Source organism: Sabethes cyaneus, chromosome 3 (assembly GCF_943734655.1).
Source record: "Sabethes cyaneus chromosome 3, idSabCyanKW18_F2, whole genome shotgun sequence".
Classification (NCBI taxonomy): domain Eukaryota; kingdom Metazoa; phylum Arthropoda; class Insecta; order Diptera; family Culicidae; genus Sabethes; species Sabethes cyaneus.
In genome coordinates this window covers 235,992,946-236,065,034 of record NC_071355.1, presented here as the reverse complement: position 1 = coordinate 236,065,034, position 72,089 = coordinate 235,992,946, and the positions used below count along the sequence as shown (strand labels likewise).

At 39.5% G+C, this 72,089-nt stretch overlaps 3 protein-coding genes across 4 annotated transcripts; 2 read left to right on the top strand and 1 right to left on the bottom strand.

Annotated features, from left to right (window-relative positions):
• The first annotated feature begins 13,949 nt into the window (after positions 1-13,949).
• On the top strand, positions 13,950-25,623 carry LOC128740905 (uncharacterized). The gene is made up of 4 exons (XM_053836481.1): positions 13,950-15,162; positions 15,238-15,770; positions 15,828-15,898; positions 23,817-25,623. The coding sequence occupies exons 1-4, from the start codon at positions 13,950-13,952 to the stop codon at positions 25,621-25,623; spliced, it is 3,624 nt and encodes a 1,207-aa protein (XP_053692456.1).
• An 8,400-nt stretch (positions 25,624-34,023) lies between these two features.
• Positions 34,024-50,070, bottom strand: LOC128742375 (uricase). Of its 2 annotated transcripts, none has more exons than XM_053838715.1 (4): positions 49,846-50,070; positions 35,002-35,373; positions 34,653-34,931; positions 34,024-34,591 (listed from the first exon to the last, which is right to left on the bottom strand). In XM_053838715.1, the coding sequence occupies exons 2-4, from the start codon at positions 35,195-35,197 to the stop codon at positions 34,095-34,097; spliced, it is 972 nt and encodes a 323-aa protein (XP_053694690.1). In that variant the 5' UTR covers positions 35,198-35,373; positions 49,846-50,070; the 3' UTR covers positions 34,024-34,094. The 2 variants fall into 2 exon arrangements, with proteins under 2 accessions (XP_053694690.1, XP_053694691.1); XM_053838716.1 differs by having other exon boundaries at positions 49,938-50,070.
• A 14,361-nt stretch (positions 50,071-64,431) lies between these two features.
• LOC128742340 (bromodomain-containing protein 9) lies at positions 64,432-67,416 on the top strand. Its single transcript, XM_053838673.1, is given in 6 exon segments — positions 64,432-64,557; positions 64,616-64,750; positions 64,753-65,518; positions 65,574-66,853; positions 66,922-67,026; positions 67,095-67,416. Coding segments are annotated over 6 exon segments (2,541 nt in total). The 5' UTR covers positions 64,432-64,505; the 3' UTR covers positions 67,298-67,416.
• Positions 67,417-72,089: the final 4,673 nt, after the last annotated feature.

The following is a 72,089-nucleotide window of genomic DNA, read 5'->3' as shown; positions in this document are numbered from 1 at the left end:
TTTCTATCAATAATTTTATAGCAGCATGCTTAACTGGCCCATAATACTGGTCTGACTGTACAATCCCTAACTGTCTTAAAAATGTGAGTTGAGTTGAAACTCGGTATATGGAATAGCAGATTACTGCATTTCGTAGGTGGCGGCCAGAGACAGCTAGAATAGCTAGAAGATTTGGAAGATCCTGAACTGTCATCCGGAATACGAACGTCCAGTTCGTTAGGGAAGAAATGTATAGACTGGTGAAAGGGCCTGATGGCGCTTGCCAGAAGATTGGTTCTACAAAGATGGTCCTACGATGTGTCTGATGGTGTATGAAGTGCGGTTCACCCGGAACTCGAATTAGCGCAAGGGGCTATGGTGAAAGGTCGAGTCGTAGACGACAGTAGCAGCCCCGGAGATGATTTCGGATCACGGCCGACAATGAGAAGCACTGTTGTATCACACACTTGGTTTATTTTAACTGTACTAACTTAACCATGACAAATATTTTGAGGTTTAAGTAAACTATTATTAACAGAGAGACCACTCTTTATTTGACGTGTGATCAGTATGCGATATTAAATGTGACTGACGGCTAACTACCGAGTAGACAGATCGGTCGGGTAGTTGGCTAGACGATCGAGTGAATGTGGCTGCCAGAACGGCTAGACAAAATCGCCTATAACGCGCCCGTTAGCACCAGCTGGAAAGTGAGAAGGCGAAACCCCACTCCGTATAGCCTGCACACCGAGAGAAACGATAACGGTCAACGATGTAAGTTTTACAACTTCCCGAGGTTTGGTGATCCAAAACACCTTTTTCCCGCGCAAAGGTATCCATAAAGCCGCCTGGAGATCACCTGACCAACGTACAATGAACCTAATTGACCACGTTGTCATAGATGGCCGGTCCTTCTATAACATAACGAACATACATTCCCCATGGGTTACGGTTATTGGCTGTCACCATCACCTAGCAGCAGTATATATAAGCTCAAAACTGCCCTCCGTACACTAGATACGTGAAAGCTGTTCTTCTCGGCTGAATATAAGGCAGCTAGATAACCCACAATCTGACAAGAGCTACGCGTGAATACTGAATGAGGCACTGTCTTCCTCCTATAAGTTAGGTTCTTCAGCTGAATACTACGGAGACGGTTGAGGCAGATCACGCTCGGCCATTAAAGAGGCCTTTAACGTCCGGGTGAAGCGCCCCGGAGTACAAAATGATTGGTTTAATGAAGAATTCCAACAAGCGGTGTAGAGAAAGAAAATTGCTTGGAAAAATTATCTGAGCATTGCCATTAGACAGAATAAGGAACTAGTTGACCACGATCCTGAGGAGTAAAAAGCGCCTGAAGGAGGACAGAGATCGTGAAGAATTAGAACAACTATTCCGAGCTAATGACATGTGCAGGTTTTACGAGAATGTGAACCAGTCTCGTAAGGGCTACACACCGATACCCAACATAAGCAGGGGCGTGGGAGGAAATCTGACCACAAACAAGCGCGAGCTAGTCGACAGGTGAAAGGTGAATACCACCATGGCGAAGGTGCAGAAGAAGGCGGAACGGAAGTTAACCTAAGAATGCCCATGAAAGATAGTGATGTCCTAGCATCTAATTTCGAAGAAGTCAAATGAGAAATCGGATAACTGAAGACCAACAAAATCAGCGATAAGGACTGCCTACTAGCAGAGCTTTATGAGTATGGCTAAGAAATGCTGGCAACAGCTCTACACTGGGTTATTCCCAAGATTTAGGGAATAACAGCACTAGTAAGGGGGTTCAGCGGCACATTCAAGTGAGAAATGGGGCCTACTTTGCCTCTCGCAAAACGCGACGATCAAGAGGCATACGCCAGTGTACGAAGCAGAAAATTTACAAAACCCTCGTAAGACCAGTAATTTATTACGAACTTGAAGCTGTAACGTTGCTAACGGTGCATATACGTGCTCTTGCCAAGCTCGAACGGACTGCGGACGATATTTGGCGGAGTAAAATCTGAGTGGTTACGAGATATATAGACACTTCTTAAAGAGATTCCTATCGTACATTTGGCGAAAGCCTGTAGGTTACGGTAGGCCGGGCGAAAAGGTAGGTAGGACGAAAAGGGTTCTCTTCAACAACTCCACCGGCACCAGGAACAGAGGAGCCCAACGTGCAAAATAGCTCGACTAAGTCGAGAGCGATTTGCGACTTCTGAAACGCCTAAGGAATTGATGATGAGAGGTCCAAGGTCGAGTTGAAGGAGACTACTGCTTGAAACAGCACGAGCTTCCTCGGCTCAATACTGACGACGACGATGTTCATAGCTGAGCCTCTAACTACTATGGAATCTGATAACTTAATCGCCTTGGTAAGGTGTTAGAAATACTAATTTACAATGCATATATAACGCAGTTGCGCCAGTCATATCGGAAACCCAGGTTGGTTTCCTAACGCTTCGGTCAACAAGCACTATTCTGTTTTCATACGTTTCTACTTTATTCAGATAAATAGAAACAAAATGGCTAGTGGACTTGGCGGCCATCGTCTCATTATGGTTATTACTGAGTTGAAGCATATTGGTTTGCAGAATGACTCTCTGATGGAGCGCACTGCATATTATAGTGAACTCCGCTGTCCCTCGATGTTTTCCGTCCTCCGTACCCCAAGGGAGCGTCCTTAGACTCTTGTTTTTCAACATTTTCGTATAACGCTTAAATGCACTTAAGTAGGAGTAGGATTGAGTGACGAGTAGGATCGTTTGCTAATGATTTAAAAATATTTCGAATAATACTGTCGGTTTGTTACTTGTCTGTCCAAAGCTGCTCAGCGGGCAGTGTAGAAGGATGGACAGTTATGGTGCGGATGGCAACCCCGGCTAAACTGAAACTCACCACGAACTCGCGGTACGCTGATAGGGAACAAAGGAAAGCGAATCTGCAATCGATGCAACACCTGAGAAAGAATTATAACAGCTTAAACAACTAACTCCTTCCGAGTTAAACTATACGAAATCACGAAATGGTGCAAAAGGGAACTATTTCTGTATGCTGAAGAATACAGTTTTGAATTACAATTTTTAGTTTTTCGCAGGGCATTTTCTTTAATAAAGAACCCCGCCCAACATTTGATTGTTGCAGATTTCACCTCACCAGGAACATCTACTGACTCACTGTCCCATCTACGATAACTTAAGAGCGAAACACCTAATATCCTCTTCCATCAGAGAAGTGCTTTATAACGACTTCTCCAGTGAAACACAACTCATCAAATTCTTAAAAGATGCCGAATTGTTTGATCATATCCTATATTAACACTTGTATTAATGCCTATCTTAGAAATTGAATAAACCAACTGATTAAAATCACATTAAAATTAAAATAAAAAAATTCTTAGTTTTTATTCGCTCCCATACACTTTTTAGTTTCGCCTTACTACTAAGTTTATCATAAATCTAAGCTACTTATCATGCTGATGTCACAGAGGGCTATTTTTGTACGGCCCGTTACCGTCAAGCGTTGAATTTTCAGCAAATGCCTATTTCCGATCCGTTTACCACCGCCTATGCTCGCCTGCATAGTAATGGTTTCAAGTACAATTGTATTCAGCAAATGCCGATCCCTGATCGGCCTACCACCGCCTACGTTGGCCTCTCGTAGGAATGGCATCGATGGTCTGTCGCGACAGATCGCAATGGGGGACGTATTAATTACCGGGACAAACGCTGTCCTCACAAGAGGTAATATGGTTGGCCGGAACAAAACTGTCCTCAACAGCGGTAATGGTTGACGTATTGTTCGCCGGAGCCAACGCTCTGAAATAATCTTTCGGCCCAAACATCGCCTTTGGTGGCATATATCTTGAACCAAGATAGAAAGGCCCTTCTAAGATCTTTTTATTTAACTTTTTATAACTTTTAACTATAGTTTCCGTTGTGCCGTCGCTTTCTGCTTTTCTTAATACTTACTGAACACAACTTTTCAACACGAAAGACTTTTATTCTCTATTATTGGAGAAAATAATCACTTTTCGCCACTTTTGTTTTTAATTGTACAAACTTCAATCGCGACTTACTGTCGTTCGCTATTGCAACAGAATAAATATAACCTCCGCATATGAGCTAAGCTTTTTAACCCTTGTGTGAGCGACGATTTTTCCCTACGTAAAAGGGCGACGGAGTACCCGTGTACCCAGGCTTATTATTATGCTTAAACAACTAGATAGATCCGAACGGTCGGCTGTTGAGATTTCGGCAAAATTTTGCCGAGCTCGGTGCTGTTATTTAAGTGTGTACCACAAAGATATGTTTGTTTTTCGATTGCGATCCTTGCTTTGTTTATTTTCCACCAGCAAGCTGTTGGCACCAAAAGTCACATTGTATCGAATCGATATGAACCCTCACACTAATTGCAATATCTACATATAATACCTGTCTTGTATCACGATTCTATAATTCAGCAAATAATTTTGTTCATGAAAATATATTCACTGTGTTCAGATTGGCAAGAAGAATGCAGTGAATACATTTCTATAAACAGAACCCCGCTTTTGGACCCGAAAACTGCTTCCGAAATTGGGCTTTCAGACGAAAAGTTAATGATTGCTAGTTTCCCATTAACGGCCTTTAACTTTCGACTTTTTACTATTTTCGATGTATTATTTCTTTACTCGTTTTACACACAGACAAACAACCGGAAGAATTCAGCTTAGGACAATCGGACATTGAAAACAGCATTGACAACAATCGGTTCTACGGTTCCCCAGCGCTGGAAACGGAATTCGAATCCGGTGTGGTTCCGCCGGAAAGACACAATTCCCTCGAAAGCATCGATTTGATACGGGAGCGACTGGAGCAGATCAAGCAGGAGGAGGATATCGAAATCAAATCAAACCTACTGATGAAGATGCTGGAGCAACTGCCCGAGGGACCGCTGCCTATCGTGTACATCGAGGATGCCGGCGGCTTCGGTGCCTCCTCGGCCGAGGATGACGCACCACGCACCGCCGACGACGGTGACGATACGGACAGAAGCAACGAGTCGGCGGCGGACGGCGGTGCGGATCAGCTGGCGGAACAGTTTACCGCCAACAGTAACAAGCGGTCCGGTCGGTACTATCGGCGATACCCGTGGAAAAGGCAAAACTCAAGAAGTAGGACGTAAGTATTTTGGGACGTTTTATGCAAATCCAAGAAAAATGTTGTAACTTGTCTGTTTTGCTTAAAAAAATAGTTAAAGGGATTAATATTATAAAAAAGTTATTTCTGCAAATTGGTACAAAAAATTTCAATTTCTCAGTTTTTTCAACTTCATGAAAGATTATAAAATTAGTACATTTCCGATAGGGAACAAAAATTGAATTAAGCTGATTGCCGGTGTATCCTTTGTGGTTCAATTTCTGATAACACAGCCCGTAATAATTTCATTAATACACCGCTTTCAATTCCATCCTCCATCAGGTACGATGCCGACGCTCGCTATCTGTGCGTACCCAGCCGGGACGACGTCTTCAAACTGCTGGTTGGACTGCACGAAAATCGGATCGGAAATCACCAGAAAACAATCAACTTTTGTAACCGGAAGCGACCGGCGAAGGCTATCTTTACCAACATAAGATTTTTGGGGTAAGCCGCCAGCTAGCCAGCCAGCCAGCCGACCAGCCTTTCGCCCCACTTTCGCGTCATTCCCGATGGACTTCTACGCTCTTAATAAAATCAACATCCAAAAATATCATCGCCTCATGCCGTGAAACAAGAAAAAAAAAGAAGCATTCAACAGAAACAAAACAAAACATTTCGATGGTTCCTTCTCCTGAATTGTACTGCTCGATGTTTTGGTCGATTTGAATAGTTACACTGACTATGTTGCACCCTGAAGCATAGTGTCAATAAACAGTTGGTTCTCCTTCCAAGGATAAATACATTTAAAAGGGCTCAAGTAAAAATAAAACTTACCTACCAAAATACCCTGCAAGTAAAAATGCTACATAAGTTTAGAGCATGTTAACTATAGGTAGCGTACGGATTTAACTGTATAAATATATTTGAATAAATCACAAACCAAGCAAAATAAATACACACTGCACATAAATAACTTAAATAAATAAGATATGAATAACTATATGAGCAACTGAAGCCAAGCAGTATTATTATGTATCGGTTTTAAGCATCCTAATAATCTGTTCGATTGTTCGTTTTTTTCTAGAATAAATCTTTTTGAAGGGCCAAGCATCTTCAAAATCGTAACGCAAAAGGCTGCACCCTTATTTTTCCTTCATCCCTTCCCGTTTCGGAGAAGTGCACTTAGTCTGTGTATTACCCATCTTATTTCAGTTTTAACGTTCACCTACAGTTAATTATCGAGTAGGTTGAAATCCGTGTTAACATAAAAGATTTCGCTCCGTTATGCCGGTTTTATAGCCGATTACCTGGCTGCTGCTAATTGCTAAGCTTTTAACCACCCACCTCTGGTCGCATGGTTCCTCCGGATTCCTCCGTTTCTTGATGGATGTACTTTCGATAATCATAATAATATTTTGGTATCGTCTAACCCGTCCAGAACATGCTTTAATTTACTCGTAGATTCTTCGAACAAACCAAAACAAGCTGTTGTGAAAACAAAAAACAACAGCACCTAGGTACTCTGTACAACAAGACAGATCAGAGGCTGGAAAATTCTTCTATTCTACTCGTAACGGAACACATGAGAACTCACAGCGACTTTATCGCGCCTTCGGCTGCCGGTGTCGGAGAGTGAAAATGTATTGTTTTTCGTGCATCACAAAGTTTTCCATTTTCTCGGCGCGACCGACCGACCAACGGACGGACGACGGACGGACAGACGGAGACTGCTTTCATCTGAGCTGTTTTGCATCTGTAATTAAGTTGTTGGGAAATGAATAATTTACTAGCGCACGAGAAAATCTATCCGAACAAGCAATTTAGTTCCGTAATAATAAATTGAGAGGGTATTTGAGCAGAGTATTAAATAGTTTCAAGTCGTGCCACATTGTTTGTAGTTACTAATCAGTAATAAATGTAACAACATAGACAATGAAAAAGTCTATAGAAATAAACTTTACTCGTTCGAAGGTGGAGTGATTTCAATAGTTTTCAATGGCATCAATCATGGTATACCATAATCTCGAAACCCCAAACTTAAAGGACAAACAGTAAACTTTAAAAAAACTGCAAATAGTCGAAACTTTCAATTTGATAAGCTTCAGGTAAGTCAAGGTACCTAAAGCTCATTCTAGGAACTCAACAAGTTAAGAATTTTATCAAACATTCAATTATGGATAACCCACAAATAGAGTTACCATTAAATTAGATTCCCAGATTTTGCGAAACGGCAGTCGTTCACCTATTACAGTAAGATTTGTTCCTGTAGGCATATTTTCTTCAATAGCATGTTTTTATCAAATTTCCACACTCGCTGTTGATTCGAGAATCAGCACCCATAGGTACGTCTTGATCGATATAAATAAATTCGACAACCCCAATCCAAGGAAGGAAAAAAAATCGTCCCATCATCGAATTTCGCCCACCGCGAGTAATTGTGCTTCCGTTACACATGAGCTCATTTTTTTCATTAATAATTCAAGGGAAATCTTACAGACGAAATACGTTACTTCGCAGTAGAAAATAGTGTAAAAATATGTGAGTTTTCAGTTTTCACTGTTTTCAGCCAAATCGGGAAAGCTCGATTCCGTCATTTGCCGTGTATTTACCACGCCCGCAAGTAATTTCGGGTAGTCATCTTGAAAAACTATTTTTCGATAGTAAATTTCACTGAAGCATCGACTATTGTGTGTTCTATTAACGTATGCCATGTTCTGCCAGCACTTCTGTTAAAAACTGACTGCTTTTGACTTCATGAGCTGTGCAAAGCGGACGTTTAAGTTTTCGGAAGATTCAAAAAGTGCATTTTTGTGATATAAAAAACAACATGCGTAAAATTTTACCACTTATTAATTTTAAAAATAATAACTTTTCAAATTTCACTGAAATGCGTTAAGAGTGCATGGGATCACAGCAAGCATTTCTTATTAGAAGAAAATTATTTGTGTGCGTCATGGAGCCACCGGACCAAGTTCCCAGCTAGCACCAAACCCGAGCAAGGATTCACAACAAAAGTATATCAAAATTTTGGCATATTCTGCTGTTGATATATCAACTAGAAAACATGTTTGTTGTTAGAAACTCAAAATGGCACTTATGGTGTATCAGACTTTACTATCATTTTGTTTTCATTTTTATTGAAAGAAAATGTGTTGACAGATTCTATTTATGACTAAACCTTCATAAACTTTCAATATTTAAATTAATCTATTTTCACATAAATATTTTTCTAGCTAAATGATTGGCTCAAATTGATAATGATAATGATATGATAGTAAAATGACAACTATTTCTGCTTTCCTATTAATATTGTGTAACAGCAAGATTAGTATTCCGTTTGATATTTTTGATAGCAAAAGTAGTATTCAAAAGCAAAAGTAATATTCAGTAGTATTCGTTATAAGTAATTATATACGATAGTATCCGATTAAGCCCGACCGGCTCCGTACAGCTGTAGGATTCTGTGCTGAATATCGTATGTATGTCAGCTATTACCATTACATACGACTGAAAATCAATTTGGGGGGACTTTATGAAGCTTCAGTTACAATTCCGAATTTGCTAAGAGTTAGTTACGATAATTTTCCGTTCATGATGTACGATTTGGTGCTAGCTGGGAAGCCTACGTGCTACATTCCATTATCGAAACTTGACCTTCTGTTTTTATACAACAGACTTCATGGCCAGCTGTTAGAGTGCAGGACAATTGCAGGGCCAGTTGCTACGATCCTATTGACTCTAAAAGCCTCTCCCAGCCGAGATTCGAACATACGACGAGTGGCTTATTAGGCCAGCATCATACCTCGAGGCAGGCTGGGAGGTAAAATCGGACTTGACATAGGGCACTTAAATTTGGACTAATTTGGGCTTGACAGTCATCGTCCAGTTAGTTTCGAGGTACGATGCTGGTCTAACAAGCCAGTCATCGTATGTTCAAATCTCAGCTAGGCGGTGCTGGCTAGATAGTGTTGGTAGGATCGTTGCACTAGCCCCGTAACTTTCCTGTACTCTAACAGCCGGCTGCGAAGTCTGTTGATAAAGAAGGGTAATGTCTAAAGACGGTATAAATCCAAGGTTTTGCTTTTGGGCTTGAAGTTAGTTTCGCAGCCCTTCAAGCCCAAAAGCAAAACCTTGGATTTATACCGTCTTTAGACATTACCCTTCTTTATCAACAGACTTCGCAGCCGGCTGTTAGAGTACAGGAAAGTTACGGGGCTAGTGCAACGATCCTACCAACACTATCTAGCCAGCACCGCCTAGCTGAGATTTGAACATACGATGACTGGCTTGTTAGACCAGCATCGTACCTCGAAACTAACTTAATAACTTAATATTCAATTCTAGATTTTTCTCTACTGCTCCTGTTTTTTTTTATTATTTTCAGTCCTGTTTTTCATCATGTTTTCAATTCTTTTTTTTTTTTTTTGTTATTTTCTTTCCCGTTTTTCATCATTTTACTTCGCCCTTTTCCTTATTTTTTCGTTTCCAGTTTACGTCTTTTTGATAATTTTTATTATATCCTGCATTTCGCATTTCACAGTAGAAACTGTACGGTTTTCCCATTCCTGATTCCCTATTTTTCTGTCCTTTCTGTCTCGTTTACTCTGTTTTTGGCTCCCTTTTTTCCATCCCGGTTTTCCTGTTTTAATCTCTCGTTAACGATTTTTGCTCTTTGCTTTAGTTCGTTTTTCCTGTTTTATATACCGTTTGACGGGAAGAAGATTTCCCGTTTTCCTCATTTCCTCTATCCGTTTTCTTTTTTATCTCTTGCTATTAATCTTTTCTCTTTTGGTTTCTCTTGTCTTCTGCTCTCTCTCTATATCTCTCTATCTCTATCTCTCTCTCTCTCTCTCTCTCTCTCTCTCTCTCTCGTTTTTCGCTCTTTCCATTTCCTTCCGTTTACTTTTGGGTTTTTTCTTTTTTTCGGTCCCGGTTTTCTCTTTCTGTCGCTTTTCTCTTCCGTTTTGTTTATTCTTATTATGTCGCGTTTTCCTTCCTTCGTTGTTTCGTTTATTTTTCTTTTTTTCATACCAGTTTTCATTCTCTTTCTTGCACATTATCATTTTTTCTATCCCGTGTGTCCAGTTTTTGTCACGTGTTCCTTCATGCTATTTTGATTTTGACAAATGATTTTTAAAAAAACTGATTATGATCTTCGCTGGTTGATAGCTACCTGCCATAATTTAATGAAGTTTTTCGCTACAAAGCTATAAAGCATAAGTCCCAGACGCGGATTTTACTACGTTGCGGAAATTTGACAGAAAACATGGAAAAATTGTCAAATTGCCGCAACGTAGTAACATCCGTATGTATTGTGTCTGGCCCTATACAGTTTGTCTGGTAGAAAGCAAAATAAGCCGCTAAGTTTGTTAAGTTGGAAAAACATTCGTGAGCAGAAAAGTTAAAAAGCTTACTGATTTATAGCGCGCACAATAGAATATTCCATAGAATACTTAATATATTTTCAGCAATTCAGCTGTTGGTTTGCAGCATATGCGCATTAAATTTCATCATGCCTATTAATATGATAGGTGGAATTTTCTAAAACTGGTTGCTTTAACAAAATAAATATGTTCAGTTAGTCAATCTTGATTTCTTGCAAAATCATTTTAGTTGCTTCATGTGACAAGAAAGCCGATTGATAGTAACTTTCTTTCTGCAAAACATTTTGCTTTGATGAATTTTTGTTTGCGAGTCAAAACAAAATACTAGAATATAGCAGTATGGCCTAGCATAAAAAAGTGACTTTGGTGTTGAACTCGAATTTTCATCATAATAGTAGCAATCAATCTGATTGCCCAGGGTATCAACGTTTTAATAGCTCCACAAAAGTACCGCGATCCGGGGCGAGATTGTGCCAAAAAAGCATATATTTTTGTTCTTTAGCTCAGTATACACACAATTTAGGAACTAAGTTGATTTCAAACCTGTCAATATATACTAAGTTGTTCAATTAACAACTACCCTAGAGATGGTTTAGTTACAATGAAACCTAATTTTACTGGAAGTGCATAAACTTTGGCACAATCTCACCCCTTCTAGGGGGTGACATTGTGCCAAAAACATAAAGTTAAGCAAAAAACCTAAACAGTGAACATTAGCCTGTTTATAAACAATACACATAAATATCAGTATAAAGTAGTTCACATGGGGCCGTCCATGAACTAAGTGGACTATTAGGGGCAGGGGGTCGGCCAAAAACAACGCATCATAGAAAAAGTCTGAACGAAAATAACCCGGAGAGGTCTGAAATAACTAAAAATGAGTTCATAGTCAATGCACAGCCTTTAAATAGCTAGTAGCGCTTCTAGGGTTAACAAGAGGGAGATATATGAAGGGGTGTATCCTAGGGGGGCATACCTATTTGATCATTTAACAAAAGTAACCATTACTTCATTCGAGAACCCGCGGCCGCAGTACATGTGGCCTATCCCACCCCCCTCCCCCCTACTTAAAACTGGCAGTTTTTACACGGTATAATATATTCGTCTTATATTTGAGTGTTTATTCAAAGTACCTGAAATTTCCTGAGAAAAAATAAAAATTAGTTTAAATTATTTCCCAAACCTATGATGCTGTTTGCTCCAAAATGGATGATGCAATCTAATCTGTCAAAATATTGTGCTCAATAGTAAAGAATGTGAGTGTGCTGGTGTATACTGACGTATTTTTATTGTGTATGTGAAATCCACAAATTGGATCGATTACTACCCAAGCAACAATGCGAGTTTTATTGTACCCTTATGGTGGTCTTGAAGACCAATTTTGGTCTAAAATGCCATCATAAGATTGTAATAAAACCCAAATTGTTACTTGGGTATGGCTTGGCACAATCTCACCCCCGTGAAGCTCGAAAAGTACAAAGTTTCGAAAAATATTATTTTCGTAATCAAAACTTATCCAACGTATAACAACCTTTCAATACATTGTAAATGAATAGTTTATATACCTTCAAGATAGCAAGTTGATGCGATTTCTTGTTTGGGTTGGTTTATGCGGGACATTTTTTACAAGCGTTATTTCCGCGTATTTTTGATCGCGAACTTTGAAGCCCTGTTTAGGCTAAATAGTTTGCTAATATTATCTGTGTTTCATTCTAAGTTATGAATAAATATGTTATGTTCATCATCATTTTGAATTTAAGTCACCAGTTTCTATAAATATAATAAATTTTCACAAATAAACATTTTTGGTTTTTGGCACAATCTCACCCCGGATGGCGGTAACAGATTTGTTACAATCTGCAACCATAATAAGATCAATTTTAACAATTTTAACAATTTTAACTACATCACACGAACGGTAAGTTTATAACAGACGTGCTGCAGCCAATTAGTTTTATTGTGGTCATATAAGCAACCACAATAAATTTGCTTTATTAACAGTTTTATTATAGTGTTTCAGAGGTGGCATAAACCGCAGCGCAGACCAAAAGACACACATTCTTAAACAACACAACACTCGCCATGCGGTGTGTGTTCGCCCACAAATTCCCTTCAGTGTCTCTTTTGCTAAACACGCTCTTTCGTGTTTTACGCGCACCAGGAAAAGGCAGTCGCAAACGCAGAGTGATAAATTTGCTGCGTGCTTTACCACACCAAGAGCCGCACTCTGCGCGGCTGGATTGTACACCCTGCGCTGGGTCAGTTGAAGTGTTGTGATTGAAAAAAACATTTTTTCTGTTGTGTCGCCTGATCCGTACTAACTTAGCATAGACCATATTAGTTGTTTGGTGCAGCGTGTATTTTCACTTTTAAAAGGGCAGAAAATTTGTAAATACAAAACAATTTTTTTGCGTTAATTCCGCACGGAGTGTGGCAAAGGGCAGCACCAAGTGCTGTTTGGATGGTCACTCACTGGGCGATTTTCACCGAGTGCTGTCGTTCGCTCCCACTCCGCTTTCGCTCGTACGCTGTGTGCATATTAGCTGTAGAGGTGTGTTGCCGAATCGCTCTGTGCAACAAGGCATAATATTGGAACATTGGGCGCATAGTGTGAGCGAATGACAGCCCTGAGTGTTATAGTTATAAGCGTGTTTTGACTCGTATCCTCTTGGTATTACCTAATAGCATAATAAAACCAGAGGTAACGGTTAATACCGCAATACCGCATCGTACAATTCGATATACAGAGCCAGGTAGATGACCTCTCCGAGAGCTCCTAGGCGGCAGGTCTCATAATCAGTGTAAGATGTGAATAAATAAACGTGTAAGATACACCCTGTACTACTCTCAATTCCTTATTGGCGTTTGATTGTAGTAGTAAGATCTGGTGTATAAAATTGCATTGCGAGCTTGCCGCGCTCTCTTTCCTTGTTTGATCGTCTGGTTGGAAACATCTTCATAGGTGAGTAGACAGATAGCAATTACATAAAGTGGTCCTTCGAGCCGGATGCGTCGTGCACGCAAAGGAGCAACGATAACGGTTATTGTGTGTTTGAGTCAAAGGCAATAGTAGTCCGATGAGATTTTTAGCCAAGATTTTTAGAAACCAAGTGAAAATGCGTGACATGCGGGTCATCGCTTTCTAGTTGGAACGACACGAGGGTCGTTCAGTTCATACATTTCTTCGTGAGACATAATCCAATAAGAATATAAAAACAAACTTAGATAATTCTAACACGTGGGTAAGAATTTAGGATGACACGAGGGTCGTCTATATTTCAATTGAAGCAACACGCGGGTTGCTGAATGACTACATGAGCTTGTGTTTATCATCTGAAAACAAGGCTGACGCATGGGTCAGTGCTTGTGGTGTATTTTTCTCAACTTACTAGTGCCTTTGACAAAACATTTATACCAGACTGATAACAGGAGACCAGTATTAGTAATATTTGGTTTACTTCATAGATTTAACGCAAATAACATGGAGGAGATTAATACGCTAGATAACCATCCGGTTATTGTAGTTCAGTCGGAACAGGACAGATACGCGATGCAAAGAGATCATGCAGTTGATCGAATCAATGCAATAATCGGGAATATTGAGTCCTATAAGAACGATGTTTTCTCACTGGAAACTAGAAGAGAAATGTTAAAAGAGTGCTACAAAAATTTTGATTTAGCACAGAGTTATTTAGAGCAATGGATTCCCGACGAAACAATCAAGCGAGATCCGATTGAGATGCAATACGTGAGCGGACTGGCACTGTTTGAAAAAGCAATTGCCAATAAGAAAACTACGTCAGAATCAACAGGTAGAGACAATGTACGCCTTCCGTCGGTCGATTTGCCAGTTTTCAACGGTGACAGTGAAAATTGGCTCGAATGGTACGACAAGTTTAACGCAATGATCCACAATCGCTCATCATTGGCTGTCATTCAGAAATTTGAATATTTAAAATTATCTCTTAGAGGAACAGCCCTAGCAATAATCGACTCGCTGCCAACCACCGAATCGAATTATGCTATTGCATACGAGCTTCTTACTAAACGCTATAATAACCCCAAGTTACTAGTACAAAAACACACAAAGGAACTTTTTGAGTTAAAAGGTGTGGAGGAGGAATCTGCATCTGCTTTACGCTATTTGTTTGATTCAGCTAGAAAACATCTGAGATGCTTGCAAATACTATATCAACCAGTCGAATCGTGGAATGCTGTTCTTATTCATCTCATGTCGAATAAACTAGACGTAGCAACTCGGCGAGAATGGGAATCCTCCATATCAGGAACCTCGCCTCCCGTATATGATCAACTGGAACTATTTGTGTTGGACAGATGTCAAATGTTAGATGCAATGCCAAAAAAGCGTAAAACATCGGATCAGTTTCATCAACAGAAAAAGTATCGCCCAGAAGTAAGAACCATGACCGTTAGGACTGATAACGCGCTAGGATGTATTGCCTGTGGAGCAGAACACTACGTGGGAAAGTGTCACCGATTCGAGCAAAAGTCATTGGAGGACAAGGTGAAGTTGATTAAACGATTCGCATTATGTTTTAACTGCCTGAAGTCAAACCACACGGCAGACAAGTGTCGCAACCGAGGCTGCTTCAAGTGTGGTGGTAAACATCATACAACCATACATCGAGAAAAACCACAGAGAACAAATGGTCGAGATACCCGGCACGAGAGTCGTGAGTAAACTGGAATCCTTTGTCATGAATATGTACTAACTAAATATTGCGTTAATTTTTAATAAATGCTTACAGAATATCAAAAAAAGTCTGATCACTTCTGGCCAAACAAATCACTTCTCCCAACAGCTTTAGTGGAAGTAAAATCTAATGGAAACCCGCCTGTGCCATGTCGGGTCCTATTGGACTCTGGTTCGCAATCCAACATTGCAAGTGCCGAGTTAATTGAACATAGCGGGGCTCAAATAATTAATGCTACGACCAAGATAATAGGGCTTGGAAATAGTATGCACAAAATAGAAAAACAGGCGTGCATAACTATTAAAGCAAAAATCTCGGAATATCAGAAAACCATCCAAGTGTTGATTACAGATTATGTCACTGGGCCGTTGCCACAGGAGGATATAGATATCAGTGAATGGGATCTCTCTGATATAAATTTGGCAGATCCAGAGTTTCATTTGAGCAGACCGGTGCAGTTGCTGTTAGGTGCAGAAGTGATGTTTGACATTCTGCGTACAGGAAATAAAAAACTGGCCCAACATTTACCAGCTATACAGAACAGTGCATTAGGGTGGCTGGTAGGAGGAGATGTCACACGAATGAGAGTAAGTGGAGAGGTTAATCAATTTATGAATGGAAGAATTACTAATTTGTACATGCAGAAATGGTCGGAAGAAGAAATACTCTGCGAACAATTGTTTGTCGAAACCACCGAACGAGATGCAAATGGCCGGTTTGTTGTAAGGCTGCCTTTAAAACAAAATGCCAATGAGCTAGGTGAATCCAGGCATACAGCTCTGAAAAGACTTTTCCAACTGGAAAGAAGATTCCAACGAAACCCGATTCTTCAAAATGAATACATATCATTCATGAAGAATTATTTAGACTTAGGTCACATGGAAATGATCAGCGATGACAAAATACAATCTGATACAGTCAGGTATTATTTTCCGCATCATCCAGTAATAAAACCCGAAAGTAGCACCACAAAACTCAGAACCGTTTTCAATGGCTCAGCGGAAACTTCCAGTGGTGTCGCATTAAATGACCTATTAATGACGGGACCTTCAATTCAACAAGATATTTTTGATATTCTAATAAGATTCCGTTGGCCTCGGTATGTGTTCACAGCAGATATAAAAAAAATGTTCAGACAAATTATCGTCAACGAAAAAGACCGTCTACTACAATTGATACTTTGGCGATTTTCAACCAATGATGTTGTTAGCACATTTCGCTTAAACACAGTAACATACGGAACATGTTCAGCTCCGTTTCTTGCGGCACGGTGTTTGAAGGAGCTTGCAACCTTATTTAAGAAACAGTACCCAGAAACCTGTGAAGTTCTTGAGAATGATTTTTATATGGATGACGTTCTAACTGGACATGACGATGTAGAAAAACTTATTTTAATTAAAACACAACTCGATACCATACTGAACAGTGCAGGATTCGAACTACATAAGTGGGAATCAAACTTTATTTGTGAAGAAACTGAAAATCCCCAGGAAAGATTTGTTAAAATTTTGGGACTGAGATGGAACCCAAAAGCAGACTTAATTGGTTTTTCAAGTGAAGTAAACGATTACGAACATATCACAAAGAGAAATGTTTTGTCAGAAGTGCAACGAATTTTTGATCCTTTGGGCATGCTATCACCTATTGTTGTAAACGGAAAGCTGCTAATGCAAGATATCTGGCTTGAAAAGGTCAATTGGGATGAAAAATTACCGGATTCAATTATGAAACAATGGCGTTGGTTTTATAAACAGCTGTCAGAACTTAGCGGAATCACGCTACCACGTAGAGTTGTTGATGGAAACCATCGTGTAGAGCTACATGGATTCGCTGATGCTGCTAAACGAGCTTATGGAGCAGTTGTGTACGTGAGGACTATTAGTGAAAAGGAAATCCACACAGAATTGCTGTGCTCAAAGTCTAGAGTAGCCCCTTCCAATAAGAAGAACAAGAACGAGCTCAATACAGCGCCTAAGCTGGAATTACGGGGAGCTACACTGCTGGTAGAGCTGATGGAAAAGGTAAGAGGCGTTATTAATATTCCAATCAACGCAATTTATTATTGGACAGACTCCCAAGTGATTTTGGAATGGATTAACAAATCAGTTCATCGATTGCCGAAATTTGTTGCTAACAGGGTTGAAACTATTCAACAAAAGTCACCATCAAGCGAATGGCATTATGTCCGCTCAAAAGATAATCCAGCGGATTTAATCTCACGGGGAACATCAACCCGAAAGCTCATCCAGAGTCGGCTTTGGTGGAATGGACCGCAATTTCTATCAGAAAGAGATTGGAATGACCACTCACAGAGAATGGTACTCACTAGTAAAACTGAACCGCCTCAACCAGAGGAACCACATTTCAAAGAAGACATTGATGATTCATTGATGAATCGCTTTTCCAGTTTCGGTAAACTGCAGCGGGTTACAGCATATTGTTTGCGATTTGCATACAATTGTAGACGACCGACAGAGGAAAGATCGTTCAAAGCACTAAATTTATCCGAACTAAAACGAGCCGAAATTCAAATAATCAAAATGGCACAAAGAAAACACTTCCTGCCGGAATTAAAGAATTTACAAGGCGAAAAGCCCGTTGCAAGGCAAAGCACACTGCTTACCCTCAGTCCTTTCTTAGACAAAAGTGGAATTATTCGAGTAGGGGGAAGGCTCCAGGCAGCTGGATTAAGTTACGATCAGCAACATCCAATCGTACTTCCTTCCAAATGCAACCTGACTATTCTACTAGCCAGAGACTATCATCTCAAATATTTGCACGTTGGTATGCAGACTTTGCTATATATGATGAGAATGCGATTTTGGCCGCTTCATGGTAAAAGTCTGGTACGAAAAGTTGTACACCAATGTATGACATGTTTTAAAAATGATCCCAGGACCCTTCGACAAATAATGGGACAATTGCCAAAGGAACGTATGAATCCCTCAAAGCCATTCCAGTGCTGTGGAGTGGATTTCGGAGGACCCTTCACTATAAAGGAAAACCTAGTACGAACTAATAAATGCTTAAAGGTATATGTGGCACTGTTCATTTGTTTGGCGACTCGAGCAGTTCATATAGAACTAGTTAGTGGGCTGTCAAGCGCGTGTTTCATTGCGGCTCTTCGAAGATTTTGCAGTCAGCGGGGTGTTAGCCACACTATCTTTTGTGACAACGCAACCAACTTCGTAGGATCAAAGAACGAATTAAAAGAGACCGTAGAACGTTTTAATTCTCAAGTGGAACCTGAACTTAAGCAATTTTGCACAAATGAAGGAATTGATTGGCAGTTTATCCCCCCCCCCCCCCGTTCGCCCAACTTTGGTGGGATATGGGAAGCGGGTATAAAAAGCGTTAAACACCACATGAAAAGAGTTCTCGGATCAATGGTACCCACTTATGAAGAGATGCTTACTCTTCTGAAGCAAATCGAAGGATGTTTAAATTCAAGACCAATTTCTCCAATGTCAGATGATCCTGGAGATTTGGATCCTTTGACTCCTGGACATTTTTTGACTGGGGGGCCGATCACTGCACTTCCGGACGAAAATGTAACTCAAACAGCAAGCAACCGACTTTCTCGTTTTCAAGAAGTTCAGAAGAATACGCAATTGTTTTGGAATAGATGGAAAATGGAATATTTGAACAACCTTCAGCAACGAGCAAAGAGACTTTCAGTCAAGCAGCCCAACCTTGAAATTGGACAGCTCTGTTTAGTGAAGGATGAGAACCTACCGCCATTTTCTTGGATATCTGGCCGTGTGGTTAAGATTTACCCAGGTCCTGATGGAAATACACGGGTGGCTACTCTATTAACCTCTAAAGGCGAAATCAAACGATCAATTGGAAAATTGTGTCTGCTACCTTTGGAAGATTATATTGGTGGGGGAATATGTAAGATGTGAATAAATAAACGTGTAAGATACACCCTGTACTACTCTCAATTCCTTATTGGCGTTTGATTGTAGTAGTAAGATCTGGTGTATAAAATTGCATTGCGAGCTTGCCGCGCTCTCTTTCCTTGTTTGATCGTCTGGTTGGAAACATCTTCATAGGTGAGTAGACAGATAGCAATTACAATCAGTGTAGCGAAAACTTAGAACTTAGTCTATGACAGTGAACACTGACAAACCCACCAACTTCACAGTAGCGAAACAACAGGTTCCTTTATCTATTTGGCAGCTATATCCTAGACGCCAGGATTCACAGCTCCCATTAAAGATGCATGGTGAGGCTGCGTCTTCCTTCTAGTTTCAAACGCTTGAACCTCAGGCTTCATTGGCAACTTCTTCGAGGTAGGTATACGGATTAGTTGTTTCGTCGTCCACTTCTTCCTCACTTGTGCTTCCGTATTGGTTTAAATAGTTTAAAGCCATTTTGAAGACTGACCAATACGAGATAATTGACAACTTATGACCACTAGCTAAATTTTTCCCAGGATTGTCAACTCTCCTTATGCTTATAAATGAAAAAATGGCTGCTGCGTTAAAAATGCTCGCCGGAGGGAATTTGGCCACAAATATCGCTGTGTCAATTCAACGACATGGCTTCGGCATACATGAGGAGTAATATGCACATTAAACAGGTTGCTATTACCGTGTAAAAACTCTTTTACAGACAAAAGTAATACAATTGCATTTTTTTTCAATTTAACGTCCGTGGCATGTTAGCCCATTCTTCATTTATGGGCAGTATAGCAACAAAGTTAAATCGATCTACTTTTTCATTTGACATTTGCCTCGTTTGAATCCGCACAAACAGATAAAGAATATATGAAGTAGGTTAAAATGCAGAAAACAAAACGGGTAAGAGTTTATTCTTCTCGCAAAATACTACACAAAATTTTTTTTCACTATTTGTTCAAGTTTATTGTTTATTACTCTTTTGATTACAGCACCTCAGTGAATTCGGAAAAATGGTGTTTTTATTTACAATGTTATTGAAAATATTGTAATTTTATTCTTTGTATTCATGCGCTATGGGACTGCTACCCCATTGGCAGCAAAAAGAGCACTCTTTTTTCTATCAACGACAATGTAGCTCTATAACGCCACAAATACAAAGGATAAAACTTTACTTACCTCAACAATACTGTAGATAATAAATAACTCTATAATTTCCGTATATACATAACTTTTTCGAATTCTGTTTTGTTGAGGCGCTGTAGTCAAAAGAGCAAATACTGAGCAAAAAACAGTGAATGGAGCCTAATTTCAATCGGAACGCAAGGTGAGCTTTTGCATGCATAATTGACGCTACAATAGTGAACGTATACGCATAAAAATAATGAACCACTAATTATGGACGGCCTGAAAAAGCAAATGCAGCGCCATTCAATGCCCTGGTAGCAGTTGCGGGAAACATGCCTTGAATTGCCATTATGATAGGCGGTAGGACCTAACAAATAATTCTTTTCAGTGGCTTCTGTTTTCTTCTCTACTAGTTACACAATTGTGTCTATACAAAGTAGACCTCGGCTATATCCGATCAGCCATTCACCTGGAGCTATCGACTTTCCGTATTGTGCAACTTTTACAATAAGCACTGCTGTCTACACAAAACAGAACCCAATCACTATCTCTCGTGGTTATCGATCTTCTCTTTGGTTCCCTCCACTTGTAGCAATCACGCTTGCCTACATTGATTCTGGCAATTGAAACTTAAAATCGCGATTACTTTTCTTCCAGAAACTTTATTCCGCATGGCTACCAAACATAGATCAGACTCTAAACAGATTGCAAAATGTGGGAAATTAGCCAGACGGCTTGGCTTTCGGATTGCGTAAGGAAGATCGCGCGATTGATCCGACACTCTTTTTTACGGTAAACAAAACGATAATCAACATTGACCTCATCAAGAGAAATCGTAAAGCGATTATTAAATCCAGTAGCGAAACAGCCGTTAGCTGTTATCTACATCGGTTCCCTGTGAAAGGGTCTTGCTCGGCGATAACAATTTTTGAACCAAATTCCCGCCAAATTCTACAAAGTCTCTGATCGCGGCAAGGTGCCCGGCAAATTTTTGATTTGGCAAGGGATTTGTTCTTTAATGAAGTTTGAATGAACATTTTGTTCTGTCACCTGGAATTTTCTTGAACTAGTTCATTCTTGTTGAAATTTCCATCATACAATTTTTTGTTGTTCCGAAGTTATAGTTGAAAAACTCGGGTTTCCTAATACAAGAATACGTAGGGTGGAATATTTGGCAACCTTATCTCATGAACCAAACTTTAACTTTTCCTTTGACGTCATTTTGATCAAATAAGTAGTTTCCAAGATATGATTTTTTGAAAAAAAAGTAATCCCATTTCTAAATACGCCCTTTTGAAAAGTTATTCTTGGCGAAAAAATCAAGTTTAGTGGAAAATGAATTCTTGCGTGGTATCCACCACATCCGGAAAATTTCATTCCAATCAAAAATAGTCGAGCCAAAACGGCCTTTTTTAGTGTTTTGAACTGGAACTACTCAGAGGGAAAAATACGGAAGATGAAAAATGGAGAAACGAGTACAGAAAAAGAGGAAAACAAAAGGAGCAAGAAAGGTACAGAAATAAAATTAGAGAGAACAAATGTAAACAGTAAACAAAAAGAATTATCAAGCGGGTTTCATGGGGGCTCGCGCAACTACGGACCAAATTTTTACTATGCGGCAGATCTTGCAGAAATGTCGGGAGTACAACGTGCCCAGGCATCACATCTTTATTGATTTCAAAGCAGCATACGATACAGTCGATCGAGACAAGCTATGCAGATAATGCACGAACACGGTTTTCCGGACAAACTGACCCGACTGATCAGAGCTACATTGGATCGAATGATGTGTTTCGAACGCATCTCGGGACACTCTCGAGTCCTTTCGCGAGACGCGGCGAGGGTTAAGACAAGGTGACGATTTATCCTGCATGCTGTTCAACATCGGAATACAAAAAAAAAACAAAAACGATTGAGAGGTATAGAGAAAAAGAGAACTAAAAATAAGAAAAACTGGAACACTGGACTGGAACTGGAACTGGAACGTAGAAAAACAGAAACAGTAATTAAACAGGAAACACAAAACACGAAAAGAAGCAAAAAGTGAGAAAAAGAGGAAAAATGGATGGTAAGTAGAGCGGAAACCAAGAAACCGGTGCAGAAAAAAAAGAAAAACAGAGCAAAAAGGGGAAAAATAGGAAGGGGATGAGAAAAGGCAGAATAGAAAAGAGGTAAAACGTGTAAGAGAATAAGACGAAAAATTAATATAATTCAATTTGCGTGCTTATGTTAATACTGTTTGTTACACAAAAAGTGGTCCTTATGACTCGCAGCGAATCGGGAGTGCGCTGGCCTAAATACAAAACATAGCAATACTTAATTTAGCAATTATTTAATTAATGATACACTTCTTGAGTTGAAATTAAAAAAAAGTTTAGTAGATGAAAAATTCTTATCTAAAGTAACCGGGTTCGGTACAAATAATCGATTATTTCACTTGCCATTTCAAGAAAGAAAAAAAAAACGAAAAGACAATGCTACATGTTGACAAAATGTTCGTAGGTATTTAACATGATGACAATACGCGTGAGTAAATTTGGCTGCAATAAATGGTGTGAAAAATTTTAATGATTGATGTTCAAATATACTTCCAAAAGAAATCTCATCCAATAACACTTAAACACGTTAAATCAATTAATATTTGAAAGAGTATATTACAGTACGTCTACTTGAAGATAACGAATGTAATGAGAACTCTGTGTTAAAATAACGAGAAACTTGAACTGTAGAAATCAAAGGGCTGTTTTCCCTGAATAAATTAAATTTTGAAAAATTTAAAGATAACTAACGCGGTAAAATATTACGTTGCACAAAGTGTGTTCCTTCAATCGAAAATATGTTTAATCTGCAGTTTACAGAAATATTTCCTATAATCAGACCCGCTTCTAGTGCGATTCTTGCCTCCCACAACTGTTTCAAGGCCATGCATGACGTAAAAACATTTCCACGACTTCACATGCAAATTGCTCAAGTCGAATCGAAAATTCCCCAAGCTAAAATCTGCAGCAGTCAACAAGACACACGAATTTCGACAACTTCAAGTCGCTGCGGAAGTGTCATAACCATAAAGTTTGCAACGGCTTTTTTTTATCATGCACATCATAGATCAAACAAAGGTTTAACTTATGTCGGTCCACAAATGTTTCCTTCCACGGAGCGAGCGTACCAGCGTCGTGTACCTAGCTTGTACCGTAGATACTTTCGTCATCATTTTCTTGACAGTTTTGTTTGGTTTTCCAACCGAAGCCCAAGTTGCCGTTCGTCGCTGCGCTGGGATAAACAACCGAGTGAGCAAGCAGTTTTAAATATTGATGAGTGACTAAAAGTTTGTCATTCATCTTCGGCCGTCGTTTAGTCCGGTTTAGGTCGTGCTCGCAGTCATCTGTCTTGTCCCACTGCCACCCAGCGCGGTCATATTAGGGCGAAAATGAAAAAAGTTTGATCCGCTCAACCTACGAGTGTTGCAGTCTTGCAGTTAAAACCAGCTATGTTTTACGGTCGTTTAAACGGGAAACTCAGTGTTAAAATGCTAATCGGAAACTCAATCAGAAGATGTTTATTACTAAGTTTACTAGAATTGATTGTGTTTGGTTCTTTGTTCAGTGCAGCACAGGATGAAAACTTTCAGATGATAAACTTATTCGAAGAACTGGAGAAAAACGAAAATTATTCCCGCGTTAGTTGGTATGTTGCCAGAGAGCGCAGTTCTGTTGAGTGTGGTGGAGTCTTCAAAAGGCTGCAAAGTGAAATATTATCCCCGGAATATCCAGAAAATTATGGCGATGAGCTGCATTGTGAATACACGTTTAAGTCTCCATTCGTGTGCAGTAACCAGTATCATTTTCAGTTCTTGGATTTTGGATTAGAACCGTCGAGGAATTGTTACAAAGATCGGTTCGTCATCGGAGATGATGAAGTGTTGTGTGGTTCAGTGATCGGTTCGAAAAAGTACAATTCAACGAACGGAATTTTGAAAGTGAAGTTTGTAACCGATGGATGGGGGGCTGACAGAGGATTTCGAATTGTCGTAACCAGACTACCATGTGATGATGATACTGAAGGTGTTGACTCGTCTACGGCTTTCACGGTTTATACTACTATTCAGGTGGCAGAAGAAACTACAGTACCAAATGTCAGCTTAGACGAAGAACTTTTGCCGCCGAAAACAAGCTTTGCTGTCAGTAATCGACAGGACATTCCTCCGGAATTTAATCCGGGCAACAATGGGTACCTCCCTCCAGCAACAACAATACCTCCATCCTACCCCGTGAATCAATGTCTTCCGCCATGTTTCTATATTCCAAACTGTTATCCAAATTATCCTGGTAGTAATGGTGGAGGCCCACAACCAGCCAACCCTGCATATCCAAGCTACCCAGCTTATCCGAATTACCCATCAACTCCAAGCTACCCGATTTATCCAAATTATCCTTCGTTTCCCGGAACGATAACGCCTACCAACCCTAACTATCCATATCCGGCCACTCCATATTATCCAAATCCAATCACGCCAACCATTCCAAACTACCCGAATTACCCGAACTACCCAAACTATCCTACCAACAACGACGAAGGAACCAACTCGATCGGAGGAACTCACCCGGGTTATCCACCTCCCATTAAAGACACCGAGCACGAGCTGGCCGAGAACGGTACCAGTTCCGATCAGCCACAGCGTCAGGATATACCACCACCGCCCTTTTTGCCGCCACAACCAGTCGCACCGCAACGCTGCTGTCGTAACGTTTTCAACCACAAGCGGTTCTACCTGGTCAGTCCGAACTTTCCGTCCTATTTTACCGCCAATCGGGACTGCTTCTACCAAATCTATCGTTACTCGCCGAACACATGCCGATTGATAATCTCGTTCAAATTCTTCCTGCTGGGAGACGAACGGTCCGGCTGCAGTGACGCTTTTCTGGAAATCGATGGTCGTCGGATCTGTGGCTGTCGAACCGGTATGGTTTACACCAGTCAGTGGGACAATTTTCCGAAATCGATTCGTGTTTTTAGTAGAGCCAACCGGTTCACTAACGTGCAAGGATACGTGTTGGACATCTACCAGGAGGCATGTCCCTATCGGTACGTTCGCAGTCAACCGCCGCCGGCAGCTCAGGACCGGATTGGCTACATCGGTACAGTTCAGCGGCTGACTCCGGTTAAAGTTTCCACGGTTGCGACAAACGCCAGTTCACTGTACACTTACTATTATTACAACGCGGATCACCAGCCCCAGCCGGAAGCGAAGCGAGCGGCTACCGTGGCTGTCCAGCGGTACCCGGAGGGACCGAATTCTAGATTTTACTATCCAAATAATTTTAACTCGTACGGATCCTGTTCCTTTAGTGCCCTCGATTGGTTGCGACTGAAAGTGGAATCGCTATGGATTGCAAAACCGGGGTGTTATTGAATAAAGTTAAAACCGAAATGTGTGACAAAATTGTTTTGTTCAACCAGCCATAAAAAATAAAAAAATTTTGGGAGTGACGAAATGTCTGGTGCGAAGAATAATAAACTGGATGAACTAAATAGAAAATTTCGAAATTTAGGCCAAAAATATGTTAGGTCTTTTAATGGCAGATGGGGCTCGCACCCACGTTCTTTCGGTTGGTACCCGAATGTTTTACTAGCTAAATTACTGCCCCGCCTTTTTATTATAATTTTTTATTCGATTGCTCTTCGACTGCTTCTACCGCTGAGAAGATAGAAAATGTTACCTATTCGATCAGTGCGATAGAAACGGGCAGTCTGTTTTCGGATGTCGATTCCACATTCATAAAACAAATATTTGGGTACCAAAAAAAAAGAACGCGGATGCGAGCCCCACCTGCCAGTTCTTCCAGTTTATGATTTTTCACACCAAACAGTTCCTCATTCCCAAAAAAGAATTTACGTCATGTCGCGCATGACTCTATGCGCAAGTAAAAATTAAGTAAATGCAAGTAAAAATTAAAAAAATTAAAAATAAAAGGACTTTGCGTATTACACTCATTAGGAAAATCACTATTCCATGTTATAATAGTATTATAACAAGTTGCATAGAAAATCAGGAGCACGGCACGTGTTGGTAATGCCAATGCACAGTGGTCCAGGAACGAAAGTTAAGTGGAAACTTACTTTTGCGGCTAAGCGTTTTATAATAGCTCGCTACAATGTTCAGCAAAGTTGTTCAACTCTAAAAGACAATTAATGCGAAATCAACGACTAAGCTCCAGTTTGGCTTGTAAACACATAATCCATAATAACTTTTTATAAATCTTTTGACAAAAAACTCCAGGACTCTAATAGGATTTGCTTGAAAATGTTCCTCCTTTTTTACTACGATCATAGTCATGTTCCTGTTCCTGAATACGTATAAGACATCAATTTTCAAGACTTCTCAGCTTTCTGACACTAAAGTAATTTGAAAGATTACTTTAGACTAGAATCAGAAATATCAATATAAAATTTAATTGCATGTGCATATATCCAAGTGAAGATTTCCATGACTATTTGTAAATTAATGAAAATTGTAAGATAGATATTTATCAAAAACAGCTGGTGCTGAGCTCCATTTGCAGAGAGGACGATACGACAGTGATTATTTGAAATCCAGGATAACTGCTAACCAGAGTACAGTAGTTCTATGGAGACCACGGCCCTTCACTCTAAATCACAGTCGAACTAACTACGCGCGCAATGAACCAGCCTGCCGCTGTATGCAGCTAATGAACAATTTTAGAAACATACTAAACTTAAACATGTCGACTGATACTATTAAGAAAAAACTTTCTGACTATTTCTGAGAGGTCAATTACATGTACACTAATACCACTGCATTTTATATTATTTTGTATTTGGTATTATAATTTATATTTATATGTATGGATTGGAGGACGGGCGAAGTCCATATATCTTGACAATAAACAATTGTAAAAACTTCCGTTATAAAAACTTATTTGATGAATATTTCAGCAGTGGTTCGAAAACTAGCACAAGGTCAAAAAACTAGATCTCTTAACTTATCCGGAGTTCGAAGACTATTTTACGTGGCAATTAGAAGAAATTGTGTCATGGTACGACAAATTTCTTTTTTACTATTTACATGTTGACTTTAATCGTCTTCAAGAAGATATTAGAAAATACTGCATAGTAGAAAATGGTCAAACATGAAATAATTAAACTGAAATTACTCGAGTTAGAGAAAAAACCAGTTTTTTATTTTCACATATGTTTGAGATAAAACTCCAAGCTTTCAGAAACGGCCAAGTTTGATTTTTTTCGTTTGCCCCTTTTTGAGATATTCTATTCTAAAAAAGACTAAAAAAACACAGGAAAAACGTTAGAACTCGTTATACGTATGAGTTTTCAACATACAATGTTCTACAAAAATATGTCTTTTGATAAGATAACCAACTTTGTAAGACATTATGATGCAATAAAACCATTGAATTTGAAGAAATCAGCGAAAAAGTGATTTTTGAGAGGTCTTTTTATAAAACACTATGTAAGTTAGAAACGCCTAGAAATACGCCTACTATGTCTTTAGCAAAGTTACTTATATAATCTTTAGCTACAACTTTGTCAAAGAAGTTATTCTTCTATCTCTTTCTTATAAAAAGTTATTATGGATTATGTGTTTACAAGCCAAACTGAAACTTAGTCGTTGATTTCGCATTAATTGTCTATTAGAGTTGTACAACTTTGCTGAACATTGTAGGGAGCTATTTTGAACCACAAAAAACTTTCCACTCAATTTTCGCTGCTGGACCACTGTGCAATGGTTTCTAAAGCAATAAAAGTTAATATAGGAACTTATTCTCATCAACAGGACCTCTCTAATTTCTACGTGGCGTTCATTTATATTCCTTTATATTTGCCGAGGTCATGAAAACGAACTAGCTGTAATGATTTTAGATAGGGTTTGTTTTACTCATTCTTACGCAGTGTACCATTTAGGAAAATTTGAATAATTAAGCGATGCCATAAAACTGTTGTTGAATAAATAAAGCTTATACGATGACAATCTTATACAAATAAGTTCAATTGTCTGATTCTTACAAGTATAATGGCATTTCGATTTTGGCAAAAATATGCTTAAACATCGATTAGTTTACACATACATGTTCTAAATGATGTAAAAATAATGAAATCAGTATGTGGCAGCAGAGCTGATAGTTCATTTACAAAAATGAGAAAAGATCAGTGGTCCCAGGTTGCTCCCCTGTGGTATGCCAGAGATCTTGCCGAACTAGTTGGAAAATTCGAACCCAATCATCACACTCAGCTTACGGTGTGTTAAGTACAAGTGTAACCACTTGTAGAACGGTGAGAAAACTCTCAGTGTCTCAAGTCTTGCAAGGAAGATACCGTGATCCTCTCGATCATGCAGGCAAAACGAGACGAAATCAGCAAGATTCGCAGAGACTGAACCTTTTTGGGGAAAACCCAAGCTGGTCTGAAAAAATGTAGAGTTGACAGCTAGCGAAGAAAGCCTCGCACACGATTACTTCGAGCACTTTAGAGTTGGAGCACAAGGATGTAATCCCTCGATAGTTTTTACGCGGCTCTTATCACCCTTCTTGTTTACAGGGAACATCTCTTCAAGTAACGCTTGTACGTCGTGATGCATTTACGTTCGCCACTCTTCGCTTTCAGTTTGTACTCCGCCAAATATCGTTCCCAGCACTTTCTGCTCGTACACAGCAAGGGCGCGTATGACCTCCGTAACAGCTTCGAGTACATAAAGTACTAGGGCCTATTCCCGTCCGATCCAACACAAATTATTAAAAATATCAGCATTTTTATGACACACAATGCAAAACTAGTTATTCCCTAATATTTCAGTTTGTTGTCTATCACATGCGATCAATCAAAGTGAGCTGAAATCTATTTAAATGCTTTTTATCATTAAAGAAGTCCTACCAGCCAAATTTCCTACGTTTTTTCGTGCGACAAAGAAGACAAAGTCGACTAATCGTTTTAATTTCCGTCATTCATAAATGAAAATAACTCACGCAACTCACGCATTCATAAATGAAAATGACTCTCGTTTTGTAGAATAACATTTGTCATGCCGTTCTACATAAATATATGCGCGTTAGCTTCGTAAACATTGTTGTGATTTTTAGTTCGGACGATGAAAAATTTTTATGGACGGATTTTAAAACGGTACGATGAATTTTAGAAATAAAGTCAGTTGTGTAATTTCAATAATATGCTTTAATGGTCGCTTTTCAGTGATTTCAAAGTTCACGGATCGGAAGGTAAGTGTGTTTTAGTCAAATCAGCACAAGAACTTTTGAAGTATTTATTAAATCCATCCAACAAATGCTGAAAATTAGAATGGCTTTACTTATTACGACGGGAATTAGAAAAAAAACCCTAGGTCGGGGCAAAATGCGCCACTGCGACGTATGTATATCAGTAAAAATCCTAATATTTTTCTAGTTGGTGTACGGGAAAAAGACGTAGTATTTTCGTTTGTATTTTTTCGCACATTTTAACATTTCCTAATATGATTTGCACTAAGGAATAGTGCAAAAGAACTTCAAAACCTCTTTTTTTTTCTTTTTTCTAACGACGAATAGCAGTCGGCTTTATAAATGCTTAATGCGAGAAATGTAGATTCAGGCAAACTGAAAATTCTTGATAATAGGCCAAAAATATAGACTTAGCGAAGTTGAGAGTCGAACTCACAGCTCCCAATCTCTAGTTGAGCGTGTTGTTTAACCAATTACACCACTAAGCCGTCTCTTATTATTGTCAAGCGCATAAGAATGTCATTTACAAACAAGGAACTGAAATCCTTGTTCTATTTGCCTTAGTATTTTTACGCGATAATTAAAGACTGTTAAACATTTAATACTTTAGAAAACATAACAAAAAGTCGTCGAAGAGATGACTAAAATACGCAAAGATAACTAAGATACATCGAAAAACTGGTTTAAAGATGACAATAATGCAATCAAAAAATGACGATTAACTGATGGTGAAAATATGATGAAAAGTTGAGAAAAAACAACTAAAATATAACGCAAATAACTCAAAAACATAAAAAGACGATAAAAGATATTAAAAACGCTACAAAACATGCAAACAGACGATGAAAAGATAACGAATGTACGATAGAATGACGAAGAAAATACGACGAAAAGGCAATGAATCGATAACCCGTTTTATTGCGGCGAAAAAATTTATACAAGTGTGACAAAAAGACAACAACAAAAACGTCGGAACGACGTCAAAAGCCGACTAAAAGATGAAAAAATCGAAGAAAAGACAAGAAAATGTTGACGAAAAATCACCAAAACAGCAATACAAAAATCGACAAACGGCAAAAAGCCGCCGAAGAAAAGTCACCGAATTCTTAAAATAGAGGTCTAAAAAATACGAATGAAAAAATGCAAATGAAAAAATGACAAAAGAACCATGAAAAGACGACAACAATACGATAGAGAGATGTCAAAATGATGACGAAAAGACGTCGAAAAGACAGCAATAAAGTAAGAAAAGTTGACAAAAGAACAACTAAAAGACAGCAAATAGGCAACAAAATGAAGACGGAGAGGCGGTGAAACGACAGCGAAAAGACAACGGAATGATGACGAATAGATGATGACAAGTAGACAAAAAAACAATGAAAATTAGACAAAAGACGATAAAAATACAAAACTTGCCAAAAAGGACTACAAATGACGCCAAAAAACACCATCACGAGCAAATCTAAAACGCCACAAAAATTAACAACAAATGTAAAGATGCCGAAAATCCAGATGTTAAAAATGAAATACGACTAACGGTCGTTGAAACAAAAATATCCCCGAGATGCGCACGAAACACGTCACTCGATCCAGTGTAGCTCTGATCAGTCGCGTCAGTTTGTCTGGAAAATTGTTTTCATGCCGTTATCTACCGTAGCTGGTTTTGATCGACCGTATCGTATGCTGCTTTGAAGTCAATGAAGATGTGATGCGTGGGCAAGTTGTATTCCCCACATTTCTACATATACATAAAAATTTGTAGTGGATTTGCTAATATGAAGTCCACCCACGCACTATGGGCCAGATATTAAAATTTCGGGACAAAAATATTTGCGGTTAAACAGCATGTCTCAGCTCAATGTGGTCTTCGACAACTTTTTGAATGAAAATTTGATGCATATTTTGAAGGGGTCGTCCAATATTTAAGCGTTACTTAAACAACAATTTAAGTAATAACTTTTTGAGTAAACTTTTTTTTACCTTTTTGGTTTCAAAATATTAAAGATAAACCAATTTCAAGTAATTTTTGTGAAGATATGAAACTTCTACCTTTTACCCATTTTCAGCAATAGACCTTTGTTTATAAACGACCCCTCAAAACACATTTCTTCTTGTAACATGTTTATTTCAACAGACAGCTCAATGTGACGTTCTAGAAAATATTTTGCACATAAAAGAGGAATATTTTTGCTGAAGACTGATTTGCTTTATATGCATCAATTAATAAGATATAACTGATTTTAGGACAAAAACCGCCTGATGAAAATTTCGAATATCTTAGCCATCTGCAAGTATCTGCAATTAGTTTGCATACTAAGTTGTAGGGAATTATTAAAGCTATCTGCCTAAATGTGTATTTCAGCGAATACCTGGGAATACCATGGCTGGGAATACCTGGGAATAGCGCGGATTTTTTTTCATACATTTTATAACTTAATAAATATGCGCCCTAGCGTCAAACAGCCTTCACAGAAAATATGTATTTCAACATACTAAATAACTTTGTAGAACATTTGAAAGCAATAAAATAATCGTGTACAAAGTTATTAAGTGTAATTGATTTTTAAATGCTCTTTTTAACACATCATTATATTTCGTAACCGCTAAGAGATAGATGGTTACTTTATTCAGCAAAGTTTCTTATTTTAGTATTTTCTGCAACTTTTGGAAAAAAAACTTTTTTTTTAAATTATTTAAGAAAACAAAAGTTTTTATCACCCTAATAGGTGAATTCATTGTCACCCTAACAGTGCAGGAAGATGCGCTATATTTTATTATTTTACTTCTCCGTAGACAACACCCTTGAAAAAATACACATTTTTCATCAAACGGTTTTTAGCCTAAAAACAATTATATCTTATTAATTAATGCAGAAAAAGCCAAACAGTCTCCAGCAAAAATATTCCTCTTTTATGTGCAAAATGTTGTATAGAACATCACATTGAGCTGTCTGTTGAAATAAACATGTTACAAGAACAAAGGTCTATTGCTGAAAATGGGTAAAAGGTAGATGTTTGATATCTTCAGAAAAAATACTTGAAATTGGTTTATCTTGAATATTCTGAAACCAAAAAGGTGAAAAAAATTTACTCAAAAAGTTATTACTTAAATTGTTGTTAAAGTAACACGTAAATATTGGACGACCCCTTCAAAAGATGCATCATTTTTTCATTCACAAAGTTGCCGAAGACTACATTGAGCTGAGACACGCCGTTTAACCGCAAATATATTTGTCTCGAAATTTCAATTTATGGCCCATAGTGCCACGGTCACCATTATGCCAGATAAATCTAGATTTTGCCAGATTTTTTATTGCGTGTCAGACAAACCCATCTGATAATTCCCTACGACACCATGTGCTATTGATGCCAGCCGACAAAACAAGATATTTGAGAGTACCTTGAGACGGTGTCTACCAACGTTATACCGTGATAGTAGCAGCAAGCGAATCGATCACGCGTTTTGTAGCGTATTTGGACAAACAATTCTTTCCATCCATTTCTCCAGTAGCTTCTCTTCGTCCCAAATCTTGAAAATAGCCCAGTGTGGAGTCATTGCCAACGTTTCTTGGCCATGTTTATTAAGCTCTGGTAGGCGGTCCTAACCGGTGGCTTTGTTGGTCTTCAGCAACCCAATTTTTCCCTAAAAGTTGGTTAAAAGCTGTTCAAGCAGCACCCGATGGTCACCTACGAAATCCAGCGAACTGCAGTTCCAAGTACCGAGGTAGGTTCCATTCGTCGTTCTTGTTTCGTTGCCTAGGTCGATACCGAATATTCCGATTCGTTATTTGCTTGAATGTTTGTAGTAATGTTTTTTCGGATGGTGATAAAAAAAACTGAGACAGCCAATTGAGTTTGATAAATTTCCCATGGAAGGTAATTATATTAGCTTACTTGCAAAATAATTCTACGCCCTTGCGAGCGGCCTTCCGGTAGTTAATCGGAACATTCGCCATGGCGGTCACAAACATGCGTGTATGCATGTTCAGACTTTCCAGACATTTTTATTCTCGTTTTCCAGATTTTTGTAAAACCGGTTGGCAACACTGCCTGCCAGAGGTACGTGATGATGCTGCCATCTTAGCGTTAGTGCCGAGACACCAGATGCTGTCGTGAGCCGCTCCTAATCTGGGGTACAACCGCTCACTTGGTTGAGGAATCGTCAAGCCATCAAGAACCAACCCTGATATAGGAACAAACGCTCAAGGCGGATAAGGCTATTTCTCGTTACTACTCAGCGTTCGCACGAGTGCTTCCTTCCCTGTCGATATACGATTTCAATTTCCACCGAGATTGGTTATCCGATATCCGCTAGAGCTGCTCATATTCCAGCTGGTACCACGAGGAGGTAGGAATAGGAGGTGTAGGATAAGAAGCTGTGGACCACTGTTGGATCTATTTTACTCTATCATCTATCATACTTACTGCCGTTACTTCATTTTTGCGACGTACGACGTGCGACATTATACGTGAGACAACATTATTCAAAGTTAGGGATAATGTGTTGATCAACCGGAACTGCTGTTTTCTGAGTTAATCTCATTATTTAAACCTGGAAAATATATTCTTTCGAAATACTCAATATATTTTATATGCTATGCTTAACCTTAATCTAAAGCAATAAAATCAAAACAACAAATTCAAAGTTTGCTCTTCATCGGCGATTTGCGATCAAGCTGGGCGTAAATTATCCCGGCAGGTTTGTCCACCGGTAGAAACACGGTTTCCTCCTTCAGTTCGTCACTGTTGATCAGTTTGGGAAACTTGCTAAAATCAAAGTTGAAATAGTGCTTGTTCGGCATCGTCATATCGATCGACGAAATTTCCGGAATGCTTTCGAGCACTAGCTTCTCCGCCAGGTAGAGCGTATTTTGGACACTCGGCGAAAAGATGCCCTTCTCGGCATCGCCGGCGAACGTGTTTAGAATGCTTTGTTTAACCTTATTCCAACAGAAGTCGAAATCTACGTTCTGCACGGTCGAGTACTGCCAGGACGATCGTACGATGGTGCTGAAAATTCGATCGTGCTGATCCGGCAGCGAACGGTACTCGTCGTTGACGAAGTTAACGAAAGCCGACTGGGTTGTCTTGAGCACGCGCAGATCCGTAAGGCCGCTGATGACGGTTGGATTGGAATCTGAAAAACAAAACAACAATGTTCCTTCATTCAATAGTTAGACAGTGAAGAAATGACCTACCGCCTCGTTTCTGAGTAACGTCACAATAGCGAATGGCAGTTGGAGTGAATACGAATGCATGGTTGTGCAGATCCTGATAGGGTCCCTTTCCGAAGCCCATTCGGGACCACGGGTACTCGTCGATGTGAATGGAGACCTCGTTTACGTGCGAGTATTTAGTGAGAAAATGGTTGCACAAAAGGATTCCAAACTCTTCCGGTGATTTCAAACCATGCTTGCGTGCCAGCAGATAAACCGTATTCTTCTGCGAATCGGTTGCCACAATGTCCGAGTTGTCACCTGTTGGTAGATTAAACGTTTAAGTTTAAATGAATTGATGTTAACGATTGAGATTGTGATGGTGAATTACCTTGTAGGTAGTCCTTTTGACTGGCCAACTTTAGTTTCGTTCCCACCTCGAACTCCTTAATACTGTGCACCAGCCCATTTCGTACTACATGCAACACTTTGACGCTATCCTTGCCATAGCCGTAGTTGCTAATTTGAAAGTGTTCGGAGGTTCCCCGCTCTTCGGAAGCTTCATTCAGCAGCTTTCTGGACATCATTTTATGGCAGTTCGCTTAACAACAGAGATCGACGACGTTGCACAAAAATAATATTGTTATGACGCTAATTCTAAGTCGCTAGATTGTTGTTCGTTGTTTGTGGCTCGATCGAGAGACGTCAGTAATTTCCCCTTGGCGGGCTGATATTGTCTTCTTCCTGAACGAAGTTAGCTTTCCTACGAATTGAATAAAAAAAATGAAGATAATGACTCGGATTAGTTCGAGGAAAATTGGAAAATATTTTGTTTTCTACTTGTTTCGAATTATCTCAATCGAAAGTGATTCACATAGAAAATGAAATTATTTACTTATTCGTTGTTATGTTCCTCAAACCATGATGCACGCTGAGTCGTTTCACAATAACGGCTTTGTAAAGGCTAACTGTGCAGTGAATTATAGGTACGAGTGATAAGAATATTACCACTCTGTCTGTGGCATGAATTAGATCAAGAAAAAACTAAGGCAGTGGTGTAAATTTGGAAAGCAATCATAAGACGAAATGTCAGCGCTTATCTGTTCAAGGCCAAGCGAAATTTATGAGTTACGTATTCTGTTAAAAAAAAACGGCTGGAATAGTAGAATTATGTAAATTGCTATTTTAGCTTATCTCCGTACCAGGAAATTGCTTCTTCTCAGCAACGCAGATTTTGTCTTAGATTTCCAACCGGAAAGTGTTAATGTTCGCTCAGACTCTCGGAACAGCGGTGCCTTGTTCGAGCGATTGTACTTCAATCAGGTTATCAAATGTTTTGACTCCTCGCACTTCATTGTAGAACTTGCTCCAATTCAGTGAATGTCCATTATTTACGTGATTTACATAACAGTGCGCGTAACCATCTGGCTTAGTGGCTTAGTGTCATCTCATGATCGATGCGACTGCTAGCACGTAGCTGGCGTAGAATGAATCGATCGATAACCTTATCAGTCACATTAATGGTTGCTGCCATTGCACTGTCACAGATTTCCTCTGTTGTTTTAAGGTACACCAAGGTACGTGCCTTCAGGTCAAAGAGTCATACAATTGCGAAACCGGTTTGAGGATATGGCTGGTTTGAACCAGTTTCCCCGGCTAGCCAATGCATTAAAGTGAGTTTTTCTTGTGTCTCCGGAGATTGTCTATGTTCGAGTCACTCGCGCAGTCAATGAGCAACATGCACTATTACGCAAGTTAATCATGAAAAAATAATCTGATCAGTTAGCATGATTCTCAACCAATTCTTATTATACTGCCTCAGGTTCATACGAAGATTAGAGTGAAAAAATTGTAAGTGAAAAAAATTAACTAAAAGCGGGATGGGAGCGGAAATCATTCATAAATCGAGAGTCTTTCAACACAATTTGTCGAACATTGTTCGATACAAATCTTTACAAATGGCAAAAAAAATTTTTCAACTAAATAAAACATGCATAAACAAAATTTTTGTAGTACTTATTTTTTGCTTGTGAGGCAATCACAATTTAATCACAAACAGTCAAGCTTCATCTCAATACAGGCCGGACTCGATTATCCGAGGATTCGATTAACCGGGGATTCGATTATCCGGGGATTCCATTATCCGGGTTTTTAGACTCGATTATCCGGGTGAAAAAAAAATTATTTTTTTTCGATGATTTATTTTAAACCTTAATGTTATTGTTTTCATGCTACATGATGATTCTTACTTAACAAGTATTGATTCACCTCCCTAAAGCTACAAAATTCCTTTCTTATCTCCCTTTTATCGGCGAACAAAACAAAAATAAATTCTGCGATAAGGAAATCAATTTTTTTACTTAAAAATCATCATCATCATCATCATCATGATCATCATCATCGTAATCATTAATAAAAAAATTGCAAAAAAGGTATCTTATGACTTTAGGGGAGATTGATCAATGATAAAAGAAATCATTTATAATACCTAAATATTGAAAATCATAACACACAAAAAATAATTTTGTACCAAAAATTAAAAAATTAGTGGAATAAATCGTAAGAAAGGATTTTTCTGACTTTTGGGAAGATAGATCAATAATAAATAATACATTTATGATACCTAAAAGTCAAAAAACTTGACATACCAAAAAAATTTTGTTCCAAAAATAATGATTCGATTATCCCGGTGATTCGTTTATCCGGGCTGAAAATAAAAATGATCACCCGGATAATCGAGTCCGGGCTGTACCTTCAAATGCCACTGGTATGGATTCAATGTTTTGATGGTACTTTACCCCGATTTTCTCATTATAAAAAGTTGAAAAAGTTGATATCTTTGGTTCCGCTAGAATAAAATTTATCTTATTTCTACAAAAGAGGAATGTGGATTCCGGCAACGTGAATATCAGTTTACACTTATTTTTTCGACACGGATTTAGGCGAAAGCATGACGCGGACCAAATCAGATTTTCCTATAGATGCCGAGCATCACAATGACTTCTGTCCATTACTTCTTACAACAAATTGTGCAACATACTAAAAAAAATGCACCACAGCTATTGTTCGCCCGCTGGCAATATTGCTCGAAACTTCTCTCCGGTAGAATGTACATCATGGAAAAGCTTTATCACGTTTAACGTTCAGAAAACAGGCGATAAAAGAAACATGGAAAATTATCGTCGTATCACGTCACTTTGTTACTTTGCTACGAATAGTCCACAACGCACTTTTTATGTGTAGTCTAGGGCTGTCGGTATTGGGCGCTTTTGGTGAAAACCGGTATTTCGGTATTGGCGTAGAAAATACCGGTAATACCGGTAAAATACCGGTATTAGCAGATTATTCGAATTCAATAGAAATGTCGATGTTTTTCAATAAATCTTTTTATTTTGAAACTTTAGCTTCAGTATTGTTGCTTAGCAAATTAGAATTTAAGCAGATACTATACTCTTAACGATTTAATTCCCTAAGGCTGTGAACCATTTCGCGAAATTATTAACTTTTTGGTTAAAATTTGACAGTTCGATGGTTGTTCGAAAATAACCCTGCTCGGGAGCATGGTTAGTTTTGACCAAGGTTTTGACAGTTCGATGGTTCGCTTCAGAGCCAATGAGATATGCACAGGTGAAGAAGAGAGCTTCGACGTGTTTCACTGATTTTTCGTTGTAATTTTTTACATTGGTATGGATGCTTATCGCATAATAAATTTGTTCTAACAACCCGGGTTGAAATGAGATGATTTTTATCTATCAAATAAAAGCAAATGAACATCAAAAATTCATCCTATTTTAACTCGGACAGAATAAACAATATTTTCATCCTCACCTTATAGGCTCTCATTGAGCAAAAAAACTATCAATCCGTCAAATATGAAATGGTTCGCATTCTGAACTAATTTTAACCACTCGAGGAGAAATAACCATCGAACTGTCAAATTCTAACTAAAAAGTTAAAAATTTCGCGAAATGGTTCACAGCCTAACTAGACCGAATTTTATTGCCAACACTTCCAACAATGGAAAAAACTTTCGGTATCATCGTTGTCTGGCGAATGACTCTAAGCACATCAGGAAGTTTCCTTTCATTTCTTCAAATTTATAGTAAGGAAACCCGCCTTTAATTATTTACAAAATATCTTATACAATTGTAGCTTCCACCATAATGAATGCCCCGGTCTCCTACAGCCTCTCAACAATTTTTTCTCCATCCCCAATCCGGAACTCCTGCATAACGTCATCCTTTTCATCATCGTTCACAAATATTTTCTCTTCTCTGTTATCAATCCCACTATTCGAAAATAGTGGGATGAAGATTTCATCTCCTTTTTTAATCAATGTATCACTCGAAAGACTTGAAAAATATTCCAAATTCTTTCCTGGCAGATCCTTTGATGGCAAGAATGCTCAAAACTGATCAAAACTCGGTATCGTCGAAACAAATAAGTGAAGCTAACTTTCCCTTACCATCGCTTCACGACGATTGACAGTCAGGCACGATTTGTCGATGTTAAGTAGATTAATCATAACATGCGTTAAATTGTAGGAAATGTTACTCAAAATCAATTCAATTGCATTAAAAGTCTAGACTGACTTTTTTCTGAGTATTTGATAGAGAAATACAAATGAAACTTTAAAACCGGTTGTCATGATGAAGTTAAAATCGTTTCATTGACGCTGATTGAAGCCAGTTTTGAAACGAAGCGGCGTTGCTTCTGTTGAAACTGAAGCTTCAAGACTTCATTGTTGAATAACAATTTACCATTGTAAGTGACGTTTCTGGGCCCTGATCTTGATTCCTAAATTCGTCATTTGAGATCGTCGAATAATTTGGTGGCTTTTGAATATCAAGTTGTTCAAAAATAAATTAAAACGCGACGTCTGGCTCATACAATGAAATATTTTTACAGCAAAGTTACTCTACTGTGCCTTAAACGAGTCCAAGAGCTGTTATTATTTGACCCACAATTTCACGCTCTTCATTGTTAGTAGTCGAAGAATCTCGTCGGCATTAACACCAAGTTGTTTTTCTAAGAGTTTTATAATCGTTTATCAAATTTAGTTCTTATTCGAATAAGGAGTTGGAAAAAACAAGCAAATTGGAAAATACCGGAAATACCGGTTTTTTGCCTTTTCAAAACCGGTATTACGGTATCCAAAAATTGGCCGGTATTACCGGTTTCGGTACTACCGGTACTACCGGTTAGACAGCCCTAGTGTAGTCGGAACTATTTTGCAATGTATCAGGGGTTCCTCAAAGATGCCTCGTGGGCCCATTGCTTTTCACACTACTCATTAAAGAGCATACTTGTATCTCAACGTAAATCTTTTTTTTTATTAAAAGTGGAGGAGCGTTTGGTGAGGAAGAATATTAGACTGGATGATACCCGTCGGCGGCTGGAGCGTATGGTGTGTGCGTACGAATGGTTAGACTGGAATGATCGAAAACTAGATGGGAGATTATCTAATATAGGGTGTCGTGTACTTTAATTCAATATAGTGTTTAATTGTCAAAACATTTGGGCGCAACCCGACAAAGTGTGAGTTAGAGTCCCACTCAGTAATTGAGCTACGCAATATATTTTTGGCCCCACATCAAAGTTTCGGAATATCATCCAGTCTACCATTCTTCATCACCAAACGCTCCTCCACCTTTAATAAAAAAGTGATTTACGTTGGACCGCGAGTCAAAGACAAGCAAAACAAAAAAAAAATCAATTACTCTACCCAAAGGTCATGCACCGTAACAAGTGAATCTGAATATAAAGTGAATATTCCTGACTTAAGAATGACTGTGCGATCACCTTTCGTTTGTACTTTGAAGAGATCATCTCGAGGGCTAATAGGCAGCTTGGATCAATCTTCAAAATTTATTATGAATTGCGGGATCTGATTTTTCTCCGTTTGCCATACTACGCTTATTATTTGAGTACTACTCAATAGTCTGATGGTAGCTGTTTATTATATATTACGAGGATCGATGCGGTTCAAAACAAAGTTCGTACGTTATACCAAAAACAAACAGACTTAATACTCAATGTCTCATTCTTCGCACGGTGTAACAGTCATTTCAAAATTATTATTGGTTGGGAATGTGTCCGTTTTCGTTAAAGCGGCGTTTTTTAACGAAAGACGGGGAATGTTCCGTAAAAAATACTTGCTAGTTCTAGGGATAGTCCTGTTGCAATTTTATATTTGGGAATGTCGAACATAGATGATGCTAGTGTTCAGGCAAAATTTGAGGGACGATAATTTTTGTTGATTTTTCTTCCAAGAGTTATGTCTGTTTGTCTGTGGTTATACCACAGAGCACACATGTGGTTGGATCAATCCATTGGACTTGCCTTCATAAGATACACGATGCAAATTACTGTTATACCCAGCGTTGTACCTTATACGTGTATAGCGTTATACATGTACAATAGAAGGGTGACAACCATAAATTTAATGCGCATGTGCTGCTTCAACTCTGAAAACTGCTGGAAATGTTTTAGTTATCCTTTCGCATATTTTATCATAGTCACTATAAGCTGCGCCATAGCGTTCGGTCGTTTGGCCAGGCTGGTCCCTGCCAAGGGTGCCGAAAAAAAGGCATAAGGTTCAGTATGCTCTGGCAATAATTATAATCATTTCTGAACCATTTTTTCAATCGAAACACTTTCTAAAGATCAAGTAAAGATAAAAGGGGTCGATCCCGGTGTAGTGGTTAACATTCACGCCGAGGACCCGGGTTACCCGGGGTACAAATCCCAACCCCGCAGAAGTTACGAATGACTCAAGCTGTTAAAGTGACTATGATAAAACAAAAAAATAACATTATATTTGATGTAAAATATTCAACAAAAAAAATTACTCATCGAGACTGCCTCATTTATTTATTTATTTGTTTATTTTATTGTGAAATTCAACTGACACAGTTGTCTTATTGAATAATATAGTCATAGTCATGCTTATAAAAAACTACTATTACATATTTTCTGTGCAAATTTATGTGAAGGTTCGCCGAACTCAAAGAGGGTTTCAACTGCAGAGAAAGTTCGAATGCAGGCAGTTATTGGTTCGTTGCATCCAAAAGTTGTTCGATGAAAACTCGGCTGCAGTAGTCCGGTTGATCGGAGGGAGCGTTGCGACGCACGGAAGCTCAAAGCAGATAGAATTGTCGGTGAATCGATCTCGCCATTTAGGATCTTTGCTACACATACAGCTTGCTGAACCTTCCTACGCCGCTCGAGTGTTTGAAGACCCAGAAGACGACAACGTTCGGGATATGGTGGTAGATTTGCTGGATCACGCCAAGGTAAGTCTCGTAGCGCAAGCCGGACAAAACGTTTTTGCACCCGTTCCATACGCAGATTCCACGCCAGTTGATAAGGACACCAAACTATGCACGCATTTTCGATCAGTGGACGTACCAGGGAACAGTATAGCGCCTTCAGACAGTGAGGATCACTGAAATCACGGGCAATCTTTGCGATGAAGCCAAGCTGTCGGGAAGCCTTCGATATTGCAGTGGTGCGATGTAAATTGAACGTCAGCTTGGCATCAAGCAGTACTCCGAGGTCATTGACTTGGTCGACTCTCGAAATTAGCTGTTCGTTTATTTGGTAGTTGAAGGAGATTGGACTAGCAATGCGATGGAAAGTCATTACTTGGCACTTCGGGATGCTGATGACCAGCCAGTTTTTCCTGCACCAGTCAGCGAACATATCCAAAAGCCCCTGAAGCCGCATACAATCATCTATAGAACGAACTGGTGAGTACAATTTCAAATCATCAGCGTACATTAGCTTGCATCCAACTCCAAGCAGCGGGGCGATGTCGTTGATAAACAGTACAAACAGTAGAGGTCCCAAGTTGCTGCCTTGGGGCACACCCGACAAATTAGTAAACCGGGAAGAGAAACAGGAGTTAAGCTGAACACGTAGAACTCTGCCGCATAAATAGGAACTGAGCCATTCGGTGAAATTCCGAGATGCGCCAAGCCGCGAGATTTTCTGCAGTAGTATTTTATGATCAATACGATCGAACGCTGCTTTTAGATCAGTATAGATCACATCGATTTGCGCTTTTTGTTCCATGTGGGAAATACAGGTAGACGTAAAATCCATAAGGTTCGTGCTTACGGAACGACCAGGCGTAAATCCATGTTGGTCGCTGGAAATATAACATTTTGTTCTAGCAACGATAAAACTACTTACTACAATTTCAAATAATTTCGATGCAGCAGAAAGATTCGTAATGCCCCGATAATTGCGAACATTCCGGCGATCGCCATTTTTAAAAACAGGAAACATGAGTGACTGCTTCCAGATCGTCGGAAAAATTCCATCCTCGAACGATTTATTGAATATGAGACACAAAGGCTCGACTAATGCCATAGTACAACGGGCAAAGACTACCGCTGGGATGCCGTCAGGTCCAGGTAAACACGAACGCTTCAGTTTTTTTGCAGCTGACAGTATCATATCGGGAGTTATTTCAAACGTACTTATATCCACTAAGTCAACAGGAACATCAGCAGCAGCGATAGTTGCCTCAGAATCAGAAGCCGATTGTTCAGCGAAAACGGAAACGAAAAATTTCGCGAACAACTTATTTTAAGCATTCGCTCTATTATCACCCAATACTTCTCGATTAAACGGAACTGGGGAAGATTCGGTGGACTTAATTCTTTTGAGATGAACTGGACTCTATTGTCGTTGTATCATGGTAACACGTCCTTGTTGGAATAGTGGCTAGATCTGACCAAAAGGTAACTGTACCATCACGGGACTTACTAAAGAGTAAAATTTCATTTCCGGGATTGAATTTAAACTACGCGTTTTGGCGGACTCTGGCCACCGTTTATTTATTGAGGCTCCGAGTTAACCGTAGTTGATGGATGATCAAGGGTTTTACACCGATGAGATGCTTGGTTAGCACTTTGCGAGCAGTCGTAAGAGTTTCCTTGTACTTTTCAACAACTCGCGTCACAGAATTTGTAGGATAATTCAACTGTTTTGCCAGCTTCCAAGTTGACGCTGATATATTATGGAGGAGACTGTGTGCAATTATTTTTCTTTTGCTCTCCTGCATGATGAATATCTAGGATGAGTTTTAAACTTTGAATAAAAAGTCTGAGTGGAACTGCTTTCAAACAACAAAACGGCAAAAGATTGCACATCTGGCCACTGGACGTTATCGTTACTGAATAAGGAGCGCCATACGAATGCATGCATGATTGTAGGTGTAACTCGAAAAAAAATAACAAAGTTGGAGAGAACACTGAACTAGGAAACAAGGGGGCACCAAATTGGGTCTTCGCCAAGGGCGCCAAAATGTCACGCTACGGCTCGGACTATAAGTAAACCAAATCTATCAGGATGATTTGATAGTAAAATTTTAACTTTTCATCTCACGGCTATATATTTTCAGGTTAACAAAACCACTAGAAGGACTTTAATTGTTACTTAGATGGAGACTTTTCTGAAAAAAGATCGTTCGTCTCAAAACTATCAAAAGCCATTGGGTTAGATTTTAAAGTCTAAAGAAAGATATTTTGATAAGGATTCCAATGGTATGGTTGTTGTTTAATACACGAATTTTCGCAGTGTGTCCCTGGAATCCACTCCAATCATGGTCCATTTCTCCTAGTTAACCCTTCCATTCAACAGCATCTGAAAGAGCTCCTTTCATTGGACTGTTACCTCCATTTAGTCAGTAAGTAGATTGCTAGCACCTCACAAGCATGCAAAATTCCTGCTCTTTGTCGTCACAGCGCCAAGTGCTTTCCAATTATTTTGGATACTTTTCCAGTCTTTTTCAAAAGTTGCAATGGAATCCCCAGCCCTTACGTGTTTCTGCACGTATTCCCTCATCAGAGTTTAAAAAGCTTCGATCGGTCTAGCCTTTGTTAAGTCAGATTGAAGGATTTTTCTCATTGGTATGAATTCGACTCCATTGGCTATGTACCAAGCTAGCGAGTAGATTAGAATCTCGTCTAGGTGGTGCTGCTAGATTGAGTTAGTAGGACTGTTGTACTAACCCCGTAACTCTGTCCTGTACTCTAATAGCCAGCTGTGATGTCTGTATATATAAAGAAGGGTCAAGTCTTAGAAAGACGTGCCCAAGGCTTTGCTGTGCTAGCGAATTCTTCCCGTAATGAACTAATGCTAAATCTGACCAAAACCTTTTTGTCGAATTTTTCCGTGAAAATGGATTTATCGGCATTATCAATACTTTGGCTTACTCGGCAAAGAAACGCTGAGGTCAAATTTTACATTAATTTCATCATCCATAATTACGCTGATCGAACTTCCACACCGCAGTTTACTATTTAACTTCAGGTATCAGCATCTTTGGCTCGAGCAGCACGTTCCTCACAATCATGTGGAAGATTTGTGCCTTGCCCATCTTGCCCGTGTCATCATTTACCTGATGAGGACGGGAAGGAAAACAGGAGGAATAGTAAGGGGTGGATGAGGAATTTGGACCCCTGGGGGGTATACTCATGATAAATAAGAGCCTATAGCTCAATACCGCTTTCCTATGAATTCCTATCAATATAAGATCCTATGACGCAATTGTGCCACTGCAGGACAGTTGCAAATTACGTGATATGGTGTACCGTAGTCGGATTCACATAAATTACAATGAAACGATTCAGCTCGCTGAATCGTAGCCATGTGATAATTTAGTCTGCAGTGACCAGTCAGTGATCTGACAAGAATACTGCAATTTACCTTTGAATGTTGCAAAAGAAATTTCGCAACCTTTTCACAAGGCTTAACAATGAAACTTTTCGTTTGACGACAAGTTTCAAGATTTTCTCAATAATGTTCATGTTCAGATGAAAACCAAGATCGAATCTTTTGTTTTATCCAACATGCCGCAATTGGTAAAGCAGGTTCCGATCCGAAAACTGACTTTTCTGCTCCAGATCTTGCTAGTTCATCAGCCCATTCCTTTCCGGTTATACCAGAACCCAAACCAGATGAACGGTATTTAGAATGCTTAGTTCTTCTAATTGGGTGTGGCAGGAGATGATTGTTCTACATTTAGAATTAGCCGCACAAAGGGCTTTTATAGCGGCTTGACTATCAGAACAGAAGTAGATAATCTTGCCTATCAGTTCTTTCTGAAGTGCAAACTGAGCTCCGTACATAATTGCAAAGATTTCAACTTGAAAAACGGTGCAGTAACTACCCAACGAATAGGATTCCTCCAAATCCAGCTCATGGCAGTAAACACCAGTACCCGCACGACCTTCGTACAAGGAACCATAGGTATAACAGACGACATAGTCGAAAATTTTCCTTTACATGTAGCCTGACATCCACTCCTCTCTAGGAGGAAAGTCACTTGAGAAAGTCCTATATGGAAAAGTACGCATGAGCGTTACATCGCTTACCATTTAACTGACGGGTCCTTGAATTGAGAGAAGAAGTTGCTTTTTTTTCTGCTCTTTATAGGTTTACTAGCTGACCCGACAAACTTCGTATTGCCACAAATTAACCTGTGTTGTACATAAATCATGAATCTCGGATGATCTTTGTCACAATCTCGAGTTTTGCAAGCCCCCCCAGTGGAAGGCGCTTCCGACGGCGGGTCACCGGCAACACTCGCGACCGTCTCGTCCTGAATGATCTAGTGTTACTATAGATAGTTTTTGTGGTCTTGTATTGACTAATGTTTTATGGAAGAGTCTCGAATTTCTCGAGTTCGATTAGTTTTTGAGTTTCGCAAAAATTTCTGTTTTATTTGTATGAGAGTCCTTATCCCCCTACCACAGGGGTGAGAGGTCTCTAACTATCATAAAATAAATTCAAGACTCAAAAATCTTCTACATGCTAAATTTGGTTCCATTTGCTTGATTAGTACTCAAATTATAATGAAATTTGTATTTCATTTGTATGGGAGCCCACCCTCTTAAAAGGAAAAGGGGTCGTAATACACCACAGAAAAAAAATTCTGCCATCTAAAACTCTCACATGCCAAATTTGGTTCCATTTGCTTGATTAGTTCTAGAGTTATGAGGAAATTTGAATTTCGTTTGTATGAGAGCCCCCCCCCCTCTTAAAGTGGGGAGGGGTCCTTACTCACCATAGAAAATATTCTTGCCCTCAAAAACTTTCACATGCCAAATTTTGTTCCATTTGCTTGATTAGTTCTTCAGTTATGAGGAAATTTGTATTTCATTTGTATAGGATCCCCCCCTCCTAAAACGGGGAGGGGTCCCAATTCAACATAGAAAAAATTTTTGCCTCCAGTAACCTCCACATGCCAAATTTGGTTCTATTTGCTTGATTAGTTCTCGAGTTATGAGGAAATTTGAATTTCATTTGTATAGGAGCCCCCCCTCCTAAAGTGGGTAGGGGTTCTAATTCACCATAGAAAATATTCATGCCCTAGAAAACTTTCACATGCCAAATTTGGTTCCATTTGCTTGATTAGTTCTCGAGTTATGAGGAAATTTGTATTTCGTTTGTATAGGAGCCCCCCCTCTTAAAGTGGGGAGGGGTCCTTATTCACCATAGAAAATATTCTTGCCCTCAAAAACTTTCACATGCCAAATTTTGTTCCATTTGCTTGATTAGTTCTTCAGTTATGAGGAAATTTGTATTTCATTTGTATAGGATCCCCCCCTCCTAAAGCGGAGAGGGGTCCCAATTCATCATAGAAAAAAATTTTGTCTCCAAAAACACCCACATGCCAAATTTGGTTCCATTTGCTTAATTACTTCTCGAGTTATGAGGAAAATTGTGTTTCTTTGGTACAGGAGCCCCCCCTCTTAAAGTGAGGAGGGGTCCTAATGTACTATAGAAAATATTCTTGCCCTAGAAAACTTTCACCTGCCAAATTTGGTTTCATTTGCTTGATTAGTTCTCGAGTTATGAGGAAATTTGTATGGAAGCCCCCCCTTTTAAAGAGGAGAGGAATTATAATTCCCCTTATAAAGAGGGGAGGGGTCTCAATTTACCATAGAATAAATTCTTGTCACCGAAAACACCCACATGCCAAATTTTGTTCTATTTGCTTGATTAGTTGTCGAGTTATACAGAAATTTGTGTTTCATTTGTATGGGAGCCCCCCCTCTTAGTGGGGGCAGGGGTTTCTAACCATCACTAAAACCTTTCCTGGCATACTTTCATGCCGATGGGTTCAGTAGTTTTCGATTCTATAAGGAACATACAGACAGACAGTCAGAAATCCTTCTTTATAGGTATAGATAGTCCATTTTTTGCCTTCGTTCGATCAACAGTACTCTTCGATGTTCTCTTTTGTTGGACCACATGTAGAACGTAAGCACACTTCTTATAGGTGAAATCTTGTACGCCTTTTTGGTCCAGATTTTTTCTCGTCCTGCAAGTTATCCTCCTCACCATACTAACGAATCGCGTTATGAACTACTCCGATGTTCACATCTTCCATTTTTGCCAACTGTCTCAAATTTATGTTAAGACTAGTGCACCATTTGTGCATGATTTGTTTGCGCTTTTCTTAGGATATGCTTCGCATATTAACTAAAATATCGTGAACCAGTACTTAAGGTAAACAGACACTCTGTATTTGGTCGGTGTTAAGTCAGACCGGACCAAGTGGCAAATGTCTACCTAATTTCGAGAAAAACGAAGTCAAAGTATGCTGCTCTGTGTTGTTTAAAGGTATCAACGGTTCGAAATTATTTTTTTAAATTTTGCGACTAGGTCCAGTCTGATTTGACACCGACCATTTAGCAAATTGGGCATCTTTTGACGATGGTGACGCTCCCAGTTATCGGATATAAAACGGTTTACTGCGTTTAATGATTTATAAACAGTTCTGCTCGGTCCATTTGTTTCCCGCAATTTATAACTAAACTGGTTCTGAGATGTTCATCATGTAGGAAGAGGAAAAAAACTACCGAGCGCAGTCACCTACAAAATCCAACAGCATCGACTCAGAAGCTACAAAAGCTGCTGAATTATCCTAATTATGTGATTAAAAAGAACTAACAAATTTTCACGACTACCCGCAAAGCGCAAATCTAGCATCGGAGTGGAATTCTGATCATGAACTGCGGTTGAAGGCCATTACTATGCAAGTAGACAACCCTTTGGAAAACTTAAACAACAAACAGTAACCGAAATTCAAGGCTCCTGCTCACGGGAAAGTTTCTAGCAGATTCGAGTGACATATGATTTGACAAAGAATTCTTGTGGCAAGAAAACCAGCGTTTTGTGACGCGTAAAACCATAAATTCGGAAGCAGGTATACAATAGGGTCTCAAGAAATGGAACCCTTTATTAACTCTCATAATTGTTCAGTTACTGGTTAGATCTATAGCGTTAGATGTTCTGAAACGATCTGGAGAACGCCTAATCAGAAGTGCCAGAATACTCATACGAAAGAGGCGATCGATTTTAAACGGAATCCGCAGTTGTCATTAGTGATACCACAGCAACGGGAAAAACTCCGTGTATCTTCGAATTGGTCCTTCACAAAATTTGGATCCTGAAACAAAATCTACAAAATTCCGTATAATCTCTACGCTGGTCTTCATACTCAAATGTTTAAGAAATGCAGCGCAATATCTGTAGAATTTTTCAGATCCATCTTTAATTCACTATCTAAAAATTCAATATTTTGCTACCGGTGCTGTTAACAAAAAATTAGTTTGTGAAGTTTCAAGGCACAAATTGTATCGGAACGTAATGTGCTAAATACGAAGACAAAGAAATACTAAAGGGAGCTCTATAAAAATTCTCATGTGAAGAACGATTTTGTCGTTTCGGACAAACATTTTATACCTCGATTGGTGCAGAGTACCCCGACAGAGTTGTTTGTTGGTTAGAGATTCTGCACCGATGCGGTACAAAACAATTTAGAAGTATAAACTTGCTTTATGCAATTTTGTTTATGTTAATTGAGTCATCAAATTTTTGCAATAGTTCGTCATCAACACTCATTTGAGATATTTTTTTAATCTATAACTAGCTAATTAGGTTACGTGTATTATTGGATATCCATTTGTACAGTAAACCTCTCTCTTGGCCTAGAGGTACGGCACTAGTCTAACAAGCATGTCGCGTATATTCGAATCTAGACTGGGAGTGGGTGTTAGAGTTTTTAGGATCGTAACACTAGCTCCGAAATTGTTCTGTACCAAATCTAACGGTCATTAAATGACAATAACCGGCAGATCAATTTAATTTACTGGCCCAAAATCGAATGCGCAATTAGGCATCGCGCCGCGATTAGTCAAAATCATCCACGAACCTGTATCACAAGCTTCCAAACTATAGCATACGATCCCTCTCACTGTGATCCGTCCTAGGAGATTTTGGAATCATTAATTTCTTGACCTTCACCTTTCAATCTTATTCTCTTTCGTAACACCAGAAAGTGATCAATCTTTAAACCTCTTCTGCACGGCTTTCCTCTTTTCTATATGTTCACAACACACTTCTCCTAACTTCCTAACTTTTACTCGTGCTCTGCTCGCATCAAAGGCTGGAACTGAACTGCAGCATCTTGCCGGTCATTTTAAATTCTTAATGCAACATGTTTTGGTTTGGTGTGGACCAACCATCACCATTCACCACCGTATGTATACGTTATCTCCTGCCTGTGTCGCACATCATACCGCTTACTCTCAAGTCTCAATGACCGCGCTGCGGTGTGACTGCGTCTACAGGCAGCATTCATCAGTAAAGTCTGATCACTACAACCACAGCATCAAGTGCGAGTGAACTTCTTTAGTTTTGCTTACCTACACGGTCGTAGCTTAGCTGAAAGCTTCGTTCATTCTACCGGCTTAAATCGAGCAAAGCAGAAAAAAAACTCGTTTCCAAAAATTCCACTCCATTATCATCACTATCACATGGCGAATCCGACATAGTTGGAAGCGGAATTTCAAACGTAGCTACGTGCATCATTCTTAGCATCATTTACTAAATACATGCAAATTCAGTGAACTTGTTTTGTTATCATATAGGGATGCAGACACTTAGTAACGGATATTATCGTTCTGGGGCAATACCGTCATGCTGTTATTGTCGCGGGCTGCCTTCTCAGAAAGGCTGAACTTAGAAGCAAAGGTTCCAAAACAAATAGACACGCCAGGTGAAAAATATTTCCTAGAAATTAGTCACGTCTAAGGATCGAGCTGCCGATATCTTTTGTTACAAAGTAACGGTGATGTTGTCCCCATATAGTTGTCTGGTTAGTGTTGTCGATCGACTAATTTTGCAAGCTGTGCGGTCGTGCAGTGGGTGCTGGGCGCTGGCATTCTAATTCTATCCCCGATCAGGTCGAGGTCCTTTCCAGATAGGAAATTTTCTCGGTAAACTCGTATCTGCTTTTGTTTATGCTTAATCTGCTTTTGTTTATGTAAATGCTTTTGTTTTATGTACCAGCAAACGATAACTAATTATTTGAAAAAGATCTTTAGGACTGCTTTAGGTCTGAATCTAATTTAAGGCTTCACTTGAGAAGTTTACAATCCGGCAATAACCCAATGCAATTACACTTATCTTGATAGTAAACAAATTAGGAATTATCTATAGAACCTGCATTTTTGTCACTTATGTAACACGCTGCAAAATGCGGCGTAGCTATTGATAAAATTAAAATCAGCAATTATTATCGATGGTACTCTACCGTCTGGGTTTAAATTGGCAGGTATCTGTGAAAACAATGATTTTTCTTATCACGACAGCAGCGTTTTTTGTTTCTATATTAATGTTGGCGTCAACCGTCAACAATGTTTTATTTAGTGTAAGAAAGTTTAAAGTTGCGAAATCAGCTATCGAAAGAACGTCCAGATAAAATTCCTTAGTGAATGCTATCTCACACTTCAGTTTAATTCGTTGGAAGTCCTTCAGCTTGCCACTTTCTCTCTATTTCTTTATAGTTCAAAACTATTAAGAGAAAGTCAACTACCAATTTCTAGCAAATGATAGTTCGAACCAAGTTTTAAACTCAAAAACCAACAATAATTAAACGATTCCTGCAAATTTGATTGTTAATTTTTTTTAAATTGGTGATCTCACAAAAAAATTAAAATTATTGCATTATTGTTTGACGAGATTTCCCACTAGAAAAGTTTGAGTCAATAACTTTTGCGCAATAGGTATATTTGTTTGTTCAAATTTGTTTAAAAATTAGGTAATTAAGCTGTAACTAAACATATCGCATTGTTTGGCCACCATTATTGTTACGGATTTATTTAACCTACAGATAATTGGGTACTTCACGATCTCTTCGGAATTCTTTGTACATAAATAATTTTAACACCTTATGGAGTAATTCGAATGTCCGTAATTATAAACTAGATCATCAGGTTTTTTGCGATAAGTTGCATTTATGGCATCGAAATAGATGCGTTATCATACGAGTGTCGATATGCATATGAATTGAAAATAGGTACAGCACAGCAGTATTCAGCAAGTAATTGGACGTTACCTAACGTAGAAATCCCCAAGCTCAAATTGGCGGACAGACGCCGCCAAGATACGAACAAAAAAGCAGCAAAAGTCAGCAGTTGCAATAAAGTCGCTTTTTATTCGTTTTGGTTTTGCGATTATTCAATAAACGGTGTAACTTATCGACTTAATTCCAATCGCATTTTCCGTTTTAGACCATAAGTAATAAAGAAAGAAAGAAAGAAGAAACTTTCTTTTGAACAAATTCTATTGATTTAACACTGATGAAGGCTACGAAACACCGATAAAGCTTGTAAAAAAACGAGTTTTCAGCATAACGCATTCATTAAAAATGTGTACTAATTTTGGATGCCGAAGAAGAAAAAAAGCTGCAAAACATAATTAAGTGGAACAAATTTACCTCAAATCCTACATTTATTAAGCATTCTACAAAAATGCTTCGACGCTCTATCGGGTGGCTTGATGGCAATTAGCGGAAGATCCCCTAGGTCTAGAAGATCGCGTGATACTTCTAGATGAAGCGAGATCTTCTGGCAGGCACTTTGGGCCGCATAGCTTCCTGTTAACAGCAAGCCCCGAGGGAGGGTACAGCATTCCCTTCTCGCTGATCGTCAGCCACAGAAAGAACTTCTTCGGGAATTTTGTGTGGGAGATATAGTGGACGTTATCGGGCACCTCCTTGGTGGGAGAGGTAAAGTACATGGTCCCTTGCCAGTCGTTGCCATCCTGCGTCAAGCGGGTAGGAAGCAATTTCAACCACGTGTCACGTATCGCCAAAACCAATGAATCTCTCCTTTGACCACGAGTGCCATAAATAGAGCGATGGTCTGGATCTAGAAAAGCTCGTTTCACACCGTTCCAGCTAAGGTACGTCACGATCTCTCCCTCTCTATGTCTGCATGTTCCTGTCAACAGGGCCCTAACAGTTCCAGTTGGTCACAAAGTTTTACCAGTGCGTGATGCAACTTAAATATAAATATTAAAATGATTTAAAGGGGTATCATCATGATCACGTCCACGTTTAAAAGTGTTTCGTTTTTGAGCCACCCATGCCGGAGTTGAAGGAAGTGTAACGGCAGACTTTTCGCAAAAGCTTTCAATTGCCTTGCTCTTTTGACGTAGGACTACGTCTTACGGCAAGGTTTGGCTGGGTAGGGTGTCATTCCAAAAAATTACTAACTACACGAACTCATACATCACGCATAGCATACTAGATCAACGCGTGCGACGGACGCGGTTTGACGCATATGGAAAACAGTTTCGAAACTGACTTCTCGGGTCTCTCTGGGATGTTTCTGAAAACGGTTGCAGTATTAAAATGTATTCTCCGGTAGCACTGACGGACATCCACCTTTTGTTATGGCTTTGCTAATTATGCAGCAACGGCAGCCCAGCAGGAGTATGGTTGTAGATTTTCTAAATGACGGCTGCCTAATGCAAATAAGTGAATACAAATCCAGAAGTATTCGTCGTTATTGCACAATGATTTTCATTCGCCTATGACAACGCATGGTCGCTTCCGAGAAGGAACGTTCTTTTCAACGAGGCTTCAAGGGAAGCCTCAGTCTCATCAGCAAGTGGCGTTAGCGGTTGACCGAAAAATTTTGCGAATCGTGGGAAATGATTTTAAGAAAAGCACAAGGCAAATTCCAGAATCGTCCCCTGTCACCATGGAGGTGTGGAACGTGCTGAACCGGGTGAAAATGCATTCTTTCCACACTACAGGCTCAAGAGCTGCTGCCAGCGAATAAACCTAAGCGGCATGACTTTTGCAAAATTATGCACTTGAGGCGAACCCTCAATTTATGAAAAATATTGTTGTTGTTTTTCGTACGTGTCAGACTGTGTTCATCGCACGCGGCAATCTACTGTTTTACCTGACTCACTGTGAATATGCGTATTATTGAAATAAAACGTAACCATACGCATATGCAGTTAATATCGATAACAAACGATTTTTTATAAGTTGTGCTTTTGTTATTGCATTTAATTTGTAAAAAGTTGCATAAATAACAATTCAGTGTCACAATTCAATTATTGCGTACTACTGGCACATGAAATATAACGTTTAAGGGGAAACCGAAAGTGGCTCAAAGATGGCTGGGTAAATGGTTACCATTCGAAGCATGTATTGTTTTGCGCCTTAAAAATGCATCTGTATTAGCAGAGCACGCTTTGGCCACGTAATCAGTGCTTCCAGCGCTGTTATAATTTCCTAAAACTTGTAATTCAATTTATCGATCTGCTATGTATCAATAAAACATAATTGCTAATGGAAAATAAATTAAACTGATCATCTCGATCATTACGTGTTCATAAAAGCGACCAATGTATAATTTAGAATTAGTTCATAGATATTTGGTTGCGCACATATTTCGTTGAACTAGCGATTTCCGAAAAAGCAGCAACACAGTATCAAACTTTCGTCACATCAATGAGCTTTTAAAGAGCTTTCAACTTTCGCCGCATCAATGAGCTTAGAGTGAAGTAAACAAACAAAACGCAAACGCAGGAATCAAAAACGCAATCCGATGCAAGCGGATTAATTAAACATCCTAGTGATCCTACGCATTATTCAGTTGCTGCTGTTAATTTTGATTGAATCGGAATGCCTTGATAAAGAAAACAAACCATATTTCGAGATGTTCGTAGTCGTTGCGGTTGGCTGCGGATCAGCTGTTTATGTTTGCAAGCTCCGCTATTTGACATATATTACCAATACTAATGCAATATTCAAATAAACGTTTAGGTTTTTAACGAACACATGAGATGTACAGTACAGTGTTTGTCGCACTAACACAATAACGTTAGCCACTTTCGGTTCCGCCTTAAGTACGTTATTTTTAGCGATCAAAATTAACGATATTTTCGATACAAGGGCAATATTTTTCGAAACCTTTCGAACCAGCACGATCCCGCGAATACAACGCATATTCGCAGTGAGTCAGGTAACACAGTAGTATGCTATGCGAAATGTTCGAAATCTTGCAGTTTTCAGATACTAATTCAATACCTAATACGATAGCTTTAAAATAAAATTGCCACGAAACTAAAATAGATAGGCGTTTTACGTCAAGGAACAAATTGGGGAGCGGAGCCAGAGCTTCAAATTGATGAATAGCAGCAATCAGATTTATCACACATTTTTCGGAGAAATTCGATTAAAACGCCTTGGAAAACACTTATTTCATAGATCAATTTTAAGAAATTTTCTCAGCCTTCGAATGAAAGTAACCGAATTGAGCTAGCTAGCATAGTTTTTGTACCAGAGCCAGGGTTGGTGATCCGCGAGAAAACTGCGAGTGGCATTCAACTTTTTCTCGGTATATGAAACGACATCGTCTATCAGTGTATTGCTATATTCATCGTACGATGCTGCTCCGTGTGAGAGCACAATCGGCAATCCTGTGAGTTAGTTCTCTCTGTATTGCATCCTGAACGTATACGCGCCATGGGGAATGCGATTCACTCTCTCGTGATTCGCTCTGTGTGTAAATATCACGGAAAAGGATCGCCAGGCGATAATTTTCGCAGATGAGAAAGGATTGCGATCATTGGATGATTATCGTTCTTTTTTCGATTGGTAAAAAATGTAAGATTTTTCGGTTATGGATATTTTTGTTGCGATTGTGTTGGCGAATGGAGGATATGGTGATGTCTGATATTGTTTTAATATAAATACAAGGCAGCAACTTGCTGTTTAGTAAAATGTTTGCAAAAAATATTATGGCTGAATTAAAGAAATGTTCAGCAAGTTTTGCAATTTAAGAACGAGGTAGCGCGTGGAAAGCAAAGATTTGAATGGCACTGCACGTTTATAAAACCGTTTTGCGTACTCAGTTGTGTTGATACACTGTTATTCTGGTTATCCATATCATATCCTCTGTGAATTTAGGGCCATTATACAGTGGGATTTCATTTGGCATTTTAGTAACAAAATAATCCGTTTTTGGCAACATAAAATATTTCATTACAAAAATATGCTTAAATAACAGTCAGTTTCCGCATACAAGCCTTAAATGACGAAACAATGAATGTTACGAACAGTATTATTTTAATTGCCGTACGACTACGTCTTACCGCAGGTTGCCAAAAACTTACTTGCACCGGACGGATAACTCTTGGCGGACTTGCAATCGTTGATTAATAATATTTAGTCAATTTCTAACGCATCTACAGTCAATATTTTCATATCCAAAAAGGGTCTCGATTTGGCACGGTTTCGATTTTGGCAACATAGGGGACCTGCATTTGTTGCCAAATTCGATTAGAAAAACGCGTGAATTCGCGTAAAAACCACGTAAACCTTGTAATTTTCAAACCTAGGTACGTATAAAAAGACGTTTTGAGCACATCCACGTAAATTCCGAAAATCACGTAAACCGCGTAAATTCCGAAATTCGTTTAAAAAACCGGATTTAATCCACCTGCTGGTGAAAGGATCCTTTGCTATACCATCTTACATGTTATTTGATACAGAACTCGAAACATCTTGGGAACATAATTCAACTGTTAGTTGACGCTTTACAATTTATTCCATATAACTTGGACTGACATTTAAATATAAAGAATGACAAAACCATTTATTTGGTAGTAAAATCATTAAAATCGATTTGGTTGTCCAAAAGTTATTTGAAAATAAGTTTGGCAAAACAATGATTTTTGGGAGAGGGCCTAAGAAAAAGCCAACCTAAACGCCAAACGAAAAAAATACAAATCTAAAATTGTTTTAAAAACGAAAAAGTTTACTAAATTTGAACATAATCAAAGCACTTTTGAACTTTGATAGATCCTTTTTACAATAAATTGCTGAGTAAGTAAGTTGTATTTAGTTACGTCCTTTTAAAGTTTTAAAGGGCAGATTGCTCATATAAAGTAAATAAAAATCATCAATTACACTTCCGCAATGAACATAAATCGCAGCCTGTATTGTATGTAATTGTTTTGCAAAATACAGTTGGATTTCGAATTTGGCAACAAATGCGTGTCGCCTATGTTGCCAAAATCGAAACCGTGCCAAAATCGAGACCCTTTTTTAAGATGAAAAAATTTAATGGAAGTGCGTTAGAAATTGACTAAAGGTTATTAATCAACGATTGCAACCTTTTTATGTTTATAAAATCCGCCAAGAGCTATCCGTGTGGTGCATGTCAGTTTTTGGCGACCTGCGGTTAAACGTAGTCCTACGGCAATAAAAATATTATTGTTCGAAATCGCAAACTTTTTGCCATAGACACACTTAGGGCAATAATTTTTCGTCATTTAAAGTTTGTATGCGGAAATTGATTGATATTTAAGCATATTTTTGGAAGTAAAATATTTTATGCTGCCAAAAATGGATACTTTTGTTGCCAAAATCGAGGCATGCCAAAATCGAACCATGCCAAATTCGAAATCCCACTGTATGCCCATTGGCAAGAAATTTTGAGCCGGGTTAAGTTGCCGTCGAGGGAATGACTACTTTACGACCTGAACCGAATCACATGATCCGTGATCTCAAATCACACTAGAAATATTCAAAATTCAATTATCATCTCTTCTTCTTTTGCATCCGCCAACGCGGTTCGATACAAATCCACGTGCAAAGGCAAATCACACGTTAAGATAGCAATTTCAAACCTAGTAAAATATTTTAAAATGAAGTCTATTATGTTAAAGACGTAGTCCTACGTCAAAATTATCATGCTCATTTTTATGTAATAACGGTCATCTTAGTGTTTACACAGCTGTGCTAGTGGTATACGGCTTCTATTTGCCAATTTCATTTCAAAATTATGCGTAGGTACCCGCCGCTCGTGGATTGTTTCCTGTGTTTGCTGCTTGCGATAAAATTTTCTTCCGATCGCTGTACTGCATTATCGCCAAGTGATTCGATCGGAAGTTCAAGACTCATCACTCACTCGTATCGGGAAACGATAATTATCGCCGATCAGTTCACTCGGAGAGAATCAAATATGACACACGCAAGCAGCGATACACACACAAAGCTTTATCGGCGATAGAGGTTCACGTGTTGCTTTTTCGCCTCATTCTTTTGCGTCTTTGGTTCTCTTTTCGCAAGAAGATACAAGCGTGCCGTGATCTGCATGTATTGAATCGGCAAATGAATGGGGAGTGAGTGAGTTTTGATCCGATTCGAACCAACCTTGACCAGAGCTAATTTAAGGCAAATGGAGCCGAAAACTAAAAATGTTCAATTTTTCAATTACTCTGTAACAATTGAGATTTGACCATATGTGTAGAAGGATTTATTTCGTCAAATATGCTTCTCTATTGCCCCTGAGATATCTGCACTAAGCTACCTAACACCCTGTATATGGCTAACTAGTGTTTGATGTTGAAGTAAGATATGAGGCGCTATTAACATTCATTCGAAAATAATTGAATATTCTCAACCTGCAGTCTCAACAAACCCTATATATGCTGTTGACCAAAGTCGTGTTTTAGTCTTTTGACCTTGAAATGCGGTCAGGCATATATTAATATATTTTGGACAAAAGGTAGGAGTCACAAAGACAACTTGTTAAGCGTAGCTACCTATCCCCCCCCTTCCTTTCCACTCTTTCCCTCTCAATTCCCAAAAAATCCTTCTTCATTACTCCCTTCCGTCCCTTCATCGATTGTAGAACCATCGTTTCAAACAAATATTCCTATATATGCTGCATGCAGCATGTATACATGAAGAATCGTATTAACGGGTGGCAACTAAAATTTTGGAATTTTTTTCTCAAGCAGTCAAAAAAAGACAAAGATACATGAAGAAGATGTGATTTATCGAAATTAAAGATACATTATGCATTGTTGAAAAAAAAAATTAGTGTACATTTGAAAACGGTCCGTAATCGGCTGTTCGGCGAAGCTTTCGTTTGATGTCGAAACAGGAGCGTTGTACTGCCGTCATGTCAACTTTGGGAATGCATCCGTTGATTCTACCATTCAACTGTTTGCAATTCGTGGCTTTCCAGTTATTTTTGTACACCGAGAAACTCAAAATCCCGAAGAAATCTTCGATTGGGCGCACTGTGACAGATTTTTCGGGTCGTAGTTTTTGGGTAAAAATGGGATCGAATGGGTATTCGGGAACGATTGTGTTTTTTGGCGTAATTAGGGTTGCCAAGTTGCCGGTTTTTGGCCGGCTCGACCGGTTTTTCACCTGCAAAGCAGGTGGCCGGTCAATCCTGCAAAAAGGCCGGTTTTCCGACATAGGAAGCCGATTTGATACTTTTTTCTTGATTTTGATACTTTTGATTTGTTAAATTTTCTGATAAATTTATTAGCAATCCTGAGCAGTGGATCATTGAAGATAGCCAGTTTTGCAGTGAGAATACTTTGCTTCTTGCGGTAATATACATTAAATTGTCCACCAGCACCAGAAGCAACTGGTTGTCTTCTAGTATCTTCAATAATCCATGCAATGTTCATTGTGGTTTCGATTCCGACGGCTACCTAAATAATAATTAACGCACATTACACATTCCAGGCAAATCCTCTAGTAATATACTGCCACAACCCCCAGTTTTTGAAGGCAGGCTAGGCGTAATGCGATGATGCTCTATTTGTCCAAAACACGTATTGTCCATCTGCATGATGTTTTTGTAAAAATGGGATCAAAATTTGCTTCAAACATTTGTCTGGTGCATCTTAATTGATAGCCAAACCAGTGGTGACATTGCGATTCTCGTTTCGAGTGATTTTGGTTCGTTTCGACCACGTTAACAAATGAGCGAAACGAATCAAAATCACTCGAAACGAGAATCGCAATGTCACCCCAGAGGGCTTGTTTTTGAAGAAACGAGAAAGAGAACGATGTCCTTCTGCGTCCATAATTTTTGTTGGTCTTCCACTACCTTGCATGCGAATAGTTGTTGGGCATCTTAAGATATGGTAAACAGTCGAAGTCGCAACACATTTGCTTTTTAAATGTTGTACCGTATACTTTTTGCCGATATTTCTGTTGCAGTTCGTAGAAGTGTACAACGCGCTCCCGAAATGCTTCTTGTTTCGACGCCATTTTTAACAAAACTGGGCAAGCATAAACAAAACAAAAAATGCTAACAAACAGAGGAAAGAGAGAGCTAACACATACATAGTCTCATTTCTCTCTGATCTCGTTTGTTGTTGAGCATATGGGCCGCGCAAAAATTCCAAAATTTTAGTTGCCACTTGTTATAACATGCATGGATATGACACATTCCAGCGTTACAGGACACTAAGTAGCCCTATTATGCAGATCGGTTCTTGTCTCATCACATACCTGGAATTCTAGTTGAAAATGTAGTACTCTTTAAACAACTATTTTACAAGGTATTTGCCAAAAAATTGGTGAAACAGGAGGCCTTTCACGGAGTAACAAAGGGTGCTAATTGTGTCCCGTGACGCTGGAATGTGGCATATCCAGCTTTTTACGAGCCATAATGGCGGACTTGTTCGTAATATTTGAACAGCATTTTTGACAGTTCTCTAATACATCGCACGTTTTCTTTCCGCGCGTTCACGGTAAAACTAGAAGAATGTACGGAAAGAAAACGTGCGATGTATTAGAGAACTGTCAAAAATGCTGTTCAAATATTACGAACAAGTCCGCCATTATGGCTCGTAAAAAGCTGGATACGCTACTATCGCCACAAAGGGACTTACGTAGTTCTGCTTCTCCTATATACGGTCGTGTCTTGTACACACCTCTCTGATTTTGCTCTGAATCGAGCAAAAAAAATTGATTACAAGCATTTTTATTTAAAGTATAAACGTGAAAACCAAATCTATTCTTGCTTTTAAGATATACCTACGTTATTATTTTCCATGCAAAAATCTACGAAAAAAGACAAAAACGAAAGAAAAATGTTTCGGCCGATTTTCGTCAATTTCGTTGTTCGAATTTCTATTTCTGTTTCGTGCTAGAAACATTAACTCAACTCGTATACTTATTTGTCGAGTTTTTCAGGCTGTAGAACCCACAGACAATTGATTTTATCAAAAAAAATTAATTGATATCCTTCAAATTTCAAGCCAATTTCCAAGGGGGGGGGGGGAGGGGTTGGTTAACTTTTAAAGTTATTTGCAATGGCCTAATTAAACAAAGACATAATTTTTTCGCCAAGAATAACTTTTTAAAAGAACGTATTTAGAATGTAGTTTACTTTTTAAATTATATGTTAAAGCTACTCAAAATGGCGTCAAAGGAAAAGCTGTTATTTCAAAAATGTGGTAAAAAGCTATTTATGAAACCGAATAGAGTATGAAAAAACACGCACACACACACACACACACACACACACACACACACACACACACACACACACACACACACACACACACACACACACACACACACACACACACACACACACACACACACACACACACACACACACACACACACACACACACACACACACACACACACACACACACACACACACACACACACACACACACACACACACACACACACACACACACACACACACACACACACACACACACACACACACACACACACACACACACACACACACACACACACACACACACACACACACACACACACACACACACACACACACACACACACACACACACACACACACACACACACACACACACACACACACACACACACACACACACACACACACACACACACACACACACACACACACACACACACACACACACACACACACACACACACACACACACACACACACACACACACACACACACACACACACACACACACACACACACACACACACACACCACAAACATTGCGCAATTCGTCGAGCTCTATCGATTGGTATGTACCACATGCAGCCAGTCCGATCTGTCAAATGCAGCCAGTCGTTATCTTGTAAAAAATGGAAAAGTATTGGTAATTCGTATAAGTTTTCTGCTGGTGTTTATTTGAAAAACACACATTTGGAATTGAATGAGTCTTGTTTTTCTGAATTGTACATTAATTTTTTTGTAAAAACCGAAATACCCGTGGGCCAATTAGTACCAAAATATGTCATTACAAAACCCCCACTTTACACGTCTAATGAGGAGTTCATGCACAAGTTTGATTTATTTGCCCGAAAATGACAGCAAAGGTAATAGCACAGAGAACAGACATTCATCTTGGTCTCAGGACGTGTGTAAAAGCTCTGCCGCCATTTTGTAAGTAAGTGGTAATGCTCCCGCTACGTGGCGCTCGCATCACTGACATAATGGGCTTTGATTGTTCATGACTGTCAACGCATATCAAAGCTTTCGTCAAATTTTCACTAAAGCATTTCGCAGTTGCTACAGCAACTAACGTATTGTTTACCCAATATATCAAACTTAAAATGAAGTAAACATTTATAAAAAATAATAATGATTAAATGATTCCGAGAATCTGTGTTTCTGTTTCAGAAACGAACGTACCAGATAGAGGAAGCGGAATTCCAGTTTCCGGTGATTCTGATTCACGTACCATTGGCATTCAGACCGAGAATAAGCCATGATTTAGCGGCCGAAACCTCCGAGATCATTGAAACAATGCCAAACACTGCACCATCGGTGGACGTCGATGAAGTGGTAGGTTTTCCGATGCTCAAAAATGAAAGGTTACTACTAGTCCCGCCGTTGTGGAGTCTTGGTGCGTAAAACGACGGAATGGCACGATCCAATGTGGAAAAACTTTAAATCTAACACAAATTTGATATACTTATGAAAATAAAAGAAAAAATTGCAATGCTATTCAATTTTTCCATTTTCAGCCACGTTCAACAAATAACATAAACAAAATCGAGCAACAACCGTTGCTACAGTTACTGCTGTTAGAGTAGCCAGTATTTCGAATATATAGATAATGACAAGAATGTATAATAAATATGGCAACAAGGATATTGAACAACTGGTGCACCGTAAGAGAGATGTCGCTAGTGTCTTGTTCAAAAGTTTACACACCATTTGCATGATATTTTATATGAGCATAAATGTCTGTTCTCTGTGGTAATAGTAAGAAAAAGAACAACCAAAGCATGAGAAGAAGAAGACCGTCTCTGCGACTCTCTCTCTCTCTCTCTCTCTCTCTCTCTCTCTCTCTCTCTCTCTCTCTCAGGTATGTACATGTGATTCAGTGTCAGTCCTCCGGGCTTAAGATCAACTTGGTGTTTTTCGACCAATTTCTAAACCTTTGTTATATAGTAATATAGTGCAACAAAGGTAAAATGTAGTTCTACGTTAAAGCAACAAATTTTTACATAAAATTCTGCTATTTTGTAACTTCATCACGAACGAAGGAAAAAAAGAAAAAGAAATTTATGCATTAAATAAATGTGACGAGCTACGGAACATGTATTTTCCAGAACAATTTTTCTTCAAGAGGTTCTAAAAATACTAAAAATGACGGCTCGGTTACCTTTTCTGACAATAAATATTTATTTTATATCCTACTGTTACAATAATTCTTATCTTTATGAATACACTCAACCCCCGCTAATATGAAAAACAGCTCGTTCAGATTGGGCGAGTTCATTTTTAATCTGAATATTTGGTAACTCTATTCATTTTCACACACGCGCAAGACGCGCACCCTATGAACTTGTTGTTTTGATTTGACGAAAACAAACGTTTTGAAAACATCTCAAACATGCGCGAATTCTAAAGGTTCGGTTTGTATAATACGAATTTGGCTCGGCAGTTTAGACTAAAATGGTCTATTTTGAGTGCTGGAGACAGATAAGTTGCATATGAGCTATATTGCCAAAGTTTCTGAGCAAGAAGAAACGCATTAAGATTTTTTGCCTTTTTTTAATTTACCGGTCCACTTTAACGTCAATTGTGTGTGACGCTTGATCGGTTTTTAATGTGAACGCATTCATACCACCGGGGTACAGATTAAAAATGTTCAGATTAAAGAAGGTCATACCAACGGGGGTACACGGTAATGGTTATCGGGAGAATTTTGTAAATTTTCTTAATCGCCGGCCCTCGAGTATGTACAATACCTTTGATAAATGTTCGTTGATTGCTTGCTGTTTTCGAGGTTCATTTCCAATGCATCACGATAGAACATAACGAGGGGTGCAACAATTTAATTGATTAAATTTAGCAGCTTACATCGCTCAGTCAAAGTGATGTTGAAAGCTACTGAAATCAAAATTATTGTTTAAAATACTAGTTTTACTTGATATGAATAAATTGTTTGTGCACACGATGCACACAAACCACCAAAACAGTCACACACTAGCAACCCTCGTGATATTTTGTTTAGGCCCTTGACGTATTTCGTGTAATTTTAGGACGATTACACAAAGCATATTCTTTGTGCGCTCCCCTCGGCGAAAACCGATAGCCAGGATAGACGTTTGTCTGTTCTCGCTTCTCGCTTTCGCTTCATAAACTGTCATGTTTATTGACGATAGCGTTCTTTTATTTTATTGTGTTTTGTAGAAAATTATTTCTTGAGCTGTTTTCTTATATTAAAGTGGTGATAAAGTGATTCAAAACTTACTCTGCTATCAAATGGGTTCCAAAAAACATAAAAAGCACAAATCTGAACGCAGGGAGCGTGAAGGTAAGCCATTATTGATTCCTAAGTGTGCCGTGTTTTTCCATACTCGATTCGTTTCCAGAGAAAGCAAATTTGCTTCTGGATCGTCCGCCAAGCTTGAAGCTGATTCTGAAAGTCGGTGGAAACAGTTCCACTCCGGAGCATGGAAACGACTCGCCAGCGTACGGAATTCAGCAGGATCTAGCTGCTGGTACTTCCTTCTCGGCGGGGAACGCCACAAAAAGAGCAAGAAGAAGAAAAAGAAGAAAGACCGGGAGAAGAAGCACAAACATCACAAAGAGAAACGCCGTCATCGGGATGATTCCAGCCAGGAAGACTTCAACAGTGTTGGAGACGAAAGTTCACAGGCGGCACCGGAACCGAATGCGTTTTTCAATACTGCCGCTTCCATTTCTGGCAGCACCGGTAGTTTATCATCGCTACCGGTAACGAAACCGATGATTCCAATTAAGAGTCCCGAGCCGGAACCGATCAGCTTAAATTTACAACCAGCGACACCGGCAACGCCTGCCACTCCGGCAACTCCGGCCACACTGCTGAGGGAGGAAATCAACGCTCCCAGTTCGGTGACTACCGAGGAACCGATGCGAAGCCCCAGCTCGGTACACTCAACATCTCGACCGGGTAGTAAGATGGACTTTTTGGATACCGGTTCAAACCAGGCACCTAAAACACCGGGTTCCGACTGCAGTGGCCGGGAACAGCGTACGTGCGTACTAAAACTGAAGCAAAGTCGCTCGCCCCTGGCCCGGTTATTGGACCATTTGATAAAGGCACTGGAAAAACGAGATCCGCATCAGTTCTTTGCGTGGCCGGTTACCGATGACATTGCTCCGGGTTATTCGACGATTATAACAAAACCGATGGATTTCAGTACCATTCGGCAGAAAATTGACGATAATGAGTATGTTTCACTGTCGGAGTTTAGTGAAGATTTTAAGTTGATGTGTGAGAATGCTATTAGGTGGGTGTTTTTCTAGATAATTTTTTCGCATCAGTTTTAATGTGATTCATTCTAGATACAATCATTCGGAAACAGTTTACCACAAAGCGGCAAAAAAGCTATTGCATGTTGGCGCACGCTTACTCCAGCCGGAGAATCTGATGAGATCGCTGCGACCGTTGATGACTTACATGCGTGATTTGACACCGAAAGAGCTTGGTTTTGAACTACCGGCTGCCTCGGAAGGTCAAGAAAATGACCATCACACGCTAGACTCGGCTGATGAGGCCATGGCAGCGGCCGTCGACGAAGGTATCAACGCTCAGATTAACGCTCAAATCGAAGAGGATGAAAAACGGAAACAAATTCGATTGGAAAATAACCCGACGTCGAAATTCGAGCCGTTTGTGGATGATTTAACAGCCGAGGAGGTTCTGCAACAAGTTCAGAAAGCAACTTTGAGTGCGAGAACTAAACTAATGAAAAGAAAGTCTGCCAACAAAATTGGTTTCCTGCGGCAGTTGAAAGACGGAACAACAACGATGAACATTCTGGTTGATAATGAAAATAATACACCGGAGAAGGTTGTCTCGTTGGAAGCCTTCACTGGGAAGCTGCAGTACGGAACCGCTCTGCTGCAGGGATTCCGCGAAGACCGTAGAAATTTCGCAAAAACTGTTAAACCATTGAGCTACGGATCATTTAGCTCTTTTGCACCGGTCTTCGACTCGCGTTTTTCCAACCTTTCGAAAGAAGAATCAGATATGGTGCTCAACACCTACGGTGATAGTACCGGAGCCGATTATGCTGAAAGCATCATGAAGTACACAAAGGATAGTCCATATGCGGGAGGAATTGCGCACAGTTTGTTGGATATTCTAACGAACGGAGACCATCGAAAGGCATTTGCAACGCTGTACGAATCCGACATGCAACGACAGGAAAAGGAAGCGGTGAAACATACCTTCCCCGAACCGGCAGAGCGCGAAGAAAAACGTCAAAAACTGTCCGATGTTCACGTGGATTTCAACCAGCTCCGGACGCTGTCCAGTTTGGGCGTGGACGTACAATTTCTCGACGAGTTGGAACAGCAGATTAGCTGCACAAGTATGACCAACACCTTGCAGCAGGCACTCAGTGAAAATTCCGAGCTGATTGAAAAGTTACATCAAATTCAAACCAGTCGTCTCTCTGCCCCGTTACCGGGACATCTTTCCTTCGTGCAGCGTGCTGGCGAAAGCGAGGTTAATTTGGCGGTGCAAATCACGAACAATTTGACGCAGATTGCGAAGCAATTACCTCCGCTGGCGCTGGCTTCCCCGCACGGACTGCGCAAAGCAATGGGGTTGAGTAATGGTAACTAAACTGTCGTCGTGATATTTCTTTCTCGTTGCATATTCTAACAGAAACCTGTGTATTTTCAGTTGGGTTGGAAATGTTTAACAACCCACCGGTTGGAGTTATCAACCCACAACCAAATGCAGGTTCCGCACAGCAGCAGTCCCTCAACAGCAGCGGAGCTTCTGGTGGTAATTCGAATTGACATTTAAAACAGTCTTATCAGATAAAACATTCTAAAATGAATTGTTATTTTCAGCCGACATCATTGATACCACTCCGATGGATATGGATCTGGAACCGGAACCGGTGGCAGCGCATCACCATCACGTCCACTCGAACTCGAATCCTTCGCAAGTGGATATCGACAGTGAACTAAGAGATCTGCTGAATAACAACTCGAACGGGGACACGGGTGAATCGGATGCCGCCCCTAGTATCGAGCAGATGCTAATGGAATGAGTACATTTTTTTCAATTTTTTTCCATTCAATTGTGTTAATATGCCAGGACTAAAGTTCCGTTTTCTAGCATTTCGCCAACCAAATTAATTGGTTGGCCGACAATTAAGCTGAATAAATCGATGGGTATTTTAATGTATTTGAGCTTGAACAGTATTTGTGAAACTCACCAGCCAGGATGCTAGATTTAAGTAGCAGTGTATTAGGATGGTTCATTATATTCTATGGATTGTTTAAAGTTTTTAGTATGCCTTCGAACACTGCTGCGAATTACGCGCGCGTGCTGGATGAAGCTCTGCACAGAGCACGAAATGATTGGTTTGACGGGAAATGCCAACAAGCTATAGAGAGAAAAACAAGAGCTTGGAAAAATTATCTAAGCATATTCACGAGAAAAAATTTGGCCAAGTATCGACGAGCGCGGAATGGAAGTTAACCTCGGAGTGTGTCTACAAACGACAACAGCGTGCCAACTCCCGATCTCGAAGTGATTCGGCGAGAAATTCGTCAGCTGAAGAATATTAGAATCGCCGGAAAGGACCGACTCTCGGCAAAGCTCGACAAAAATGGCCAAGAACCGCTAGCAACGGCACTTCATTGGATAATTTCTAGGATTTGGAAGGAGGAGAAACTACCGGAGGAGTGGATGGAAGGTGTAGTCTGTCCCATCTACAAAAAGGGCTACCGGCTTGATTGCTGTAATTACCGCGGCATCACGTTGGACAACGCCGCCTACAAGGTGCTCTCCCAGATTTTATTGCGTCGTCTATCACCAATAGCAAGAGAATTCGTAGGGCAGTATCAGGTGGACTTTATTAGGCCCCTTGCTACTACGGATCAAATTTGTACTCTCCGACAAATCCTCCAGAAATGTCGAGAGTACAACGTGACCACGCATCATATTTTCGTGGATTTCAGGGCAGCATACGATACAGTTGAACGAGAACAGCTATGGCAGATAATGCACGAGTACGGTTTTCCGGACAAACTGACGCGGCTGATCAAAGCTATTCTGGAGCGAGTGATGTGCTCCGAGTGCGTTTTGGGGACACTCTCAAGTCCTTTCGAATCGCGCAAAGGGTTGCGGCAAGAGGATGGACTGTCCTGTTGTATGTTATCCAATATCGCTATTTAAGGTGTGATCCGGCGAGCGGGCATCGTAACAAGAAGAACGATCTTTAGCAAGAGTAGCCAACTACTAGCCTTCGCAGACGGTCTCGACATCATTACTAGAAATCTTGGGACGGCGGAGGCAATCTACGCCAGACTAAACACGGAGGCTAGTAAGATAGGGTTACAAATCAATGCGTCGAAAACCAGATATATGGTAGTCCTTCATGGTAGTCTAATCAGACCGGTAGTCCTCTACAGACTTGAGACAGTAGTTTTGCTTACGGAAGCCATACGAGCACTTGCCGTATTCAAACGAAAGGTTTTCGGATTATTTTTGGCGGAGTACAAACTGAAAGCGGAGAGTGGCGGAGTTACATGCACTGCTTGAAGAGATTCCCATCGTACACCTGACGGAATTTGGGAGACTACGGTCGGCCGGCTACGACGCAAGGATGCCGGACGACAGTGAAATCCGTTCTCTTCAAGAACCCCACCGACACCAGCAATAGAGAGGCCTAGCGTGCTAGATGACTCGACCAGGTTGAAACCGACTTGCGTGTGTCGAGACGCGCTACGAATTGGCGACGAGTAGCCCAGGACCGAGTACAATTGAAAGGAATCCTTGATACGGCAAGAGGCTCTCGCCTGGTAAAGTAAGTAAGTATGAAATTCAACTCCGTATTATTAAAATAAATACTGCTGCTCGTTGCCTTTGCATTTAATAAGAGTGAATAAGATACTTAAAGTTTCCCCAAGAATGGATGGCCGCTAAGGTCATACCAGTCAGGGATGGCACGATCACATTGACGCAATTTACATTCATTTGCCAGTAGCATCTCAGCCTCAGGGCAAAATGGACTATTCTTGCTTTTCGCATAGAATGGAATCAATGGGATTTCTTTCTTCTAATGTAATGACAACGTTTGGAAGTTATTTGAGTTCATTTCACTGACGGCGAATAAGTTTTTATACTGTTTAATTAGTTTTTATCATGATTTTTGGGGATAATAGGGCAAAATGGACCACTTCCCGACGTCTGCACAAGATGAAACCATCAGTAATCGATTTCCTGCATTTTTTTACGTAGGAATAGGACTCTTGTAAGATTCCAAATCAGTGAATCAGTGGCTTCTAATTCTTGGGACTACGAGCTCGTTTTTGCTCATTGTGCATTGCTGTGAAAGCATGACAACGTGTCAGGGGCCTGCTTTTAGTTAGTTTTAGTTTTGGCTACAGACAAGCCTCTTATATATAGAATATAGATAAATAGATGAAGATTATTATTAACAAAATTGATGAATTGAGCATTACTCTACCTTTTGTATTTTGTATTTCCTACTTTACACTGAGTGAGGTACAGAGAGCGCTCTTATTGTGCACCAACGAGTGTAAACCATTTGTTTATTGTTCGACAGTCTTCGGCACAAGGCAGCACAGACTAACTGTATCTTAAAACTGATTTACATTTTCAATGAAAGTTTTAAATCTAGTTTGGCTAACATTAAAATGGAACACATTATTTACCTCGTTAAATAATCTAAAGGGTTTTTCTGGCCATTTTCTGGGTTCGATGAGCTGGAGTCCAGAGAAACTTTCAATTCCGAAGAATTCAACGAGGCACGTGCAGATTTATTTCTTCTAAGAGATAATAACTAGTATCGATAATTCCCATTAGCAGATCGTAAACATGCAATCTCTGTGACGTCCGTCTTCTTTGGGCAAGTGTACTAATTTTTATCAACTGACAGCGATTTTCGTAAGCTGGAAGGTTTATGGTCCTGCCAAGGCAAACGACGCAGGACAAAACGTATGAAACAATGGGTATTATTCTCAGTCACCTCACTGGTCGACTGTTGGACTGCTTGTTTGCTCAACTCTGGTCGACTAGATTACTCGATCCTATTGCTCGGCTAGACTGCTCGATTTGATTACTCGACTGGACTGTTCGATTTGACTGTTCGGCTCAACTGCTCGATTGGACAGATCGACTTGACTGAACTGCTCGATTGGAGTACTCGACTCAACTGCTCGTCACATTTGCTTGACTTAATACTTGACCCGGCAGCTCGATTCAATTGCTCGAGTAACTGCTCGACTTAATTGACTGTTTGACTTGATTGGTCGACTGGACAGTTTGATTCAATTGCTTGACTAGACTGTTCGACTTCACTGTTCGACTTGACTGATCGACTTAACCTCTCGACCCGAATGCTCGACTAAACTGTTCGATTCGGCTGCTCGACTCTACTGCCTGATTGAACTGCTCGACTAGATTTCGATTTCACTTCTCGACTGGACTACTCGACTCAAATGCTCGATTCGACCATTCGATTTAACTGCACGACTGAACTACTCGACTGGATTGCTTGACTAAACAGCTTGATCCAACTGCTCGACCAGACTGTTCGACTCGACTGCTCGACTCAATTGCTTGACTCGATTGCTTGTCGCGATATCAACGTGCCGCTCATTTGAATATGTTCGCGGTAGAAAATGAACGGTTTAGAGCCACTCACACAATAGAGCCTTTTTGCCCATCTATAAAATTAGCACAGAGCAGATAATGTTTTTATTCAGTTAAATAAAACACAATGCGAGCATAAAAACTATTTGTGAACTATGACTCTTTTATGTACAACATTTTAGAGTTATGTACATCATTGTACCTGTAAGATTTTCGCATGCCATGATGCAAATAAATTTAATATAAAGCTCAAAGAACTAATATAAAGATTAAACATCTTGGAATGTATCCACAGTTTTCTTGACAAACATTTATAAGGGCCCATAAATCTTCAGCTTCAAATTTAGCCTGACTGAGGTGATACGACCAAATCATATAACGTGGGCGGCTTGTCCACTTCGCCAGATGCTCTTCAGGGCGTTTAAAACGAATGGCTTAAGGAGAAACCAAAAATGGCTCAAAGATGGCTGGATAAATGGCTACCGTTCGATGCAAGTATTGCTCTGTACCTTAAAAATGCATCTGTATTGGCGGAGCACGCTTTGCTTTCGCTACGTAATCAGTGCTTCCAGTGCTGTTATAATTTCCTAAAACTTGTCATTCCATTTATCGATCCGCAATATATCAACAAACGCTCAGCAAAACATAACTGCTAATGGAAAATAAATTTAACTAATTAGGGCTTATTTCTAATTCCCGTCGTAGTAAGGAATGCCATTCTAATTTTCATCATTTCTTAGGTGGATTTAATGAATACTCCAAAAGTTCTGCTGCTGATTTGACTCAAAAACACTTATACCTTTCGATCCGTGCCCTATGAATTCACTAAAAAGCGATTATTAAAGCAATTTATTGAATTTACGCAACTGACTTTATATCTTAAACTCATCGTACCGTTTTAAAATCCGTCCATCAAAATTTTTCATCGTCCGAATTAAAAATCACAATAATGTTTACGAAGCTAGCGCGCATGTATTTGTGTAGGACGACATGACAAATGTAATTCTGCAAAATTTCTGCAGGTCATGCAAGTTTTCCCGGCTGCAGAATAACGATAATGCGTTGCGTGAGTATTACTCACTGAGTAATTTTCATTTTATGAATCACGGAAATTGAAACGATTAGTCGACATTTTCTTCTTCGTCGCTCGAAAAAACGTAGGAAATTTGGCAGCCAGGAATTCTTTAATGGAAAAAGGCATTTAAATATATCTCAAC

Excerpts from the sequence above, each read along its gene's own strand:
- LOC128742375 (XM_053838715.1), bottom strand. The coding sequence starts at position 35,197 with ATGATGTCCAGAAAGCTGCTGAATGAAGCTTCCGAAGAGCGGGGAACC. Across the intron at positions 34,932-35,001 it reads TCAAAAGGACTACCTACAAG|GTGACAACTCGGACATTGTG; the intron begins GTAATTCACCAT and ends ATCTACCAACAG. Across the intron at positions 34,592-34,652 it reads CGTTACTCAGAAACGAGGCG|ATTCCAATCCAACCGTCATC; the intron begins GTAGGTCATTTC and ends TTTGTTTTTCAG.
- LOC128740905 (XM_053836481.1), top strand. The coding sequence starts at position 13,950 with ATGGAGGAGATTAATACGCTAGATAACCATCCGGTTATTGTAGTTCAG. Across the intron at positions 15,771-15,827 it reads GAGATGTCACACGAATGAGA|AAATGGTCGGAAGAAGAAAT; the intron begins GTAAGTGGAGAG and ends TTGTACATGCAG. Across the intron at positions 15,899-23,816 it reads GAACGAGATGCAAATGGCCG|TGCAGCACAGGATGAAAACT; the intron begins GTTTGTTGTAAG and ends TTCTTTGTTCAG.